Raw genomic sequence first — 72,089 nt, 5'->3', positions numbered from 1 at the left:
TTCCCAAGTGTTCCTACACTACTAATGCCCAACTTTTAGATATAATCCTTAGTACCCAAAATTTTAACTTTTAAATATTCTAAAATTTGTGGTCCCTAACTTCAACTTATACTGGATCAACTTTATTCTCCATTTTTACCTCGTAATCTTCAGCCTATGTGGTCCCAACATTGTTTCCTTAACACTGACAGATTGATCTTCGTAGTTTCTTTAGCTCCCTGGTACGCTTTGCATTTTTTTAAATTTTTTGTTTTAGTTATATCATTAGATATGGGTTAATTTAAGATAAATTTTGAAATATTATATTATTACCCTAGAATTTTCAGTTTTCTCCTAAATGATAAAGAAAAAAATTAATTTTTACAATAAGCAAAAAAAATATTTAACTTATATTTTAGTTAGATGTGAGTTAAAATTATGTTTGCATTTATTGATTTATTTTTTGTTGATTATTAATTTGGTTTTTGGTTAGATTATGTTGAATTAATTATTTTAGATATTTGCAAGTGTTGAATAGAGGGTTTAATACCCAATAAATTTTTAATTTTAAGCTGTTATGTTGTTGAAATTTTTTTAAATTGTTGAATTAATATATAATTTTTCAAAATTTTATTTTTAAATCATTATGTTATTGATTTTATTTTAAAATATAAACAATATATTAAAAAAGAAATTATTAGTAGACCATGCATGTGTGATACAAATGCCACCAAGTCATACTTGACACTTTCTTATAATAGGTAGTGAGTATGGATCAAAAGTGGATATTTGCTAATTGATTGTCAAGAGAATATAGGGACGGTGTGAAAGAGTTTATTACTTTTGCAGTTCAACATGCAAAAGATCCAAATAAAATTTTGTGTCCTTGCTTAGCTTGTTGCTATGGAAAGAGAATTACTCCAACTGAATTGTTAGATTATTTAATATGTCATAGAATTGATCAAAGTTATATATGCTGGACAAGGCATGGGGAGGGGAATGATTTATCTGGTGAATAGGGTGATAACACTAGGTTTTTTGAGAGACAAGATGCATGTGATGATGTTGGTAGCAATGCATGTGAGACTAATTGTCTTGATGAAATGCTAAACGTAATAGAGGATGATTTTTGTTATTGTCCTAAAATGTTTGAAAAGTTAATTGGTGATTTAGAGAAACCATTGTATCCTGGTTATACTAAATACACCAGATTATCAGCAATTCTGGTATTGTACAATTTGAAAGCTACATGTGGATGGACTGATAAGAGTTTCACTTTACTGTTTGATGTTTTAAAAGATATGTTTCCCACTGATAATGAACTTCCCACCAAGACATATGAGGCTAAACAAATTCTCTGTTCGATTGGTTTAGGCTACGAGAAAATACATGCATATCCTAACGATTGCATCTTATTTTGTAATGACTATGTGTCGTTAGAGAAGTGCCCTAAATGTGAAGCATTACGATATGAAAAGAAATCAAGTTTTGTAAAGGTGCTATGGTATTTTCCTATTATACCAAGATTTAGGCACATGAATGGAAATGCAGAAATTGCCAACATGTTGATATGGCACAAAAATAAAAAGATTAAAGATGGCAAGCTCAAGCATCTTGCAGATTCCCCTCAATGGACAAAATTGATTTTGAGTACCCTGATTTTGGAGAGAAAGAAAGGAATCTTCGTCTTGCACTATCGATCAACTGATGGAATCAACCCACATAGTGTTCAGAGCAGTACTCATAGCACATGGCCAGTGATATTAATAATTTATAACCTACCTCCATGGTTATGCATGAAACATAAATTTATGATGTTATCTATGTTAATTTCTGGGCATAAACAACTAGGAAATGATATATATATATATATATATATATTTGGCCCTTTTGATACAGGATTTAAAATTAATGTGGGACACCGGCGTGGAGGTTTATGATGGGCATAGAAAAGAAAGTTTTATTTTAAAAGCCATGTTATTTGGCAAAATTAATGACTTCCTTGCTTATGGGAATTTGTCAGGATATAGTATCAAAGGGCAGGGTGTGTGTCCTATATGTGAAGAAGACACTCATTCAATATGGTTGGATCACTATAGAAAAAATGTTTATATAGGACACCGTAGATTCTTGCCTTCGACCCATCATTGGAGAAAGTGGAGAAAAGCTTTCAATGGTGAATCTGAAGAAGAGAAACCTCCTAGGCTGAAGATAGGCGCGAATGTGTTTGAAAAGGTGAAAGATCTTGACAATCTTTTTGGTAAACCCTTTACGAGAAATGTTACAACAAGTGGGTGGAAGAAAAAATCAATCTTTTTTTATCCACCATATTGGAAGTCCTTCCATATAAGACACTTTCTTGATGTGATGTATATTAAAAAAAAATGTGTGTGACAGTGTGATTGGGACATTGCTCTAGTTGCCAGGAAAAAGCAAGGATAGTGTCAAATCAAGGTTGGATTTAGTATCTATAGGAATAAGGGAGGAGTTGGCTCTAGTGGAGAAAGGAAGTCACATATATCTACCACTAGCAACTTACACTTTGTCGAACAAAGAGAAAAAATGTTTTCTTGAATTCCTCTATACTGTTAAAGTGCCGAGGGATATTCTTCAAATGTAAAGAATCTTGTGTCAATGAAAGACTTGAAGTTATAGGGGCTTAAATCTCATGATTCTCATGTGCTCCTCCAAAATTTCTTACCAATTGGCATTAGATCTATTTCGTTAAAAAAAGTATGACGCACCATCACTAATTTATGCTTATTTTTCAAGATGATTTGTAATAAAGTAGTTGACCTTGTAAATTTGCCAGCCCTACAAAGGCAAATTATTTTGACCCTGTGTGAACTTGAAATGTATTTCCTACCTTCATTCTTTGATATCATGGTTCATTTGACTATCTACTTAGTCAAAGAAGTTCAAATATGCGGGCCAACATATTTAAGATGGATGTACTCGATTGAGCGTTGCATGAAAATATTAAAAGACTATGTAAAGAATAGATATCGACCCGAGGGGTGTATCACTAAACGGTACATAGTCAAAGAAGCAGTCGAATTGTGTACAAATTATCTGTCTAACATTGATGCTCTAGGGATTCCAAAGTCTCGTCATGATGGATGAAGATCAGGTAGAGGAATAATTGGAAATAAAGTTGTTAGCATCTCGGCAGTTGAATGTGAACAAGCTCATCTATATGTTCTACACAACACCGAAGAAGTTAAGTCGTTTATGGAAGAACACAAGGATATTCTTAGAGACATATTTGGTGTTAGAAATGAGAATTTTGTAACAAAAGAACACAATCGATGATTTATAAAGTGGTTTAGAAGTCACATTCTTAAGGAGTTGGAGAGAGATCCTGATAATGTTCTTGAAAAATTAAGATGGCCGACCAAGGGGTTGAGTTTACAAGTTTTATCTTACACTGGTTATGTAATCAATGGTTACATTTTCTATACCAAAGAGCAAGATTATTAAAGCACAATGCAGAATAGCGGGGTAACGCTTATTGCTGGTGGTCTACATGTATCTAGTTCAAAAGACACCAACCCTGTCTATGCAAAAATGTCATACTTTGGTGTCATTGAACGTATATAGGAGTTGGATTATTCTATGTTTAGGGTGCTAGTCTTTGAATGTAGGTGGGTTAACAATTATAGTGGATTTTGAATTGATGATTTCGGATTTATTCAAGTGGATCTCTTTAAGATTGGGTATAGAGATGACCCTTTTATTTTATCTTTGCAAGCTCAACAAGTGTTTTTCATTCCTCATCCTGCAAAAAAGAATTAGTCTATTATACTTTTATCAAACAAAAAACATGACGACAATGATGAAGCTCATGGAAGTGAAGATATGAATATTGAAGATGATCCTTTCTACGGGACAATTCAATCTTTTGACAATGATTTAATTGTAGATGGGCACTTGTACATGAGAGATGATCATAAAGATGGGATATGGGTTGACCTGTTAAGTCTAAATCAAGGAAAAAAAACAGAAAAGTAATTTTATTTTTTATTTTTACTTCTTTCAAAATTAATTTACCTTGTTTGTTCTACTTATGCATACGCTAATGTATCATTTTTAACTTGAAGGACAATGAGTTCTCATAGTGACGACAAACCTCATACCAGTTCAAACGACGATGATTCTTAAGCAATAAAGGAGAAAATGTTTCGAGATGTTCATCATGGTAGAACTGTGATGGCCAAGTTGATCAGAAATAGAAGCAAGGGAATAAAGCTACAAGTTGGTTGGAATATCAAGGGTCAACCAATAAAATCAAATGGAGAAAAATTATTTAATTATATTGAAGCTGTAGCTCGAGACCATGTGCCTATTACATTTATTGATTGGAGAAAAGTTTTGAATGAGTACAAAAGATTCATATGGGAACAAGTTGAGGTAAAAAAAAAGAAGTCATTTAAATTTTATCTTTTTTTATTTTTTTCCTGCACATTTAGTGATCTAAATTATTTTTAATCTTTCTTTCAGTCTTGTTTTGAGCTTGATGAGATTCATAGAACATATGTTCTCAAAAAAGCTGGGGTTCTTCTTAGGAAATTTCATGCATATATTTGTAAGTGGTATTTAATAGATAATAATTAAAATATCATTAAACATCCACCGAAACTTTATGATAGGATCATATCTCAAGAAGATTGGGATAAATTTGTTCTAGTGCACACAACAGAAGAATTTAAGGTAATTAATGCTAGATTTGGCCAATTAAATATAATTTTGTTTATATAAAATTAACATGAATTCAATTTTCATTTCAATAGTTGAAAAGCGAGTGATGACGTCAATTAGCAGAAAGCCAAAAATATTGCTTCAGAAGGGGACGAAAAGGATACGCATTCATTGAACAAGATAAAGTACATATCTTATATTTAATACTTATTACATGCATCTATTTTATATGTTTGAGTTATTTATGAATTTAGTTAATTATTTTAATATGTAGATAAAAAAAAGATAATTTAAATTATGAACAACTTTCAAGACATGAAGTGTGGGTTAAATAACGACTAAATTCAAAAAGTAATTGAAGATGACAATGTGAGGCAAGTTTGGCAGACTTGTGTAAGTATTAATATGTAATTCTTGTTTAAATCTAATATTTTATGCCAGAAACTAATTCTTATATTTTATATAATAGAAAAATTTGTCACAAGAAATGTAACATCCCGAAATTTTAAGACTCAAATTTATTTTAAAAAATAAAATAAAATATCTATAATTAAATTAAAATTTAGAATAATTTGATAGAGGTCAAGAGTTTGAATTTTACTAAGAAAAAGTTGGGTTTTATTTTATTTTTAACTATGGAAAAAATAATCAAAATTGACCCAGGCTTTTGTGCTATACTAAAAAATCTTGGGCCCTTTCTTGTAATTTTTTTCAAAGTGTTAGATCAGCATTTTAAAGAAGAAAATGAATGTAGAAAAGAAATAGAACAAAGCAGGAAAATAAACACATGAGAGAGAGAGAGGAAGAAGATAGGAGAAAGAGAGGGAGTTAGGCTTGAATCTAGGAGGCTTTACAGCCGTTACGAGCTTGGCTACATGATAGATAAACTCTCTACTTCAATCCTCTTCCCTCCCTCTTTGTTTTCTTCAATTTTGGAAGAGGAAATTTCTAAAATTTGATCCAAAAGGCTTTATTCTTGTAAGCTTTAGTTTCCTTGGGTCCTTGGGAGGATGTTTTGAGTTTCTATATAGTGATCTAATATTTTGAGTGAATAATTGAATGAAAAGAGGTGTTTTGGACACAAATTAAACCTTAAGAGATTGAGTTTTTCTCCTTAATAGTTTGAGCCTATTGATTTAGTTATAATTTTGGTATTTGAGCCCAATAAGATTTAAATTAAGGTTTGGTTTTCATTATAAGGGCTAATGGTGAAAGTTGGTGACACTAAGTGAAGGTTTTTAATTGATTAAAAATTATATAAATTGGAAATTAGTCTAGTGATGGCTAATAAATGGCTTTGGTGGTTAAGTGATACTATGTGAATGGTTGGTTTAATATATGGACCATTGGGATGGATTATGGCTCATTAACCCAAGTTATGTGGTGTGAGTTATAGTCTTCATTAATGCTATTTGCTATGAAAAGTGATATGGATCACTTATATGTTGTAGGAATTATTGGTGGAACTTATTGAAAAGTTAAGGAACAAGCCAAGTCTTATTTTGTACAAGAGGAACCCTTTTGGTACCAAAGGGTTGAGGTAACAGGGGAATTTATATTTTTTTTTATTTTGTTTAGCTATTTTTGAGTAGATAATATTATCTATCATGCATTACATGTTTTAAACAATTGAATGAAAATAAAATGTGTTTTAGAAGGGTTTATGGGATATTGCTTTAATAATAATGCATTTATATTTACTATCTATTTAATAATGATGTTACTTATCGAAATAAGATTATTAGCATGCAGTGTGATAAAAAAAATGAGGAGTTACACTTAGGGAAGTGTAACTAGGTTTGATACCTTAAATAGGCTAAGAAACTGCTTAAAAGATGAATTATGAGTGTTATACTACCTTGAGTATTAAAGTAGTCAATATTCGAGAAAGGTAGAAAAAGGGTAGGAGGCATGATCTCGGTAGGAGATCACCATTGGGAAGATGTGGTCTTGTGATATTCTATGGCTCACTGTCAGTATTCAGTGTTGCCTTTCATATTGTGGGCTTAGTACACTAAGGTGGTTAGTGGATTAAGTATTCAACACCTCTTAGTGGGAGAGGGAATCCAGTATATGAAGTGTGAGGTTGAGTGCTCAGGCCAAGGTAGCCCTCACATGGAGAGTAAATCAGGCTGGCTCTGGGAGGGAGTTAGCTCTGATTGTTTAGGATTCATGTCGAAGGGGCACAGGCTGTTCAGTAGATCAGATCATGCCTTGGTTTATATGCTATGCCTGTGGAGATACAGTGGGTACTAGGTTTACCTACAAGCTAAAGAGTGCTAAGGGGCATTCTGTTGGTCAGGAAAAGCTATATTGGCCTATCTCATGCATTCAAGCATTTTAATTAGTTAATTATATGTTATTTTAAATCTATTATTTATTTACTTGACTATGGCTTTTCTTGTAATAAGGAATATCGATTTCTCTATTACTGAGACTGTAGTTGTCTCATCCCTTTCTTTACAATATTTACAGGTCCAGGCGAAGGATCTATTGGTGGACAGGGAAAAGAGCTAAGCTAGGGGTTTGCTTGTGATTTGTAAAGAACTGTAACCCATTTCTTTTGAGCAGGTACATTGTAATGTATTTAGGATTAAGGTGCCAGTAGGATGTGATTATAAATATGCGTGTGAATATGTGTGGATTGTATGACTTGTGTATGAATTTTTGTTTGCTTGTAAACTTGTGGCTAGGAAACTTGGTTATGGTGTGTGATTTTAATGGATTTACTTAGTAGACCAAGTTTTCACTACAAGCAAATATTTATTTTGGTATATATGTGATTCCACAAGCAAATGCAAAGTGATTTCATTGCAAATGGTGTGCTATGGGCAAACATACACCTTAGATAGAGAGAGTGGATGCGTGGGCCCTACGGAGATCTCTGAGCCAAGTGAAAATATTTAGCATATGTATTTATATAAATATATGGTATTTGGATTGATTTTTAACCACTCTTATATGATTTGACTATTTTAGGGGTTTAGGGTCTATTTTGGAGAAATGGTACCTAGGTGGTCAAATTTTAATATATGGGTGTTTTTCATCATTTGAATGTTTTATTAGGTACTTTTAGTCCTATTTGACGCGTCCAAAGTGTTCCACAAGTTTGTGACCCTTAGGATAAAATTTGGACAATTTTGAAAATGGTTTTTACTAAAAAACTGCACTTTTACATCCAGGTGTCCAAATCTTAATCCAACCATTGAATTTCTTTAAAATTTGGGTCACAAGTAAAAATTTTTATAAGCTTCATGTGGGATTTGGAATCATATCGATCAGACACTGGACAGAGAAATGGTGCACTCTAAAATTGGTCTGGAGGTGCTGTCATGTTCTTATCATGACAGCAACAGGATTGATGTTGGGACATGCACAAATTTTGATCCAACCGTTGGATCTTTTTAAAATTTGATACACTTGTAGTATCCTTTGAATGTGACATGTAGGCTCTAGAATTTCTCTGATCAAAGGTCAGATAATGAAATGGTGCACTTTGAAAGTTAGTCTGGAGGTACTGTCATGACAGCTCAAAAGCTATCATGACAGTAAAAATGACCAAACTTATAACATGTCCAATTTTTAATCTGACTGTTAAATCTTCTTGAAATTTGGTGTATTACTAGTAATAATTAAAAATTACATGTGAACTCAAATCACTTCAATCGGAGGTTGAACGATGGAAAAATGCCTCTCGGAAGTTGGCCAGGGAGGGCTATCATGATAGCATCTTTTTACCACGCTTTCACCTAGCTTGCTTCCGTACGCTATAAGTAAAACCTATAAATTTTTTTAAAGGCTTTAAATGTTTATTTTGCAATCGTGTATCTTTTTAGTGATTTAAATGGTTTGTTTCCTAAGTTGATTTTAGGATCAACTCTTTAACCACACTTAGTTTATTTGAATCGTGTGATTTTTGAATAACACTCGGGAAAAGTGTTACCAGAAAGGTCAGAAGAAGAACAACAATTTGGTCGTGATGATATCCTTAGCAAGGCATTAAATGTTCCAAAAGTCTTGGGTTGTGTCAGAGGGGTTGGTTTTGGTGTTAACCAAACTACTTATTTTGGTGGCAGGAGACGCTCAAACAAGAGTGTAATTGTTAAGTTAAAAGAGGAAATGAATGCATTTCAACAACAAATGCTGGAATAAAATATGCACGAGCAGTATTATGAAGAACAATATCATCAATTACAAGAACAAAATAAAAAGTTATTCCAGCAAATAAATGATATGATGCAACAGGGCTTGGTGAAAATTCTAGCAGTTGAAAGCCCTAGTTTGAGGGATAGATGTACTTTCATGTCAAACCACCTAGCTCTCCCTCTAGTAATACTTTTTCTACACTACTTTAATTATATTCTTAATTTTATAATATAAATTATTAAAAATTTTCTTTGTTCGTAGGGGGAATCAAATGCAAATTGTACACAGAAATTCCCTTTAAAAATGCAGTTGTCGTGGGTATTGTTTACAATTTCGCTAAAGACACTTTATATACAATACCATTACACCCTGGCATGTTATGAGTTTCTATAGACATTTGCACTAATGATGATGCCAAGTTACCAATATCTCTTAATGAAGATATTGTATTGGTTGAAGATGCAGAGGGGACTTTTGTTGCATGGCCTCTACATCTCATTGAGTTATTTGACAAGGTAATTATATAATTCAAACTTCTTTATAATTTGCTACATGTACTTATAATTTGATGACTTAGTTTTTTTATATTATTTTTACAGACTCAATCAAAATCAAAGAATAAGAAAATAATTGAATCGCATGGTAATATCTCTAAGGAACCAAATACCATGCATAAGTAAAAAAGTGTATCTCATGGAGCTTTAAAAATAAAAAGGGCTAATAATTGTTGTGAAGCTCTTTGGTCTCTTTTGCCAAAGCTTACTGCTATGGCCAAACAATTGAAATAAGATTTGAGGAAAAAATCTATTGTAAGGATAGTTGGGAATATCTTGATAGAAATACCATCATGAAAATACTTAATCGAGAATGGGTGAGTGCTTCTACTACCAACACTTGGATAAGGTACTTATTTTATAATATTCTTTGATATTGATGTTTTTATCATTTGTTTTGATTGGTTTTAATACAAATTTTTGGTATTTTTGAAGGTATTTGTACATTTCTTTTCTAAAAGACATGAAGAAAATGAATAGATTTGCTTTTATTAGTCATCATGATATTAGTCATAGGTCGACATTGGGTCTATCTAAGCAAGTAAATCTTGTAAAAGAAATGTTCACAGAGAAGGCAAAAGTTGAAAAACATATGTTATTTTTAATTCCTTACAATGCAGGGTATGTAATTTATTAATTATTTTTTTCTTTTATGTATGGTACCACAATTTTATTAAGACATAACAAAAGTTTAAAATTTTTAGGAAACATTAAATTTTGATTGTTATCAATCCTGTGGCTGTTCCTTTGCCTTTAATTTATTATTTAGATCCTCTACCTGAAGGAATGCTAATGGATGGGCCTAATATGTTGAGGTTATTCAATAAGTAAATATTTATGCTTATAAGAATTATTTTTCACATTTTTATATATATTTGCATCAATTAGTATTGATTAATTTTTTTTCTATTTTATTAGGGTATTGAACAGTTTTTAAGGTCATAAAGAGCTCCCCTTTTCCAGAAATAAAGAATTTTCTAAAAGTTATCAATGGACAAAAATCATGGTATAAATTATACTTTAGAGAATTATTAAATTATTGACTATATTTATCTCATTCATAAATTTATATTATATTTTGGTGAATTTTTTACTGCCCTTTTCAACTAAATAACAATAATTGTGGTTACTATATTATGAAATTTATGAAAGATGTGATCACTCATGGTTAAACTTCTATCTCATTTGAGGTATGAAATTTAACTCAATTTGAATTTTATCATTTTTAGTTACTTATGATATCATTTTTTAATATATTTTGTAGTATTATAAGGATACAAGGTGCTTGGAATACAGTGATGAGAAAATTTATGATCAAATTAAAGAATGGTCATCTTTTATTTTGACTTTAGGACACCTGAACATAGGTAATTATTAAATGGTTTATTAATGTAGAAACTTTTGAAAATTTTCATTATATGTCTTCAATCTCTTGGAGAACTTAGCTATATTAATGTAGTTATTTCTTGTTGGTATCACAAAGCTATTTCTTTTTATTGTAAAACTGAACTGTTTGTAAATTATTGGATTGGTTGATATATATACTATTCGATCTTTTGTATTGGTTCAAAAGTTGGGTTAATTAATTTGTGAAATTTTATTTTTTTTAAAAAATAACCAAAGAGGTGGCATTTCTTCCTTGAAAAAACACCACCTTTGTAGTCAAATAGGTGGTGTTTTTACCCATTAGAAATGCCACCTATTTAAATTTAAATTTTTTTAATTACAACAATTTTTTAAAATATTTGGAGTTATTAGCCATAAGAAAAATTCACAATTGTGTTATGAATAAAAAAAAATAATATAACAAATAGGTGGCGTTTTTTTAAGGAAGAAATGCCACCTCTGTTAATCCAAGACATGAGAGAGGTGGCTTTTGTTTTAGGAAAAAATGCCACCTCTGTTAAGCTGAGTTTGAGAAAGGTAGCATTTTTACCTTGAACAAATGTCACCTCTATTAATCTGAGGTATGAGAGAGGTGGTGTTTATTCTAGAAAGAAATGCCATTCTAGAATAAACGCCACCCCTCTAATTTAAAAAAAAAATCTGACAAAAGTGGCATTTGAAAAACTAAATGTCCTCGCTCTCACGTCAGTCTCGTGGCATTTCATTAATTAATGAAACGCTACGAGATACCTATTATAGCTTTGAAATTTATAGCGTTTATTAAACGTCATAAAATTAAAATTTCAAACGCCACCAAAGCCTATTTTTGTAGTAGTGAATTACTTTATTTTGTGAAAATCTTTATCAAATTTGATAATTTTAGTTAATCAGTAAATACAAGTTTGAAATTTGATTATGAGATTTTATTCTATCAAACATTGAATTGATACTAAGAATGATTCATGTGCGTTTGACTTTGAAAATAAAAAATTTATATATTACTAATGATTTCCTCGCATGGTTGAAAATAGATTTGAAGGGGATTTTATACAGAACACTGATTGCTAACGGCAGTTTCATTAGCCCTTGACGCACCATGGTCAATAATTAGCTAGTTCAATTTTTGTGAGCTTTATTCTCACGTTTGTTAGTCGTGGGTATTATACCTAAATTTGTTGTATGGCTTCACAGTGTTTGGTTAGCATTACTCTTGTGAACTGTGTGTCCATGTTTGTTTTGTGGCTTCAGTTATGTTTGATTACTTACCCTCATGGACTATGTATTCACATTTGTTTTTGTGGCATAAGCTGTATTTGGTTATTTACTTTCATGGACTGCGTGTCCACGTTTTTGAATTGTCCTAATAAATTCTCAAAAATATGAATTTGTAATTTATTGATGGCTTCACACTCTAATATTTTTTTTACTAGCAAATGTTATTATTTTCAATTACATATTTATTTAATTATTTTGACATGTCAAGATCAAATGTTAAAGTTACTTCATTGCTATAGATTTAAAGTTTCTCGATATTGAAGTTATATAGAACTTTTATTCCATGCTTTCAAATTTGTTTACTTTAAATTGCTTCCTCTTTAATTTATGCAATTAGTATATTTTGTTCATTTTAATTGTAAAAAAATTTTATGGTTGGGATATTATTTACTAGAAATTATTATTTTGGTCTCAAATATGTTGGCTAATATTATATCTTTCGCTAATTCTTATGGGGCTATAGTATTCAGTTGAAATGAAGAATGGTAGATCAAATCAATTTTAATGCAAATTTAAGTTTATGTATTATATTTTGTAAATTCTTATGTAAGGTGCTCCACATAAGCTGTAGTTAGGGTCCTCACCCTTATTATTTGTATTTTGTTATCTGCTGGTTGGAACAAAGTTCATTGCTACTATTGTTGTTTTGTAAATTGATTGTTGATTTATTTTTGGGAGAATTTATTGGGAGGGGAGGTTTTGCAGTAATTTTTTTTTTTACAAAAAAGTCTAGAAATCATTTATTAAAAAAATTATTGCAATGAATCTCAATCCTACTTCAATTGAATTAAAATATTAAATTAGAGTTTCTTTGATTGAGGCTTAAGAGATGTTTGTTATGAATATATCCTATGCCAGGCATGTTTAAATTTTCAGGGCATGACAAACAAAAAGATATGAAGAGCCAACAAAAAGAAAAAGATCAAAAACCATACACTGCCATATTAAAATTATCAATTACTATTGATGAATAATTGTTAGTAAGTTGTTAAGTTGAAAACTAAATGACAATAATTAAAAATTATTTAACAATAATTTATAATTTCAATGAAAGAGACTTCAGAGTATGTAAATGAAAATGACACTCAGACAAGGATTTTTCGTGCACCCTTTTCTTCAATTACTGAAAAGGATATGCTGAAGGCTTTGAATAAACTTGTGAAACCCACTAGAGATGAGGCACTGGTTGTGGATGCCATGCAGGAAATTGATTTAAAAGTTGGAGTTGCCTTCACTCGATTTTAGACAAGTTATTGTCATGGAAAATATGGAAACCTAGATGCCAGAGTTATATTGTTGGTTTCTTGCTCACTTCCTGCTCACTTCTCTTTTCTTATTGTGACTTATCTCCTCTATGCCATTGTTCTATTTTCTCTTGTAGTTTCTTTTAATTCATAAATAATGCTAGTATTATATCTCTCCTAGTCCTAACAGCAGTCTCATCTTCTTGTTAAGAATTGTCTAGATGCAAAATTATGCAACAACTATAACTATTTTTTCCCCATAAAAGAGGTAAAACTTTTGCTAAACATCACATCAGCTAGCTAGATCCGCTAATTAGAAACTAATCCACATAATTCTATATTTGATTATGCAATCAAAAATTATTGGTGAAGTATCCAAAGTCTCCCCTGTTTAGCTAAGGAATCTAGCACTCGTGAGTGAAAATTAAAGCTGAACATATAACACCATGGGTTCTTCTAACTTTGAGGTTTGGACAAAAATTTAGAAATTACCCACTTATAAAAAAAAAATTATATCTTTCTTCATTAGGAATGCAGCTTTGTATTATCTCCGAACTAAATTTGTCATCAAACAAGGTAGCTGTATTTCACTATTTGCCAAAGGATTTGTCCTTTTTGCTGCAACTTCCTCGATCTCTCAACCACTGGGTTTAGATTAATAAATTTGCCCTAAAGAAAAAATCAACAATATAATAAATCTAAAGTAAAGTAAAATAGAAAAATATCTACAATTGCTTTGCCCTCTTTGCCCTAGTCTTCTTCTTTAATTCCAACGCGCAAATCGACCATCAAATCAATTACAATCTTGATCTATTGCTAGAATTTCGTCCCTCACAATCATCAAGTCAACAAATAGCTTCTTCCATGCCTACGTAGCCAAATAGCCTCATTAGCTCAAGTCATGAATATTCTTCCATGTGATAATTTACATTCATTCAACTGTAATGACCTAGAATTTAATTGAAATTTAAATTAATGATAAGGTATTTTGAGGATATATATATAAGTACTAATTTATCAAGGAGGTGAGTTATCTTAATGGTAATTGAGTAAGTCTTTCATAAGGCAAGTCTTAGATTCGAACCCTTTCAAGGCAAGGGGAGAAAACTTTTATTTTCACCAATAACTTGGCTAAATTACCATTTTGCCCCTTGGTGTTTATAAAAAAAAAAGAAATTCAGAAATAAGATCGGGAAGCTTCTACTTCATTTGGGAAGGAGTGGACCGAGAGAGAGAAAGGGAAAGAGGGTATGCAAATCCTCCCTGCTATTCTTTGATCTTCCTTTATCATTCTTCTCTGACGCCAACGACTGTACAAGGTCTTCTTCTTCCTTCTCCATGTTCTATCGTGTGAAAGCAAGGGGATTCGTCTTGCTTTTCTCTACCTCCCTTCATCGATTGCTCACTGTCGTGGGCTTTCATAAGGTCGTCTGATCCTTGTTCTTCTGCGTTGCCGATGATGGGACCTTCAACATTGGGCTGCAATATTCATTCCTTGCTACAGAAGGTTCGATGATCTGCTTTTCTCCTTCCCCTGTTCAGCACTGAACTCCTCTCCCTCCATCATCATTATTGCCTGTGGCTCATAAAGGAGCTCATCCTCCCATCTTCATTTGTGATCATTTTATATGGTGTGTGTATATATATATTGGCTTTCCCTGCTTGCTTGTTTGGCTGAAACTGTGCTATTTGGGATCGAAATTTTTCTAAGCTTCAACTGATTTTTGATAGGGAATTGGATTAGAAAAGCATGACGGATTTAATGATAGATGTATGGAATTTGTTGGGTAGGAGAGTGAAGCTGAACAATTTGTATTGAATGGCTTATAAGTTGTACACATAACGTGTTGATTTAAGGATTGAGAGAGAATCATGACCCAATGGAATAATTGACTACGGCTAAAGTATTATGAAGAAATTGTGATATAACTGATAATATTTGGGTAATGAATCATTAACTAAATCTTTGTAAAATTATGATAGGGGGTTATCTTCCACACCCACTTTATTAACCTACTAGAGCTTCATAGAAATTCTTAGGGCATACGTAATTAGTGCGTGCTTGCATGTGTGTGCATTTGTGTGTCTCTACGTATATCTATGATTATGAATGTGTTGATTGACTTTTAGTACATACACAAGAGCTGTCCAATGACCATGCTTTTGTAATGTAGACTATAGAATATTATTCATGACACTTAGAATAGTCCATGCAATGACTAAATTTGTGCATAGAAGACATTACATTTTTTTGTATAGGAAATTGAGATCAAGGATTTTGTTTACATATAAGTGTTGAAAAAGTAATACGGGGTTAATGAATGCTGTTTTATTTAATTATTTATTTTGGATCTACAACTTATTGTATTTATTTAAACCTCTAGATATGTAAAATAAAATGCTATGGTTTCAAGTTACAAAGTTGTGGGAAGAGTGCAAGTGTAAACAATGGTATTGTTTAGTTAAAATATGTTAGTGGATTATTATGACTCATGCACTAGAAAGGAATGCGGAGAATATGAATTTCTTTGGAATGGAAATTAGAAGATTGAGGTCCAAGAGCAATGTGAGAATATATTATAATGATTAAGTGAATGAAAAATTATGAGTTTTTATAAAATTTTAGAGGTTCAGTTATTATTATATAGGATGTTTCAGGAATAAATCTTGTTGTGAGGAATGATAAGGGGTAAATTATGGTGTTGGGATTGTCTCAGGTAAGTGAATAACATCCTAATAAATTTATTAACAAAATTCTTTTTACTGAAATATTATTTTTCTTTTCTTTAAATAGATTTCGTGTACTACTACTTCTAGTGTTTAATACTTGGTTAGTTTTATTGCTTTAACTCTTGAAGGATGATGAAAAAGTTTTGGTAGCTCTAATAGTATTCCTTGATTTGGTGAAGGCAAATGTAAAATTAGTGAACAATTTTATACTAAGGAGAGTTGAAGTTTTGAAATGTTCATGCAAGTTTGATATTGAAACTACAAAACTTTATTTTGAAAATGATTGATTTCTTGCATGTTTGAAAAATTAATTTTTAGAGGACCGTACACAGAGCACTGGTTGTTAATGGCAGTTCTGTTAGATCTTGGCGAGCCATGGTCAATGACTAGCTAGTTTGATTTTTGTGACCTTTATTCTCACATTTGTATTCATGGGTGTAACACCTGCATTTGTTTTCATGGCTTCAAATCACATTTGATTATTCACTCTCATAGACTGTGTGTCTATATTTGTTTTGTGGTATAAGCTGTGTTTGGTTATTTACCCTCATGGACTGTGTGTCCACATTTATTTCATAGCGTAAGCTGCGTTTGGTTATTTACCCTCATGGACTGTGTGTCCACATTTATTTCGTGGCGTAAGCTGCGTTTGGTTATTTACCCTCATAGACTATGTGTCCACATTTGTTTCATGGCGTAAGCTGCGTTTGGTTATTTACTCTCGTGGACCGTATGTTTATGTTTGTTATCTGTTCTACAAAGTCCTCAAATTTAATTGATTTGTGAATATATATATACACTTTGATGATTTTAAATAGTGGTTGTCACTATTTTTATTTACTTCAATTATTTATTTTACAAGATCAAGTTTCAAGGTTTTGTCATTATAAATTTATTGGTTTAGCATTTTTAAAGCAATAAAGCAACATATAATTTCTTAATTTTCAAGTTTACTTATTATTTTGATGTTCTCTTTTAATAGTGCACTGATTTACTTGATGACTTTATTATTTTTGAACCTTTTAATTTCATTATTAGGATGTTATTCACTAAAAAAAGTTTTTGGCCCAAGATGTTGTAGACAGCTGTAGACCTCTAGAGGATTATTGAAGGGTATATTTTCAAATTGAGGTTAAAGCATTAATTTGATGAAATTTCTATTTGTAGTAAAAATTTAAATTTATATATTATACTATGTGATTTGAAAATTTTGTTTTAAATGCTCCACATAGACTATACTTAAAATCCTCGTACTGATGAATTATTCATTTGTCTATTGATAAGAGTAAAACTCATTATTAATGTATATACTGAAATTGTTGTAGAAAATTTTTAAGGACTCTATTAAATTTCCAAGGAAAATTTATGACTTTTGTTATAAATAAAATAAAGAGCCCTACCCAATAAATAGTATGAATGTGTTATAATTAAAATATAGTAGCTTGTATTAAGGCTAAAGGATGTGTGTTCCTATGCATATTTTGAGCCGATCACTTTGGGGCATGACATCAACTTACTTGCAAAAATTGAGGAAAATGAAATTGTGATTAAAAGTGAAATTATGATAGAGGATTAGTTCAAAGGAGCTGTGATTAGCTTGCTTGGGCTTTTTGATTCAGAAATCCAAACCTAGTATACTTTCCAAATTGCTGGAGAGTACAATCAAGATACTAAATAAGAGATGTTTTGGTGAATTAATCACAAATTACATTGAATGAATTCAAATTTAAGTAGTAGGATTAAAGAGGAACTAAGAAATTTGGCCCAAAGTTTCTCAAAATTGCAATTCATTCCTAAAATTATGAAAAATTGCAAAAATTGCCCAAATAATCCCAAAGGCTCAAATATGTTCTAAATGACCTCAAAAAGGTGTTAAAAGCAAGAAAAGGGGAAAACGATGTAAATATTATGATTTGATCATTGGGCTATGCGAAATTTTATATTGGCTCACTAAACACTACAAAAAATAGATTTTAACAGTGACATTAGAAGTTGTCACTAAAAGTACAACCTTTGATGGCCACATTGCCACTGAAACTTACTTTATAGTAGTGATTGTTGTCATCAAAGGTTGAGTTTTAGTGGTAACTTGAAGTTGTCATCACCACAACTTTATTCTAGCGACAACAATTTTTTGCCATCAAAAAGAAATGACAACAATTAGGTAGTATATGATTTTTGGTGGCAAAGAGGTTGTCACCAAATGCATACAATCGTTGCCAAAAGTTTTACTTTTTTAATTTTTTTTATTTTTTAGGTTAAATGAATAATTTTTTAAACTAATTTTCTTTGTATTTATGAGCATTTATTTAGCACGATAAAACAAATATATATATATATATATGGATCTTTATTATCAATACAATTTCATTTGTTTATCTCTTGGGAATACTTTTACAGATTTTTTTTAATTTACTATTATTGCATGTGAAGAATAGGGATTGTAATTATTTGCATACATAACATAAATATATCTTTTGCATGCAAAATGTAAATTTCTCTTTTTCTTTCTCTTACCCTCTATTTTGATGGGAAAAAAGTTAAGAGGAAAGAAAATTGAGAGAAAAGAAAACTGAGAAGAAAATATTATCCTTCTTCTTGTTTGAATGAGTAGGAGAAAATAGAGAAGAAAAAAATAAGTAAATAGTATAATGACTATATGTAATGTCCACCTTGACATTATCAAAATTTACCACACAATCACAACAAACAATCATAATTATGAGCAAAGATTGCTCCTAAGCTCACATTATTTATATAAGGGTTAAAACTAATAATCTTTCAAAAATAATTGTGGAATATTTGGGATCCCATAAAAACCCTTTAAATTGATAGTTTGAGCTCAAACTTAATGATTTATATAGGTATTAGAAGTATGGAAAAGTTTTGGAAAGTAAAACACTTCAAAACAGGGCCAAAAAAGTCATTTTTGAGTGTTTTGGTCTATGTGCCACAGCTCGTGGTCCATGAGCCACGGCATGTGGCATAGAAAGCCAAGTTTTCTAGCTGTACCATGCACCGTGACTTGCGCGAAATGCATCGTGGCGCACGTGTCCATGATAGCCATGCTGTCATGACAACTTTTCTGGACGAACTTCGAACACGCGTCATTTTTGCATCTGATGTCTAATTAGAGTGATTCAAGCACCCACGCGAACCTTATTCAACAAGCTAACTAATGGTAGAAGTTTTGTTATGATCTGATACCATATGAGAATTTTAGACGCTCAGATGTAAAAGTGAGTTTTTAAAGAGATTTTCAAGCATCCAAGTACCCAAAACTCATAACTTATACCATTAACCCATTGTAAAGCTTGAACCAAGTCCAATGGACCAAAATACACTTAAGTGAACATTCAAACACACAAAAACATACCAAACATAAAATTTGGCCACTCAATGGCCATTTTGCCCAATATGGCTAAAACACACAATCAATACTACATGCAATATTTGGCTTCTATTGCCACATAATACATTACATATACATTGTCACCATATAGATAAAATATTTCTTGCACTTGTATTAGTATTTTAGCCCATCACCATAAAAATTGCCACATATTCACATCATATATAATATTGGGCTAAAATACAAAACAACATAGTATGGAACAAGTACAACCAAATCAAAATGATATGCATTTCTAGTTGGCAACATACAATATCATATAACAAGTTTATGTACACCACTCAAACTAAAATCGGGCATTACTATTCGATGTAACAAATCTACTAATCCTTGCCCGATTCCTTCCCTCGCTCAGTCTTAGTAGTAGAACCTGTAAAATGATAACCACGGGGTGAGATAAAAATCTCAGTAACTAAGATAATCTAATTTATTGATTAACATGCCAAGTTATAGACAAGCCTTAAATCATGTAAAATAAGCATAACATATAAAATTACCACAAGTAACATGCATGATCCCTAACCATCTGGTCCTCCAATACTCCCAACCAAACCAGTAGGCTATTTCACAGAACTAAATACATGTGTGGTACCCAAGCTCACCATTCATGGCAGGGCTACCTGACCAAGGTGTCCTAAACTACTTTTAGACTACTGGTTCCCCCTATTACAAGTAATTGAGATGTTGTTACTCTAACACTGCATCTTATAGATGCTAAGAAGCATATTCTCCAACTCCAAACCCTTTTAGGTACTAAGTAGAGTAAGTCTCCAACACTGCACCTATTTTTGGGCACTAAGGAAAGTAAATGCTGTACCTAACATCCCAAGGTGCCAACAGTGCCATATGAACTTAATCTTCACTAACTCTACTAGGTGACCTCCCACCCTCTAATATGCGATACTTCACTACATATCTCTACTTGACCATGAATAAATAACTTTCCAAACAAATATAACAAATCTTACCATTTACTTCAAAAATATAGAATTTCACAAACCAATACTTCACTCATTTTCTAAAATAGTTAACCTTTAAAGAATTTATACATATATACTCAACAAATCATAGAAAAGTAATTTGAGAATAACTTATACAAGGTAATAAATAATGCAAATTATCTAGTTACCTCAACCCTTTTGTTACTAAAAGGGTTACCCATGGTACTAAATTTCTTCTTGTGTCAAGGTAAGTCTTTCCACACCACAATCTACAACAACGAGTACTATATGTTAATTTTTAATTAATACAAGCACTATTAGCTACCAATAACCTCTCAATTCTCCCACTTCTCACTTATATTCTCAACAAAGAGGCTTGTTAAGATTAAAATTTGTTCATACAATTCCTTCAGTTCTCCTTCTAACTCTATCACAATATAAAACTCAATATTTCAACTTATCACACTTCAAAATCCCATGATCAAATTAGGGCTTGATCCAACTTTAACCAAACAATAGAGTAGCTTCATATTACCATATATCCAAGATTAATAAACCTAAATCAAACCTTTAGATTCAACAAAAACCTTCAAAACATAGATTCATGGCTTAATCCAATCAGACTAAATTCTCATTCTTCCAAATCCCATAGAAAATGAGATGAAAAGGTAGAAAAGAAGGGTAGGAAACTTACTTAAGAGTTTGAAGGCTCAATTTATTTTTAAAATCCTCCCAAATTAATGCCCTAGTAGTGCCCAAAGTTGTCCCCTTCGTGTTCTAGGTTTTCCACCTCAAAAACTATCAATTTCTGATGATTTACAAAATTTTAAGTTACCTGTTATGCCATGCGCTGCAGCGCAAGTCACACAAGCTACGGCTCACAATGCAGTAAGCAACAAGTAGATTTTGTTCCCCTCGATGCCTCTCGACTTGATTTGACTTTCATCCTAACTCAATTTAGAGCCAAATATGACCTAAAAATCCAATTAGCCACCAAAAAATATAATTAAATAAATTAATCATATTTTTAACTAATTTATCCCTTAATTAATTAATTTTTCCAAATTTAAAGTTTTTGGATGTTACATTATAATACTCTTACATCAAAATATGCCATGTTTCATATAATTATTTTCATAAAAACAAATTAAAAGGAAAAATTATATTAAAATTAACTTAATCAAAAAAATTAAAATCAATTTGTTTATTAAAAAATATATTATTGTATTATTATATTTTAAAACCAAATAATTTAGTAAAAATATATTAAAAGGTGATACTTTATTAAAATTAAATATAAATCATCTATACAATATAGTGGAACATTGTAGCTTTTGGCGAAGAAGAAACAGAAGGGTACGGGGGAGGGGGGAGAGAGAGAGGTTTTGCATCAAAGAGAGATTTACAAAGTGTAAAGATAGGGAAAAAAACAATAGAAGAGATAAGGGCACACATGGAATAACAAATTTATTCCCAAAATCTCTCCATATATAAAGAGAAAACTTGGGGAGAAAATGTGGTGGGTTCTACTTTCTATTTTCTTCCCTATTTTCCCTTCCTCATCCAAACAAGAAAAAAAATTGTTTTTTCCCCAATTTTGCCCTCATATTTTCTTTCCTATCACATGTTCTCTCCAAATAAACAAAGCATTAGAACTGACCTTGCAAGTTGCAATTGTCTCTCTCACCACTAGAAAATTTTTCTCTAGCAAATCTACCTCATAATTGATATCTTAAGACTTTAGTAGACTAATATCTGCACAAACTTTTCATTGCTTGCTCCTCCTCTTGATCCATTTCAATGCTTGCAATACTAGTAGAACATAAGTCAAATCAAATCATGTTAGTTGAAATGTAAAATAAGTTATGTTGAACTATTCATAAGTTAAATGAAACTAACACTCATATTATACGTTAGGGTTAGCACAATTAATGCCACTTAGTCAAACAAATGAAAAAAAAAAAACTCAATCTAGGCTTTTAAATTGCGTATGACCATCTCTCTTTTGTGTCCAACTATTTGTGTTCAATAAGTATAATAATATTTTCAAAATGTCAATATGTCATATAAAACTACACACACACATATTGAAATAAAGTATAAATTAGTGTAAGTATATAAAATAAAAATATTATATTTTTGATGGAATATTATATTTCTTTTAAATTAAAAATACATACAAATTAAATATTTACATAAAAAAATAACAATACCAAATAAAATTTTCACCCAATGTAGCTATATGACCCTTTAGAAGTCAGTAGTGGAATCAGCATCAGCTAACAAATTTAAGACTAAAATAAATTTTTCAGTGAATAGCATTTTCAAAGTAGAATTTTAAAAAGAAATTTAAATTAAGAAACTCAAATAATGGTATAAACTAATTAAAAAGATAATAATTCAACATAATAAATTTATAGGTTTGTAGATCATAACCATAATTGTAAAATGAGAGTGAACTAGAAGGAAATTATTGTATCATACTTAAAGAAAACAGTTGATTCACACATAAATCAAAGTGATATATTTATTAACCAAAACCCTTGAAATTTCAAAAACACATATTAGCAAAAATCTAGAATCTTGAGAACTCAATAGAACAGGTAACAAATATAGACACACAGTCCACAAAGATAAATAACTAAATACGGCTTATGTTATGAAGACAAATGTGAACACACAGTCCACAAGAGTAAGTAACCAAATATGGCTCATGGCCACAAAAAAATGTGAACACACAGTCCACGAGGGTAAGTAACTAAACGTGAGTAAAAAGTCTACAAATATCAAATGTAAGAACAAAGCTCACAAGACAAACTAGCTAGTTTTTAATCACAATGCGCTACAGGCTTATGGAACTGCCATTAGTAGCAGTGTTCTGTTTAGAGTTCTCTTAAAAATCACACTTCAAACATGTGAGAAAAATATTTACTTCTAAAATACAATTTACATTTTAAAATACCCAACTCGCATGAATCGTTTCAAATTTCAATTTGGTGCTTGTCAAAAATAATATTTCATAAATAATGTACAAGCTTGCATTACTTGAATAACCAAGAATTTCTAAAATTTAATAAACAAAATAATTTCATAAATCTTTGAAATATATTTTCTTGAGGAAATAAATGCACATATCATGATATAATTATCCATCATCAATATTCCATAATGTCCAAAACTAATGTAATTTCATAAGAGAAAAATATTTCAATAAAAGTCTACTAAAAATAAAAATAAATTAAAGGGGATGCTATTTACTTACAAGTCAGAGTTTCAAATTCCTAAAGATATTTTTCCTTTAATTCTTGTTGAGGTCCTATTTTTCCACACACCCTATAAGGATATAAGTAAATGCAATTTTGATAAATTTTGAATTTATTGCACAATCTTGACCAACCATCTCATTTAGAATTTCAAAACTAAAATTCAGGCTTTAGAGTTGGTCTAAGTAATTATAATTCATATTACTAGTTCCTCCAATTTGTTTTAATCATACTAATCCATTTTCTGGGAACAAAATTTTCTTTCAATTCCTACACCACATACCTTAGGTGCATTACTTCTTCCTTTTCAATTTAAAACATTCAACAATTTACCAATAACCAAACAAGTTCCAAGTACTCCAATAGCTACATGCAATCTCATAACCAAATTCCTTTACAAACCTATAGGTTAATTCTTGAATTAATAATTTCTATAAATATTTAAAATTCAAGTTCAATTTTCTCTTACAAGGCTTTCAACAAACAACTCATAGGCACCAATATTCAAGTTGTATATCTAAGCTATTCTCTACCAATTTCACCCCAATAAATTCTTTACATCAACCATTTCGAACAAAATTAATTTAACTCCAAAATTATAGCCTAGATGTATATCACTACCAAGCCTTAAGTCAAATTAGCTCAAATTTGAATCTTCTTACAACGTATGGACAGCAACAAAATTCTATCAAAGAACTCTATAAGTTTAGCCATCAACTCATACTGTCTCTCACACAGTCAACAAAGGACGAAAGCTCAAAATCCTCAACTTAATCAGCAATAACAATGAAAGAGGGAGAGATCAAGAGACTTCCAACCGAGTAGGGAGAGAAGATGAGATCTCCAGCTGAGCAAGGAAAAAAAAAAAAAGGAAAGACATAGCACTACTCGAAAGAAAGGAAAAAGAATAGAATCAGCGTCAGTTTTAGCTCATGACCAGCACTACCAATTTTGATGACCTGAATTCTTCCACTTATTAGCAACACGTGAACGTAGTTTACGAGAATAGAGCAACAACTGGAATTGAGTAGAGAGAAGAAGCATCATAACCAAGAACATAACAGAAAAAAACTCAACAGTAACACAAGCAAAATGATCCCATAATCTATACCTCAACCCAGCGAAACATTGAGCTTGAACAAGGGAGAAGGAAGAGATTTTGGTCAACTTTCAGCAGTAAAAAATGAGCTCCAACTCCAACCAGCTGTGACAGATTGACGGTAAAACCTCACGTCGGCTATGGTTGAAAATGGAAAGAAAGGGATTGGAGACACAAAGGAAGAGTGAAGGAATGAAGCATGAGGCAGAGCACTTCTCTCTCTCTTGATAGATCTGGAACCATCGAAGAAGAGGATGAAAAGCTTTATTAGATCAAAGAGGGGCAATTTGGTAATTTTAGAAAGCAAAAACAAAATAAAATCCCCCTTTTGGTCTCAACCAGATTTGAATTTAAGACCTAATGGTTGAGTTGCTTGCACTCTTCTACTACACCAACACTCCTTCTGTCATAATTATCCCAAAATTATATAACTATAATTAATACACACAATTATATAATTGATTTAATTTTTTAATTTTTTAATTTTTTAATTTATTTATTTATTTTAATTTTCATAGAAGTTTATGGGTTATTACATTGTAGGTGCCACATATTTTTGTTTTAGGAAAAATATCAGCTAGAGGATGAAACAAAGAAAAAGCAATTTGAATCCAAAATATTTGAGATAATGAAAAAATAAGATAGGGATTGAAAAAGCAAATTGCATAGATATTATTATCAAAGTATGCTACTGACAAAGAAAGGCTGAATAGGCTACCTCTTATTTCTCCTAGCAAGTAGGCTTGGCTTGAACAACATTTTGGTTCTAATGAAAAAAAAAAAGCTAGGGATTGCAAAAAGCAAATTGCATAGATATTATTATCAAAAGTATGTTACTAACAAGGAGAGGTTAGATAAGCTATTTTTTTCTATTTCTTCTAGTGAGTAGGCTTGGCTTGTATAACATTTTGGTTTTAATGAGTTCAAGGTATACTACTATTAAAGTTATATTTTTCATAATTAAAATATAATATTAATCTCTTTCCAATTTTATTATAGAAAATAATTGTGAGGAATAAAACAAATAGAGAAAAGCACGTAACAAAACATATATGTGGACCTCGATCATTTATAGAAGTTGAAGGCATAATGATGAGTTCTTAACTTTAATATCTTTATATTTCTCTATTATTTGCTTTCCATTTATGTTGTTGTCTATTTTCTCGTACAAAGATCTTGTCACAGGAGATTTGCCACCAAAAACTTCTTCTTCTTTTTTTTTTTTTGTAGTGAAACTCGTGTCAATAGGAGGACACCTTCCTGAGTATCTAACACATATAATTCAATTTAAGAAATTATCGAAGTTGTAACCATATTAAATAATAGCAAGGCAAATTAAGTTTCCGTGCCATATGTACAAGCATTTTTTTTATTTAATTTTGGGGGACATATAACGTAGTTTAGAGTTGAACGACACATTGGCAAATTAAGTTTGCAAGGCATATGTAAAATAATTTTATATTATATACGTAGTTTTGGGGATAAAAAATAGGTCATAGTTAAACACGCTGGATTCTTATTTATAAGCCATGGTCTAGGCAATAGAAGAAAAAAGAAATAGTAATTAAAGTGAAAAAGCATAAGATGAAAGGTAATATAGTTTTGAAGAAGGCACTAGAAAGAGAGAAAAAGAGAGGACAAAAGTAAGTGGTAATTGAGAAAAGAAGAACATTCTTCTTATTTAGGTTAATAAAAAGAATATTGAAATTAATTGGAATTAATCTAAGGACAAAGTGAGATGGTAATTGGGAAGAAGAATATGGAATTAATTGAAATACGGAAAAGGTGAAAAGGAGAATATTCTTCTTATTTAGGTTAATAAGAAGAATAATGGAATTAATTGGAATTAATTAGAGGACAAAAGGAGGTGGTAATTGAAAAGAAAAATATAAAAATAATTAGAATACGGAAAAGGAGAAAAGAAGAATATTTTTTTTATTTAGGTTAGTAAGATGAATATTAAAATTAATTAGAGTTAATTAGAAGGAAAAAAGGAGGAGAGGACAAAAGAGACTGAAGGAACATAATTAATTGGGAAGGAAGGACTGAATTAATTGGCATACCACTATTATATTAAAAAATAAAACTAAAGGAACTGAATTAATTGAGATAGTGAGAGAAAATATTTGGACAAGGGCAAACACAGTCAACGTTGTTAGGTTGTATTCCCTCTTTTATTCATCCATCTTAATCTTAATTCCCCCTTCTTTCTCTGTTTCTTTCTTTTTTAGAAAAGATTCTTTGTTTTTTTCTTAATAAAAAATGAAGATGTTGATGTAAGTTGTATCTCATGTTCAAATAACACTTTCAAAAATATTTACACATTATCTATCAATAAGAGCCTTACATGAGTAATAAAATTTGAACTCACAATCTTATACATTATGAGCTAAATTTTTACAACCTTGATCAATTTTTTTTTAAACGTTGTGTCCTGATGAGTTTTTTTTTTCTTTTAGGTCCATCTAGTACGTATAAAAATATGATAAAGTGGTAAATATTTTACCAGATGAAACCTTTAAAAAAAGTTGGTGTTTGAACCATTGTCCATGTTTTGGGCTAATTTTTCTTTCATTGGTATGCTTTATGATCGTAGTACAAATTTCTTAATTTCAAGGTCAATTTTTTTAAAAGTACATTTGATTATTATTTATTTTCAAGAAAAGTATATATATTTAATTTTTTAAATTTATATAAAATTTTAATGTGAACCTTTAAATATTTAAAATATCATTTCAGTTATTTATAAGTACATGTGTTAATCATCCCCATATTCGTGAGGAAAGCAATAAACGTATGTGAGAGGGAGTGAGGGCTAAGCAAATTACCACTTTTCATGAAACTCCATGCCTATATGTCAAAATATAATGGGAAATCATTTGTTTATCTTCTTCTTCTATTTACTTGGAATTTTCCAATTAGTGTAAATAATTTAACAATAAGGGATTCTTCTTCTCATTCCAACTCTTCCTTATTCTTGGAATTTTCTTTTTCAAATTAAAGGTCACTGCTGCTTGTCCTTTTAATGTGTCCGATGCTATTATAATTATAATAAATATAATTATTAATTATTTTTAATATAATAGTTATTAATTAATTAACATCATAATTACTCCCTCCATTAAAAATATAAGACATTTTTTAAGGGGTTGGATGTTAAAAAATATAAGGCATTTATAGTATTTTAAGGTGTAGTCATTATCTTTTTTTTTCCCAAAAAGTGCTTCTATTGAATAAATCAATTTATATTTATTTTAGATTGAAGCATTCTATTAAATAAAAATAAATATAAAAATATAGGGTTAGTTTGAAGACAAGTGATTATTTTATTTGAGGGTGAGATTTGATTAAAAATGTCATATATTTTTTTTTATCAAAGGGAGTATATTAATAATAATTATTAATTATTATTGCATCTAGAAAGTTTTTTTTTGGAAAGCACCAGATGTTGAAAGTTATTTTAATGAATTAATTATTATAAGCAATTGTAGAGTTATCCTATAAATTTCTCTCTTGCATGTTTTTTCAACTACAATGCTATGTGAGAAAAATTAAATGAGGTCGTGGCTTTGGAAATTTTGTGTGGTGTGAATGAATTTAAATTTTTTTTGTTTTTTTTTTATCTTTTTTGGGGAAGGCTAGCTAAAGCTAGAAAAGACTAGTATGATAAGAAATTAACCACCGTGGGACAGACCCTCTTTTATCTATCAAAGTGAGAGGATTACATCCTTTAAGTACTTCAGTGATATGCGTCCACTTATCTTGAAAATCCTAGGCCAATTTGGCCAGGTAACTCATGCAACTCATGGCCTCTCTAGAAAGTAGTTTAGAGTTAAATGAGTTTGCATGCATGTATATGGCAAGAATTAATTTGTTCAACACATTAATTTTTATATGAGATGATGTGGTAAAATATGAGACATTGAATATTTATTGAAGGGATGAGATTTGGGATGCTGAGGGAGATACCGTTGAGAGGATTTGGATCCGTTAATATATGGATGGTGAAAAGTAGGAGAGAGAAATGACCACCATATTTTATATTTGGAAAAGACTTGAATTTGCTCAAAGATACCGTTTTTTAAAAGGTCTGATTGAAGTAAATTGATATTTTTTTATTTCTCAAAAAATATATGATAAAATTTGACAAAATAAATTAAAAATTTTTATATTTTATTTTAAACTGGTTCGATCCGATGACTAGATTTACTTGATCTTCTGGCAGAAACACAATCTATCCACACTATCATCTGTGCAACAACACATCTAGCTAGCTCGATCTCTCGAATTAAAGTGACATGCTTTAATTTATTTCTAATATCATAATATCTTTCATGGCTCAAAGTATGTAATGTGTTGTTGTTAATTGATTAGATCAGATTAGCTGTTGATGGGGAGACTTTAATAGGGAGGCTCGTTTTGATACAAGCGATCGATAATGGAGAGCCTCGTTTCTAAATCCACTGAAAAACAAGCATGTAGGTAGTAAAACACCAAATCTGTACGTACTTGTGAATTTGTGGTGACAAAAGGAACGGAATTAATTGGGAAGGAAGGACCAAAGTAGTAAGAGGAAATATTTGAAAAAGGATAAACACAATTAAGGGTGTTAGGTGTCTGGTTGGATTGTTTGTAGTTGTACTCCCTATTTTGTTCATCCATCTTAATTTTAATTCCCCCTTCTTTCTTTTTTAAAGAAGATTCTTTCTTTTTTGTTTTTTTTTTAAAAGAAGATGTTGATATAAGTTGTATCTCATGTTCAAATAACACTTTCAAAAATATTTACACATTATCTATCAATAAGAGCCTTACATGAACAGTAAAATTTCAACTCAGCCTTATACATTATAAGCTAAATTTTTACCAACTTGATTAATTTTTTTTTAAATATTGTGTCCCGATGAGTTTTTTTTTTTAGGTCCATCTAGTATGTATAAAAATATGACAAAGTGGTAAATATTTTACAACACGAAACCCTTAAAAAAAGTTAATGTCTGAACCATTGCTCATTTTTTGGGCTAATTTTTCTTTTTTGTTATGATTTATGATCCTAGTACACATTTCTTAATTTCAAGGTCAATTTTTTTAAAAAAAAGTACATTTGATTATTATTTATTTGCAAGAAAAGCATATATATTTAGTTTTTTAATTTTATATAAAATTTTAATTTAAACCTATGAATATTTAAAATATCATTTCAGTTATTTAAAAGTACATGTGTTAATCATAAAAATATAATGGGAAATCATTTATTTATTTTCTTCTTATTCATTCAGAATTTTCCAATTATACACTTTTCAATGACCAATGCCAATTTATGATCATGTATACAAACATTTAAATATATGCTTGTTAAGTGAAAAAACAACAATAATATAATTCCAACAAGTATACAAAAGATATTATATTATATGACAAACACATTTATACCTCTCTCCATTAATCTCTAGCTGTAACTCTCATTTGGTGCTAAATTACCCGGTCAAAGGTAAATTAACCCGAGTCCTTACAAACCACCTATTAAGTCTCGAATAGGGGCATACTACATGACACAAAAATACAATAACAATAAGTCTCCCAACACCTTATAATAATTAAACAATTACATATCAATATTGTATAATTATACAACATTACAATCTTTACAATTTTCTCATTTTCAATAATATTGCAACAGGACATCCTACTTGGCAAAAATACTTCAAAATATATATTTACAATTTCACAATTCCTTCATAAATATAACAAAATAATTTCACGATAACAATTCACAACTTTATCAATAATCATACAATTAATATAAATCAATACTAATGACAAATTAAAACATGGTTACCTCATAGCTTTTTTACTAAATTATTCCTTACAATTTATCTTTCACCACAAACTTCACCAACAACAAAATTTACACATAATATATTATTTATAAATATTAGTTTCAATTATCAAAACCAATAAAATAACTCTAATAGTAGAATTAGAGAGTATAACATGCTTCCTAATCCCATTATTAATACAAATTTAGAGTCAGTACACTCAAGAAAAATTTCTAACTCCTCTTTTAGTAATCAATAAACACTCTTTGAATAATCAATAAATAATAAGCTAAAATCATTCTCTAAATCATTTTTTATTATCAAATTTTCCTTTTTATTTCATAAATTCGTACATAAAAATATTTAAAAATTATAAATTTAGTCTCAAGTCTAGAATCATTATTTTATAGCCATAATAATATGTTTCTTATCTCAAATAATTATCTAAACCTCAATAAATTACTATATATATTTTCATATTTAACAAAAATCTACTTATAAGAGTTTAGAGTTTAATTCATAAACCTCAAATTCAAATTTCATTAACAAATTAATACTCTAGAACATTTATTATATTACTAACAACCTTAACATTCACATTTATTCATCATAAATTCATCCTTCTTCCAAATCTTAGATTTTTTACTATCACCAAATCAGAAAACAAAGAGGGTTGATCACTAAGAAATTTTTTTAGAACACTTAATAGTCTTAAAAAGATTAAAATTACATCCATAATATCTTATTAGGAAGCCTTGCTTTTTAAATTAGCTCTCCTATCGCTCGTGACTCCTTACCCTCACTCTCTCTACTCGCACACGGAAGGAAATGAAAAGGGAATGGAAAATGAAAAGAAAAGAGGGATGTGTGTGTGTGTTTTTTTTTTAAAAAAATATGGGTCCCACGCCCTTTCCCTCCTTCATTTAACATTAAGGGATCAATAAATCTAATAGTGTTAAATTATAAAGGTCCGATTGAAATAAATAAACAACAATAACTTAAATTCAAAATTAAGAGAAACTATGAAGACCTGCAGAGAAATTTTTCCTAAAGGTTTTTCATTATATTCCCTTATTTATTCTAAAAATTTGTTTATTTTTGTCCACACTCTAACAATTTGAAAGAGTATTTATTAGGCTTTAAATATAAATTTAACAATATAGTCAATATTTCTCTATATTAATTACATTTTTAAGTCCAGTTTTAGATGTCAAATTTTATTTGGTGTAGATTTTCAACTTACATGTTTGGACCATAATTGAGCAATAAATATTGTCCAATATAAGTATCGTAAAAATAGTATTAAATCAATCAAATTAAATTATTATCTAAAAATTGACCAACTTTTGAATTAGAGTTATCGTTTAAAATATAAAATCGTCATTTAAATTGGTTAAATATAAATTGACCAGCTTTGAAGTTTAAATTTTTAATAAATGATATAAATTTAAAAAAAAAAAGCACTTTCAGATTTCTATAAAACTTGATTTAATTTTTTATTAAAATTATATATGTATAAAAATTATTTAGAAGACACAGCCTATTTATATGAATTTTGAGTTACAAAAATTACATAGGTAATTCAAAAGGTATATAATATTTTAAAAAATATAAATGTTCTTAATTTCAAAATTTTAAAGAAAACTTTTAAGAATTTTAACATTAAGAGATCAATAAATCTAACAGGATTAAAATATAAGGGCTAGATTAAAATAAAATAAATAATAATAACTTAATTTAAAATTAAGGAAAACTATAAAGACCTATGGAGAAATTTTTCCTAAAAGATTTTCATTATATTCCCTTGTTTATTCTAATGTTTTTTTGTCCACACTAACAATTTGAAAGAGTATTTATTGGGCTTTAAATATAAATTTAACAATATAGTCAATATTTCCATATATTAATTACATTTTTAAAGTCCAGCTTTAGATGTCAAATTTTATTAGGCGTAGATTGCTCAACTTACAAGTTTGGACCATAATTTAGCATAAAATATTGTCCAATATCAGTGTAATAAAAATAGCTAAAATCAATCAAATTAAATTATTATATAAAAATTGACCTACTTTTGAATTAGAGTTTTCGTTTAGAATCGTCATTTAAATTTGTTAAACATAAATTAAGTAATTTGATATGGAAACAACTACGATTGATCCCCACTACTGCCGTGATTACAAATTTACTACAATTCAATTTCAATTTCTTTAAAATCTTATATGAGTGGTTTTTCATGAACCTTTTTTGTAGTGAAATTTGCTTTATATGCATTAAAAAACAAATTGATTTGATCTATTACATAATTAACTTAATTTAAAAAGAATTTTCTTTAAATTTTACTTACAGCTTAATTTTTTAAAACCAAGCTTTATGTTCGTATTAGTGATAACAACGAAATTAAGGATTGAAAGAATTTTAAAGATTTTAATCAGATTTTCAGCATTAAAAGTCCGTTTTTGTATAATAAAGAGGTTCATTAGCAAAGACATTAAACATAAGAAAAACAAATCAAACAACTTTGAAAATTATGGGTGAACTAATTACTAATCTATAATAATAAAATAATAATACATTATTCACCAAAAAAGAATAAATATATATTAGTTAACTCAGATTGGTGTAAAGTGATAAAGATTAAAGTAAATTTAAGCTATTTACCATAATTGTTAGTAATTATATGCAAAATCTAGTTTTAAAATAAAATCAAACCGCCCCATATTCATTTTGAAAAAAAAGTATTCGACGTTCCTTATTATTATTTTTGTTTTAGGAAAATATGTTAAATTTGTAAACTACCATGTATGTTCTTCCTGTTATGGACGGGATACAGTCATTAATAGCCATATAAGTATAATCATAACTACTAAAAATAATTAAATTCTTATTGTCATAAATATCAACCAATAAAAAATAATTGATAACATTGCGTTCGCTGTGCCATAAATTAAGCCCTTGCTAGTCATCTTCTCCATCAACAATTCAAAATATTTCCGCACACAACTCTTTCAAATCCTCAGTCCGTATCTGAGAAGCTCATCAATTTCAATGGCGAAAGCTTCAACCATCACTTTAATTTCTTGCTTTGTTTTCCTGTTGCTGATAGCATGAGATAATAACTTGCTGATAGCATCACATGTATGTATCTTTTTACTAAGGTAATTCTGTTCTAGACATGATGGAACACTAACACATCTTTTAATGAAGATTTGAGTCTCAGTTTATCCTATTGTAGTGTATTAGCCCTTTTCAATAGACCTAGCTAACAATTGTTGGACTCTATGCATGCTTTTTCTTCACATAAAGAGATCCTATGAGTGCGTGTATATATGTTTGCGTATTTTGATCTTTATTTTATTTCATGAAAGATGAATCTTAATATCAGTTTATATTTACCAAATGTTAAGACAGTATGATAATTAGGTCCAAAATATTGAATTAATGACAGTTAAGTTCCTAATAAATTTTTTAAAAAAATAAGTTGAAAATAAAAAAATTTAAATAATTACAAATCCAGAAGTTTTAATTAAAATATAACTATTAAATTGCGACAAGAATTTTTATTTATAAATGTTTCAATTGATATATACAGTTCATTTTCTATAAAATTTTATTAGGGATCTAATCATTTAACTATCATTAACTCAATCTTTTGAAAATAATTGTTACATGTATAATTTTCATGCAATATTAAGTTTACAGCATTCTTTTATTTTTTGAAGAATTACATTAAAATCTCACATAAGAGAATTAATTACTCTAAAGTGAAACCTGTATGTAATTCTTTCCTTTTTTTTTTTTGGCCAACTAGTTTACAATATTTATGATGGCAAAAAACTGAATGAAATTATATAATTAAGGGCAAAACCATGATTTCTTTTTTCTTGTTGATGATATACATGATGGTCTATGTTAATTTTGATATATTGATGAAGAATTGAGATCAGAAGCAGCAAGAGTAGTGGTGATGAATGTGAATGTGAAAGAAGCAATGGTAGGTGCTGTCTGTAACTACACTTCAGATTGTGGGATTCGAAGTGTTTGAGCTGTTTGTGGGATCGGTCGAGAAAGATGTGCTCTGCGTGTGAGTCATGTTTGTGAATGTCACTGTCCGCCCAATTAAATTAAGCCACGATAGCAATCACGTCTTATGATATTAAAATAACAGCTAGAATCTTGATATGTATGTGTATATATATATATATATATATATTTTAAGAAAAATGAGTTGCAATTACTTGATTTAGATAAAAAGGCTTTTTTTCATATCATATATTTAAATTTTAAATGTAACTTTTACTTTGCAATTGTTTAAATTGATATTTGGAACTCATTTTTTAGAAAATTTTTTTGGATATCTATCTATTATTAATTTTTCATCTATCTTCTATAGTTTAAATGTCATGCTCCTTTAAATTAATGCCTCTTTGTAATGTCTTAAATTTATGACATTATTCTCTAATAAATAAAATTCAAGCGAGGTACCATTAGCTCTTGGAATTTACATTGTTGAATTTCGAAACTATTACTTTTGATTTGTATTTTTTATAAACAAAATCACATATTTCAATAAGCATTTATTATATATTTTTTAAATCACCCCTCATGATTTACATTAACAAAAAACTATTATTGTATGTTTATTTTGATTAACAGAAAAAAATTTAATCCACATTTTTATTTTCAAACATAATAATAATTATAGTTAACCAACTTTCTTAAATCATGTGATATAGTTTTTTTTATATAGATTTTAGTAAACATAAATAACTTTGTACTTGTGAAAAAAATAGTAAGTATACTCTTAAAATTATTTAAAAATATGTAACTTTTCGATAACTATTGATCTTGATAGAAGGGATTATAACTTCTTAAGTAAGAAGTCTTGAGTTCAGGCAGTTATAAATGCAGAAAACATCTTTGTCCAATTAAGCTCAACAATGCTCAAATATGTCTCAAAGTCAAATAGCTATATAAGAATATGTATAACTTTCTAATTTTATCCTCTTTGCAATTAATAATCATATTATATTATTGTATAAGAATTAAAACCTTAATAAATAAACAAGAAAAGATAACATTAATTTAACTTTGCCTTATACTCAAGGTAATTTTTTTTTATTTTTCCTTATATTAAATACTCAAAAAGAATATATAGTTTATCTTGCACATATCAGATTGGGGAGAAACATAATTATGAGAGACGGTGCGTGAAGCAAGTTAATCAAAAGGCTATTTCATTTGACAGTGCACAAACCGTAGACCATGAAAGAGTTAGAAGTTGAAATATGTACTCCATTCAATTATATATACAATTCATTTCTTATTAATAACTATTATCTAGAATATCTCCAAATATATTCTATCATTATTGTATCATTATTAGTTGAAATAATGATTAATAATTATTTGATAATATCAAGAGCTATGGGTCATTTTTGTTCTTGAACTGTTCATGAAAAGTCACAAATAACCACAAATTCAACTATGGATTAATTCTGTCTCTCAACTTTAAAGATTTATTTCATTATCACACTGACGTAAAAAATACTTAATGTGCATTAGTTATCAATAGGTCATACTATTTTTAAAATATTTTATTAGATTAAGTGTCACTTTTACCCTTCAACTTCTATTCGAATAATTATTTTTACCTCTCAATTCAAATATTTTGTAACAAAAAAATTTAAAAATATAATGTGGAGCCCACTAACAGGGAACTAACGGTAAGAAAATAATAGGGTGATGATAAAGAGAATTTTTAAAGTTGAAGGATAGAATTGACCATAATTATATTTAGGGCTATTTATGACCTTCTGTATATAGTTCAAGCACAAAAATGATCCTTAATCCTTGATATTGTTATGTAATTATTAGTTATTATTGTGTTGTCTATTTCTTGTTGTATATAATGTACCCTTTAAACTAGGAATATACATGACATTTTTCAATTTTTTTTAGTTTATCTCCCTTATCTCTATAGCTTTCATTAATCATTATATTGTCAAAATCAAGGCAAGTTAATTAGAAGAATATTTTAAAAGAAAAATGACAATTAAAAACCCTCTAAGAATATTAACCCCAATTAAGGACTATAACATTTTAAAATTTCAGTTAAGGACCATAATCCTTAATTGGGATAAAAAATATAGTTTGCAAAGTGGGATTCACTGACACCACTTGAGGATTCATTAACCTAATTTGAGAAAATTGTTAACGCATATTATGAAAATATAAAACCCCACTTGGGAATCAATTATTTAATAAAAAATGCTTCTTGAAAATTCACCAACCCAACTTAAAATTTTTTTAACATATATTAGGGTAAATAGCTTAAGTTTACTTTAATCTTTATCACTTCCAAAATGAATATGGGGCACTTTGATTAAGCTGGTAATGAATTTGTAATTATCCCTAAAAGTGATCAATTAAAAGTACAACAATATTTTAATTTTGCTCTTAATTATTGTAAAGGAAAAATAAAAATATTTTTTAAAGTAAATTAATAAAAGTACTTATCATTTTCTCTTTTTAATTTAATAAGAGTATAATGGTTCATTCATTAAAAATATACAAACAATCTCTTATATTTAGGGATAAAAAAATATTCTAAAAAATCTCTTATATATAGGAATGGAGGTAGTATAAATTAGTTATCCTATTCAAACTTGATAGAGGCATTATGGTTATTGTGTTTTTCAACCTTATAACCAACGACCATTTAAGTTGCTTCGGTCCCTGCAAGTGTTCATGCGCTTGCTTCCATTGTGTTCCAAGTAGGATGTCTCCTCTCTTCCATTAATATTTTCTCTCCTCACCAAACACTAATATAAAGCTTTCATGGATTTCAACTTGTTATCAGGTAATTATCTTAACTCATTTTAGCTTCATCTTTACTTCAAATGGTATGGCATGTATTTTGATATTGACCAAAAATTTTTTTTGGGTTGTTTTTGAAAATGAATTGATGGGTTTTTTACCTCTCTTTACAAGCATAATTTCAGTATATTACATGTTTGTTAAAACAATCTATAGTGTGAGAAATCTGATATGGATTTCAAAGTCAGATTTGTGTTTTTACAGATTTTGAGCTTGCGTGGTTCAATTTTTACCTGCACATTATTCTTTGAAGTATGGTAAACATTTTGATAGTCTTAGATTATTATTTCGTTGGCTACTTTGTTCAGATATGAAGCCCAAAATTCTAAAAAAAAATTTCTATTTGGGCTAAATAAAACATCGATCAAATAGGTCACGAGGTTAGTTGAGCTGAATAATTAAAATGTCAGGCCCAATATAAACAAAAGTGGCTGGCCCCGAAGCTTAATGAAGTCCACAACATATAAACATGCCGAAATCCCGTCAGCTTTAAATATCAGACCGTTGGCACGAAAACACGATCCTAAGTGATGCTGAAATCTACGCCCAAGTAGTTCAGTGAAACGGGCTGATAAAGAGACCGTGCCATAAGTTTCATGGGATTTCTATATCTTCGGTAGAACGTGCTAAGTCCGAAAGAAAAGGCTTCTGCTATCAGACACTATAAATAGGTCACGAGGTTAGTTGAGCTGAATAATTAAAATGTCAGGCCCAATATAAACAAAAGTGGCTGGCCCCGAAGCTTAATGAAGTCCACAACATATAAACATGCCGAAATCCCGTCAGCTTTAAATATCAGACCGTTGGCACGAAAACACGATCCTAAGTGATGCTGAAATCTATGCCCAAGTAGTTCAGTGAAACGGGCTGATAAAGAGACCGTGCCATAAGTTTCATGGGATTTCTATATCTTCGGTAGAACGTGCTAAGTCCGAAAGAAAAGGCTTCTGCTATCAGACACTATAAATAGGAAGAAGAAAAACAAAGAGAACAGTCAACACTTGATCAAGACTTGCATGATTTACATTTACTTGCCCTTTTCAGTTCTTAGTTTTTAGTCTGTAATTTTTTAACACTTCAATAAAATTACATACTTGTTCTACCAAAGCCTACTATCTTTTTACATCTGAGTGAACTGTGGTAAGGGAACTCGAGACCCTTTCATTATCTATTTGAGACCCAACATCTCTAGTATGCCTGGTATTTATTGTTCAACCACGAACAATTTGTGGCACGCCCGGTGGGACCTATATAACAAAGATGGCAAGGACATGGAAAGATAAAAGGACTAATGAAACAGGTGTTGGTTCTCACGGACTAGAAGGGATCTCTGTGCACACAGGTTCAGAATACTTATTGCCCAATGTTGGAGCAGCTAATCATCGTGAGCACGTAGTGCCAATCACAATAGATAGCAGTAGCACAAACCTTGGCTCCAAGTCATGAAGTGGCCAACCCAATCCACTGATCATATCCAACGGACCTGTGGCAAAAGTGCTGTGGGGTATTCAAGACCGAATGGATAAGCAGCTGGAAGAGAACCAAAGGTCCTTTACAATATCTCTGGAAACATCAAAACGCAGGAAAAAGGAATAATAACAGATCATAATGCAGGTTATGCATGAAGGCATGAACAATATAGCCACATCATTAAAAAAGCACCCATCAAGAAGCAGGCTCGAACATAGGGCCGCTAGGGGGCAACAAGTGTTGGCCATCGGGCCTGTACACTTGTAAGAGACATCCCTAACCACCAAGTATTTGCACACACTCATCCGTTAATTAACCCCTTGTATTATCTATAGGATCCTAGCACTAGTGGCACAGGGGGCACGACGATGATCCTAAAGCATGCAATCAAGCCTCAGAACCAACTGGTAAACATAGAGGCTTTACGGGATGCCATTCAAGATATATACAGACCAGGGCTGAGGCCAATCGGCCGCCCCACCTTTTCAAAGCCTTATCCAGACTATATAGACAGGAATAACCCGTACCCTTAGGGGTACAAAATTCCTAACTTCATATTGTTCTCAAGAGACGGTACACAGTCAACCTTGGAGTACATTGAGAGATTCACAATCCGGTATGGCAAAATTGCTAATTATGAGAATTTTACTAACTTAAAGCTGAGGTTGTTTCCAAATACGCTCACGGGCGTTCACATAGTATACATCACTACCTCGTAACTCAATCATCAGTTGGATGGAGATGGAGCAGAAGTTCCACATCTAATTTTATAAAGCAGAACTAGTAGTATAGTGAAACTCTGTAAGCTCACATAATGGGCTTGAGAGACAGCAAACCAATACTTGGTGAGGTTCAAACGCCTAAGGAGCAGGTGCCATATGCCGCTTCCAAAAACTAAATTTGTCAAGCTGGCACAGGCAGGATTGGATATAGAGCTCCAAAAGAAATTCTAAGGGATGGAATTTTAAGATTTCTAAAACTTGCAGCCAAGGTGTGAGGTTATGAGGAATTACTTAAGGAAGAGGATCATCGCCGACGAACTACAGCTAGGACTTGCTTTGGGGACCTGGACATAGTGGTGGAAGAATTGAAGAATACTAGTAACTACACATACTCGACTCTGGTTAGGAAGGCCGGAGAACTACCCAAAAGACCAAATGTAGTCCAGTACACCTTTGATACCACAAAAATAAAAGAAATTTTCAATTTCCTCCTCAAGGAAAACTTCATCTCTCTACTCGTGGATCATAAGATTCCCTTGAAGGAAGAACAGAGGGGAAGGAATACTGTAAGTATCATCACTTATGGAGTCACAGTACTAAAGCATGCTGGGGATTCAAGAATGTCGTCTAGGACCAGATTAACAAGGGAGTTTTGAAATTCCCTAAGGAAGAATCCATGGTGGTAGATGAAGATCGTTTCTTGCATTTGCTACAGTCAACATGATAGAGTTAACCTCTAGCAAATGATGGCTTAGGAAGGGTGATAGTAAATAGGAGCATAGGAGACCTTGGAACGTTTGGAATAGGGGTAAAGTAACTCAAAGTGACACTAAGACAGTATAGGACCGCCTGGGGAAGCTTAAGGGCTAGTCTAATAAGAACAAGTCATCTAAATGGGATATAAGCCCAGAGGGGCAGAACATGAAAAGCTTGGATGGCTCCAAAGTAGTTTGGGACCATTTGGGGGAAATCCAGAAAGGAGACAGTGAGTAAAAAAAGAAGAAAAATAGCAAATGACCCTCAGGATGGGATGTCGTCCCGAGAGGATTAGTGATGATAGACCCAGATGGATCTAAGGTGGTTTGGGACCATTTAGGTGAACCATCTGGCAAATTTGACCTCTTCGTAAAGTACTCAGCACCCTCTGGGTTAGGTGAACCATTTGTAGGAACACCAACGGACTAGGATATGGGCCCCGATAATTTACTGTTACCACCATCAATGCTATCAGAAAATAGCACAGAGCTTCCTTCAAAACCAAAGGCCACTCAGGGCTCAGGCAAGTTCGTCACGCCACCTGGCAACATACCGCTTCTAAAATGGAGGGTTGTGAGGCACAAAAAATTCCCAGTTGCCTTAACAAGAACCCAAAAGTGACGTCTTCAGAAAAAATGAACTACACAAAACTACCTTGAACAGTAAAAAACCAAGGTACAGGATAGCCCCAACATTTAACAGGAGGCTAACAAGTTCAAAAGAAAGTCTACTGAGGATCAGGATGAAGGAAATGAGGCTGAAAATAAAAAAAGGGACCATTCACGTTGGAGAAATACCGCTCAACCTCTACTGTATGGTCTCATTCACACTACCTTCTTAATTTTGGTCCACCACTAGCAATACTTAGGACTAGCAGGAGTAGAACTCCTCGAAGCCAGCATAGACGGGCCTGTATCAGTATTGCCTAATGGAGCAAAGAGAAGAGGAGGAGTACAAGCCTATAAGCACACAAGCACAGAAAAAAGGATTGCAGACCCTGTCTACTAAATTACTTTACAAGAAATAGAAGGGAAACCAAAGCAGGCTGTCCTAGAGAAACCCAACGCAAAGATGACTCAGTATTTGAAGCCTTTATACATCAGGGCACATTTCGATAGGAGACAATGACTAGAGTCCTCGTTGATAATGGCTCGGCAGTAAACATTCTACCAGCCCACATGATAATCAAGATGGGGTGAGAAGAGCACAACCTAATGCCAACTGAGGTATTAGTGGTAGGGTTCATTAGGACCGCATCTAAGGTCCTTGGTGTACTACCATTATAGGTTGATGTCGGGAGCAAGTCATCACTAATGACTTTCTTCGTGATCAGCACCATAGCTTAATACTAAGCTCTCCTAAGATAGGATTGGATCCATGTCAATGCGTGTGTACCCTCTTTACTGCACCAGATTCTCTTGATGTGGAAAGGAGAGGAGGTAGAAGTAGTTTGGGTTGAAAACAAGCCATTCACAGCAGTTACTGATTTCATGGATGTAAGGTATTATGACGCTGACGTGGGCCCGTTTACATTTCAAAAGGCTCAAGGAATCCTTTCATGTAAAACAACACTAGACACTATAATGCCTTTAACCTCATAGAGGCACGAGCCCATCATAGAATTAGTCAATGACTAAAGTAAATGAAGGAAAGGCTATAGCAACCACGGCCATCCAAAAGTTATGGTTACACAATCTACAAGAGAAACTAGAAAACTACGAACCCGAGATCTATGGAACCAAAGTTGTATATGAAGAAGAGACTCAGAAGATAGCACAACTGCACGAATTAGACCCTACACCTTTAAAATTCAAAGATATAGCCCTAAAGGTCCAGGATCCACTAGAAGAAGTAAACCTTGAATCCCTAGAAGAGCTGAGGATCACATTCATTAGCTCACTACTAGATAAAGAATAGAAGGATGCCATCAAACTAACACTACTGGAATTTAAGGACTGCTTTGCATGGGATTATGATGAAATGCCAAGGCTGGCTAGGCAGTTGGTCGAACACAAGCTTCCTATAAAGCCAAACTATAAATCACACTAACAGCCCGCTCGAAGAATATCAGTAGAGGTAGAGCTACGAGTAAAGAAGGAGATCAAACACCTCCTTAGGGCCGAATTTATATGGCCCTGTAGGTATATTCAGTGGCTATCAAACATAGTCCTAGTAATTAAGAAGAATGGGAAACTACGAGTTTGCGTAGATTTTCGAAACTTAAACACAGTTACACCTAAAGACGTATATGCAATGCCTATTGCAAATAGGTTAATAGATGCTGGGACTAAAAATGCTTTATTGTCATTTATGGATTGCTTCTCCAGATACAATCAGATATTTATCACAAAAGAAGACATTCATAAGACCGCTTGCAGGTGTCCGGGCTCCATTAGAACTTTCGAATGGGTAGTTATGCCCTTCAGACTAAAGAATACCGGGGCCACCTGTCAGCGGGCTATGAATGCCATCTTTCATGATATGAGAGGAAAGCATCTAGAAGTATACATAGATGACATAATAATAAAATCTAAGAAGGCACATGATCATATTGAACATTTGAGGACGAGTTTCCTCCAAATAAAGGAGGTCGGCCTTAAGTTAAATCCATTAAAGTGTGCTTTCAGTGTAATCGTAGGGAACTTCCTTAGATTCCTGGTCCACAGAAGGGGAATTGAAGTAGATCGAAACAAAGCACGGGCCATCTTAGAGCCAAAGGCACCGAGCAACAAGAAAGAACTTCAAAAGTTCCTGGAGTAGGTCAATTATCTCAAGCATTTTATCCTGAACCTTGTAGGGAAGACGAAGGAGTTTTTTGAACTCTTGAAACTTAAAGATGCTGATGAATTCACCTAGACCAGACATCATCAGGAGGCCTTTGAAAAAATTAAAGAACACTTGCAAAACCTTCGGTCTTAACAGCCTTGAGGGAGAACACCTTATTTCTGTTGTATTTAGCTTTTACCACCACATCCATAGGTTGTATGTTAGCCCAAAATGTTAATAGGGGAGGTGAGTAAGAGGTCTATTATTTAAGTAGTGTGTTTAACTCCCACCGAGACCAGATACTCAGTTGTGGAAATAGCGTGTTTGGCGCTATATTATGCTTGTACTAAGTTAAGGCATTATATAATAAATGTAATTGTGTATGTGGTTTCTCATTCTGATCTGATTAAATATATGCTTAATCGACTAATCATGTCAGGCCGTATAGGAAAATAGAGCTTGGCCTTGGCTGAATTTTCTTTAATATTTTTATCTCAAAAATCAGTAAATGGCCAAGCGTTAGCAGATTTGTTGGCTGATCATCCCTCAGCTGGGCTCCCTGAAGATGAACAGGAATTACCGGTGTTCTCAACAGATCTGAGGCCTTAAGTGCTCAAGTTTGATGGATCTAGCATTGAATAGGCATCTGGGGTCGGTATAGTGATAACCTCTCCTATGGGGATAAAAACTATACTGTCTGTTTAATTGAATTTTGAGTGTACTAACAATAGGCCGAATACAAAGTACTACTCACAGGGCTTGAAATTCTTCAAGAAATGAAGGCCCATGATGTGGTCGTAAAGGGAAATTCTCAGCTAGTCATCAAACAATTAACTGGCGAGTATAAGTGTACAAGCCCAACTCTAGTGATGTATTATGCCGTGGCTTCTCAGATTCTAGAGGAGTTTGAAATAGTAACATTAATTCACGTTCCTCGAGCTCAAGATTGGGAAGCTAACGAATTGGCTCAAATAGCATTAGGGCTAAGGTTGTCACTCGAGCTCACTAGAAAAGTAATTGTGGTGGAGTAGAAAGAACATCCCTCAGTCATTTAGCATGGTTTGACAGTCTAATGTAGTACAGTCTCGTAAGGGTTAGCCCAAAATTAGAGAGATGACTTTAAGAGTTATCTTTAAAATCCCAGTCAACATTACCCATACAGAATAAGGATACGCGCTCAACACTTTATTTTAATTGGAGATGAATTATATAGGAAAGGCCCTGATGGGTTATTACTTAAGTATTTAGCCTTCACTAATTATATAGAGGTTTTAAGACAGGTACATGAGGGAGTCTGTAAGGCTCATCAGTCGGGGCCAAAGATGCAATGGTTAATATGTAGGCATGGATACTATTGGCCTTCAATAATAAAAGATTGCATCGAGTACACTAGGAGGTGCAAGAAGTGTCACGGGCCAACACAACAAGTGCCATCATCAAACATACATCCCATTATCAAACTAGGGCCTTTTCGAGGATAGGCTATGGATATAATAGGAAAAATCTATTCGACCTCATCCAAGGGCCACTCATTCATCTTGGTGGCCACAGATTATTTTACTAAGTAGGTCGAGGCTGTCTCTATGAAGAAAGTAAAACAGGGTGATGTTATTAACTTCATACGGGAGTAAATTGTGTTTCATTTTAAGATTCCTCAAACAATTACAACAGACCGAGGGAACATAAAGTTGGGAAAAAGTGTCATCTTGCTTCATCCCTTAGACCACGGTCCTTACGGAAGGGGCCGTCAGGGTCTCAAAAGCGATGGGGGTGTCAATATTGCCCCTTAAAAAGGTTACCAACGCATGGGACTATGTCCAATCATGGTCTGCATAAAACAAGAGAGGTTTAGTCTAAGGAAACAAAATAAAAAAAGGATAAAACTAAAGCAGAATACGGAGGAAACACTTACTGGTGTGGCTCTTTATTATGCACCTAAAGCGCTGGGGCCCCCATTTGTTGAAACAAAGGCAGCCGTCTCTATCTACAAGTTCTACCTTGCACTACCTCTAGGTGGTGAGTGGAACGGCTATCTGATCAATAGCCTCTCTGTCCAGTAGTTCCACGATGATTTGGGGGGATAAGCCCCAAGGGATGCACTAGCTCAGTCCAAACTGGCCCGCCACTAGTTGGGGATGATAAGACTCCAAGTATACTCTTAGAGACTTGAAGGAAGAGCTAGCGTATGGTAGCCACATCTTCCGAGGAGTAGTGGCCAAGAGAAAGACCTCCTCCCTTAGAGAGTTGGAAGTTTTTTCTTCTTCTTCTCCACCATATACTTGTACTAGTAGGAAGGTGGCTATTGGGGATGTTGAAAGCCTTTAAGGTCCTCCCTAGGGACCAGCTTTGTTAACAAAAAAACTCAAAGAAGTTCTTTGACTCCACCAACGAATGACCACCCAAGAGACAGGTGAAAGGGTAGTTGGAGCGGGAATCATCATGAAAAGGCTCCCATCGAAGGTTGGGGAAGTAGGCCGTCGTCTACAATTTTAAGGACCAGACGGGCCCACTGAAGTTGCTAAAGGGCTTATTGATCAGTGACTCCCTCATGCCTTCATAAAGACGGCATAGAAACATAGTTTTCAGGGCTATCTAATTGCCACAGAGTAGGGACTGGGCGATCCAGAGATGCAACTACATGGGCTTTCCTCCCCCTGAGGCCAGGATCTATTAGCTGAGCAGGATCTAGATGAAAACTAGGTGCTTCATGGTAGTGATGAGCTCAAAGGCTGGTTTCTCGAAAAATAGCTCCATAATCTTTGTGTATGAGCCTATGGCCCTGATCTTACTCTCCAATTCAATAGGTAAGACAATGTAGGAGTCGTGCTTTTTAGGGATGGCATAGAAGTTCTCTTCCTCGGTGATGGGTAGCCCCAAGAACATAAAGACGTCCTATAGCATGAGGGATATCGGGCTGAGCTTGAAGATGAAAGCATTGCAACCTGGGGCCCAAAAACTGAGTAGGGCCATCGAAGGTCCATGGGGACATCAACTTTGGCCAAAGATAGTTGAATTAGGTCATATAGACCCATCTCCTTCCACTGGGGCACATGATCAGTCTTCAAATGCTTCACGCAATTAAGTCAAGCACGAGGAGACCGGGGCCAATTCCTAAGCTTTTTATAGGACGACTCAGGGAAGGGCGTGGTTGTCTAGGCCAAGACCAGGTTGTGAAGAGAGGTCAATGGCCATGGGTTCAGTTGTGTAGGAGCATTGACATCGAACAAGTCAGGAGAAATCGTCAGATATCTGATGTCACTTATGTTGGAGATTTGGAAACTCTAAGGCGAAGTGCTGACAAAAAATAAGCATAGTTAGAGTACTTTTCAATAAAATAGAAGGGTTAAACACTAGAGGTGAACAACTTACTAGAAAGCCACTGATTCGTGGAATGATGAAATTTCCTAAAAAGAAATGAACGAGAATTAGGATAGGAAACCAAGCTAATATAAAAAGGGGTTTTTTTTAGACCATGAAATACATACTGTTACAAGCCCGCCTAACTGGTTCACCGGGTTACGAATAGTTGCCAGAGAATCTGGCAAACTACCAGTGGAAGTAGAGGAAGGGGCGGTGACAAAAGAAGCGGATGAAGCTATTTAAAGGTTAGGGTAGAAAGAAACTTTAGTAGATTGAAGACTTGAAGTTCAAGAAATGGTAAAGAGAGCAAGAGAAGTGACTAGAACCTAAAAACAAGTTTATATCAGTAGAGGGCACTTAGAAATGAAGTGACGTTTTGATTTTTTCAAACGTGCCACGTGGCTTATGTTACCAGCCATTGGCAAATGGGGGGCATTGTTTGGGCTAAATACGAAACGTCGCTCAGATAGGTCACAAGGTTAGTTAGGCTGAGTAATTAAAATGTCAGACCCAATATAAACAAAAGTGGCTGGCCTCGAAGCTCAATGAAGTCTACAATACATAAACATATTGAAATCCTGTCAGCTTCAAATATCAGATCATTGGCACGAAGACATGATCCTAAGTGATGCCAAAATCTATGCCCAAGTAGTTCGGTGAAATGGGCTGATAAAGAGACCATGCCATAAGTTTCGCGGGATTCCTGAATCTTTGGTAGAACATGCTAAGTCCCAAAGAAAAGGCTTCTGCTATCAGACACTATAAATAGAAAGAAGAAAAATAAAGAGAACAGTCAACACTCGATCAAGACTTGCATGATTTACATTTACTTTCCCTTTTCAGTTCTTAGTTTTTAGTCCGTAATTTTTTAATACTTCAAGAAAATTACACACTTATTCTACCAAAGCCTACTATCTTTTTACATCCGAGCGAACTGTGGTAAGGGAACTCGGGACCCTTTCGTTATCTATTTGAGACCCAGCGTCTTTGGCACGCCTGGTATTTATTGTTCAACTGTGAACAATTTCAAATCTTTATTTTGGTGTTTGCATTCATGATTTCTCCCATTGAATCATGTTTGTGGAAGCTTTTAGATTATTTTTCTCGTGTGTCAAATAGTCTAAACTTACATTTTTTTAACTCTTCCTGTACTGGTTTGAAACTCTGTCTATCATTGTTGAAGGGGGCAAGGTTGAAGACAACTTAATGCCGCAAGGCTTACTCTCGGGCCTCGACATATGGGATGCATGTACCTACACTTTGGATTCTTTAGACCTGGTTTTTGGGCTAGTCCTGCTAGTAATCTTGCGTTGCCTACTCTTATTAATTTGAATTTTAATAGGATAGGTTTTGATTTTAGACGAGTTCTCTTTTAATATAAGCCTTGTTTAAGCTACCTATTTAGGCTCGTATTTAGTTTTATCCCTTAAAAAAGATATTTTCAATTTTTAAATTGAATTTAGACATTAGAACATGTGTTCATATTTTAAAATCAGAGTTTATATTACTTAATTTTTATTTTTACATATTATAATTTGTATTTTAAAAATAATATTTAATATCATAATGTAAAAATTAAATTTTAAAAAATGAAAGTAAATAAAAAAAAAGTAGGCTTAAGAACTCAGCCTAAACTTGATCAGTTAGATAAGTTGGCTTGGAAGAAATGAATGATTTTATAATAATAGAATTTTTGGCCTAAGTCTACAAGGACCATGCCTTTATAGGTTAGGCTGGCCTGTTTACAAGCTCTAAATGTGATTACTTCTCGTGGTGAGAATTAAAATATTAATTTCATATGTTGTGAGAAATTACCTCATCTCATTAGACCTCTCCTTAAACCTAACTAGTTGGTATAATTTTTTATTATTTAAAAGGCTATCACTAAAGTCAATAATTTAGGTGAGTTGAGCTTATTTGGGTTAGACTTAAGGTCTATTCTTTTTAAAAAGTATATATAGTCAAGTCTCACCCTAACATTTTTGGGCTTTGAGATTATTTAGGCTTGCTTGAATACCTAAAAATTTTTAAAAATATTTTTATTATTTTTTGAACTAATTTCAATTTTTAAATAATTTTGTTAAGCATAAAATATTATTTTAACTTTAAAAGAATAAAATAAAAAATAATAAATTATCAACTTTGTAATTAACTAATTTTTTACTATTTTATTGTATTATATGTAATTTATTTATGAATGTTTCCTTTATTTGTAAATTAATAACTTAGTTTTCTAAATATTGCTCTTATTATGGTAATATATAAATATTTTATATATTTTAATAAAATTATATTATTTTAATTATGATCAAATTGATTTTAATTTAATTATAGTTAGACCATAAATTTAAAATCATTACCCCAATTAGTTTCAAAAACTTTTACGTAAACTCTACATTTTCTTTTTAAGAATATGAGAAAATAGCCATAATTAGGATGATAACTAGATAATTATTTAAGAATATTTTTCTAGTTACTATGTTTATCTAATAGTAGATTTAGGACTTCTTATATGCCTGAATTGTATTTTTAAAATTATTTTTAATTTAATTTCTACTTTAAAATTAATTATCTTATTTTACAAAAATAAAAAATATATTTTTTTGATAATCAAATGGTATATTGGACTAAAAAAATTTAAAAATATAATTGGGTCTTAAAATATAAAGTTAATATTAAAATATATTTTAAGTATTATTATGAAATATTTTATTGATTAAAAATAATAAAAATATGAACGTATAAATATTTTTTATTTTTCTAAAAATAAATATAGTAATGCACTCAAATATATGGTATTTTAGTTTTTTTAAAAAAATATTTTTTATTTGGGTATTCAGACTAAGTCTGAACCTAATCTTGCTTGGCCTAAATAGATTATATGAATAAAGCTAGTCTAAAAGATGATTTCCCTTTGCTCTATATAGATGTCTTGGTTGATAATACAGATCGAAACTATAGGTATTCATTCATGGATGGGTACTTAGGATATAACAAAATCCTTGTGGATGAGGAAGACAAAGAAAAAATAACCTTTATCACACAATGGGGTACATATTGTTATCGAGTAATGCCTTTCGAGTTAAAGAATGTAGGGGAAACCTACCAACGAGTAATGGTGGCACTTTTTCATGACATGATGCATAAGGAGGTCGAAGTATATGTTGATGATATGGTTGCTAAGCTTGTTGAAGAGGAAAGTCATCTTTCAGTGCTTAGGAAGTTATTCGAAAGGATATGAATTTACAAACCTTGATTAAATCCTAACAAATGTATCTTTAGAGCTTTATCAGGGAAGTTATTGGGATTCATTGTCAGTCAAAAAGAAATTATGGTAGACCCTAATAAAATAAAAGCAATATGAAATATGCCTCCTCCCCAAACAGAAAAAGAGGTTTGAAGCTTCTTGGAGAGGTTAAACTACATTGTGAGATTCATTGCTAATTTGACTTCAACTTGTGAGCCAATATTCAAGCTATTAAAGAAGAATTCTATAGAAAAATGGGATGACGATTGCCAACAAGCATTCGATAAAATCAAGGATTACTTGTTAAGCCCCTTAATTTTAGTTCTACCAACACTAGGATGGCCACTAATCCTTTATTTAACAATACATCCCAATTCCATAGGAGCTTTGTTAGGCCAACATGATGAATCTGGGAGAAAAGAACAAGCAATCTATTACTTAAGTAAGAAGTTCAATGATTATGAATCACGTTACCAAATGATTGAATGCACTTGTTGTGGTCTTGTATGGGCTACCAGGAGATTGAGATAGTACATGTTGCATTACACTACATGGTTGATCTCAAGAATGGATCCATTTAAATATATTTTTGAGAACCCACATGTAGCTAGCAAAGTCTCTAAATGGCAAGTAATATTATCTAAGTATGACATAAAATATGAGACCCAAAAAATCCGTTAAAGGAAGTATAATAGCTAATCACTTAGCAAAAAACCCTTTAGATGGATGCCAATCGCTGGATTTTTAATTCCAGATGAGAACATATGTTTCACAAAAGAAGACCAAGATGAAGAGAGTAGGCTAACTTAGTGGGAGATGTATTTCAATGGAGCTACAAATATGCATGAGAATGGTGTTGAAGCTATAATTGCATCCCCAAGTAGGAAGCAATTCCTAATCTTCGCTAAGTTAAGATTCGACTGCACTAATAACATGGCAGAACATGAGGCCTGTATTAATGGCCCCTAAGTTGCCATTGACCTTGGCATAAAAAGTTTAGAAGTCTATGGTAACTCTGCTCTTATAATTTATCAAGTAACTGGTGAATGGCAAACTAAAGATCTAAAGTTGATCCCTTACTAAAAATATTTGACAAGTATGATCAAACAATTCGAAGAAATTAATTTCCATCATATGACCAGGAACAAAAAAAAAACATTTTGCTAATGCTTTAGCTACACTAGTAGCCATGATTCAACTTGATTATGGAGTTCGTATCCAACCTATCTAAATTAAGTCTAAAAGACCACCAGCATTTTGCTTGAATTATTGAAGAGGGAAGTGATGACCAACCTTGGTACCATGATATCAAGAAATATATGAAAAATGGAACTTACCTAGAGGATGCTACTAAAAATGAGAAGACTATCAGGAGGTCATCCTTAGGTTTCTTTATTAGCAACAATATATTATATAAGAGGAGTTTTGATGGGACCTTACTACATTGTGTGGATTTAAAGGAAGCACAAAAGGTATTGGAGGAAATCCATGAAGGCATATGTGGCACACATATAAACGACTATACAATAGTTAAGTAGATTTAAAGATGCAGCTACTATTGGGCAATAATGGAGAAGGATTGTATCAATTGTGTTAGGAAATGTCATAAATGCTAGATCTATTTTGATAAGATTAATGCTCCCCCTACGCAATTGCATAGTCTAGTATCTCCATGGCCATTCTCCATATGAGGGATTGATGTCATCGGCCCGATTAACTCGAAGGCCTCACATGGTCATCACTTTATCCTTATAGCCATTGATTATTTCACTAAGTGGGTGAAATCCAATTCTTTCACTAATGTTACTTAAAAAAATTTTCATAAAATTCTTAAAGATAAGTATCATATGTAGATATAGGTTACGTGAGAGGATTATCACTGACAATACACCCAATCTCAATAGGATAGTAGTTCAAGAGTTGTGTGACCAATTTAAGATTAAACATCATAATTCAGCAGTATATAAGCCACCAATGAATGGCACAGTTGAAGCAATGAATAAGAATATTAAGAAGATCATTAGCAAGATGACTATAACTTATAAAGATTGGCACGAAATGCTTCCTTATGCATTACATAGGTATCGAACTACTGTATGTGTCTCAACTAAGGCAATCCCTTATTCTTTAGTTTATGGTATGGAAGCTGTCACTCTAATTGAGGTGAAAATCCTTTCTTTATGGGTATTAGTTGAAGCAGACTTAGATGAAGATGATTGGATAAGCATTTAATTTGAATAACTGAACATGATTGATGAAAAAAGACTTACTGCAATGTTTTATGGACAGCTTTATCAATTAAGGATGGCAAGAGCTTTTAACAAAAAGTTATGATCTTGAAAGTTTAAAGATGGAGATCTAGTTCTTAAAAAAAATATATTGTCGAACTAAGAAGATTATGAAGGTAAATAGGCTCTAAACTATGAAGGTCTATATGTCGTTAAGCATGCTTTTTCAGGTGGTTCACTAATCTTGACAAATATGGAAGGCCAAGAATTACCAAGGCCTACTACCACAGATGCTGTTAGGATATATTTTGCTTAAAGAAAAGGCTCACTAGGTCAAAAACCCAAAAGGGTGGCGTTGGCAAAAGTTAGAGGAAAAAAATAGAGAGCTTGCTAGATTGAAAATCCAAAAGGGCAGCCTAATCAAAAGTTAAAGGAAAAAAAAGATCGCTTAGTTGAAAACCGAAAAGGGCTGCCTACGCAAAAGTTAGAGTGAAAAAAAAATAAAAAAAGAGGCTTGCTAGGTTAAAAACCTAAAAGGATGGCCTAGGAAAAAGTTAGAGCGAAAAAAAAGGGCTTACTAGGTTGAAACCCGAAAGGGTAGCCTAGGCAAAAATTAAAGTAGAAAAAAAAAGAGCTCGTTAGGTTGAAAATTGAAAGGGAAAACCTAGGAAAAAGTTAGAGCACTAAGAAGATAGGTTGAAAACCCAAAAGGGCAACCTATAGTAGATCATAGGCCTAAAGACTATCAGATCAATAGCATTACCTCTCATTATGACCATCTAGGCGATGTTTCTTTTGAAATAACTCAGTCATCACTCATAAAGTACATATCTTTTGCAATATAGCAAGGCAACCGAAAGGGAATATACGGATCACAAGTAAAGGACATCCTATCAGCGTTGCAAATCTTTCATTATTATGCAACTAAATTTGCCCCTATAGTTGTCTAACCCTTTCTACATATTTTTACATATGTTCGCATTGTGATCTATCAGGGTCATTTCTTTTTGATGAATCCCTCTCTTTGTTGATTATTTTTTGACTTTTTCTTTGAATAGCATAATAAATTTATCACTCTAAGTTTGTATAAAAGCATATCATTAATAAAGGAGAAACTTTTTATCTCAATAAATGCTCATGGTATTATACATGGAACACTCTACTCCTCATTAATTAACCAGTGTAATTTTAAGGGCATTACTAGTACTCGCACTTAAAGATAGACTTTGAAGTCAAAAGGCCAATCAGATTAACATACATCAGGGGATAATGAGTAGCAACACCTATAAAGATTAGTATAACTAAAAAAAATGTCCTAATCAATCATGCAAGAAGCCAAGGTCTGGTTAGGTGTTTATCAAATAGGACAATGTTGCATATCAGGTTTTCCCTTTTCTTTCTTTATTTCTTTCTTTTCTTCTTTCTTTCTTTCCTTTTTTTCTTTTAATTTTTTATTCGCTTGTTACTATCATCTTCATCATCATCACCATCACCACTACCACTACCATCACCATCACCATCACCATCACCATCATCGTCATCATTATCATGATTGTCATCATCTTTAACAATATCATCATCATCATCATCTTTATCAATATCATCATCATCATCATCTTTGTCAATATCATCATGATTACCACTATCATCAATACTCATTTCAAAGCCCAATAATGGCTGGCATCCCTTTCAAAGCCCTGGAATGGCAGGCACCCCTAAGCCTAGTAATGGCTGGCACCCTTTTTAAAGCCCTATAACAGCAAGCACTCTGAAGCCCAATAACTGCTGGCACCCCTTTCAAAGCTCTATAACGACAAGCACCTAAAATCCAATAATGACAGGTACCCCTTTCACAGCCCTATAATGATAGACACCCTGAAGCTTAGTAACGACTGGCACCCCTTTCAAAGCCTTGTAACGACAGGCACCCTGAAGCCTAGTAACGACTGGCACCTCTTTTAAAGCCCTGTAACGGCAGGAACTCTAAAGTCTAGTAACTATTGGCACCCCTTTTGAAGCCTTGTAATGGCAAGCATCTCGAAGCCCAGTAATGGCTGGCACCTCTTTTGAAGCCATATAACGGCTGACACCTCTTTCTCATTTTTTTCATCCACTTTCCCAATAATAACCAAGTAAAGAGGGGCAATGGACACAACATTTTATCCAAACGCCTTTCAATCCTTATGACAGCATGAGGGGATTTCTTATTTTTACTTACAGTAATTTGTCTTGGTTTTATACTTTCAGTCAAACAAAATATGTGTTCTTATCTTGCTTCTTAAGTGAGAATCTTAGAAAAATACATTCACTACTCTTACCTATGTAACAAGTAAAGAAGGGCAACTATGAACATTGTATATTATCTGAGCTTCTAGATATAAACTAGAAATAAAAGCCCAATAAAATTAAGTAAGCTAAAAAAAGATGAAAATAGGCTTTTATGAAAAATAATTAAAAAATAAAATAATATCTTCATAATTTAAAATATATTTTTTCTTTTTTATTGACTCTCAAATTCCCTCATTTTTGTTCCTATCAAATTGATTGCCTTTAATGTAAATTTGAAATCTAAAATTTTATAGAAAAGTCAAAATAAAAAATTACCTTATTTTGATTTATTAAGTGAGAAAATCCTAATTAGCACCTATAAAAGAGATAGCAACAGAGAAAGGAGGAGATGGAAAATTGAGGAGAAGAAATTGAGAGAGGAAGTCTAGGAGGATTAAGAGGGAGCAGTTTTGAAGAAGAGGCAAAGCATATCAGTGAAGTTCTAAAAAGTAAGTAATTCATTTTATATTGTTTTCATGATCCTCTGACCTTAAGTGTGTGTTGAATGATATACTCATGGGTTCATTACCACTCTTGTCCTCGTTGTGCGTGATAGCAATATGGGGTTCGCATTTTAGGCTTCATATAATTGTTTACCGTTCAAAGTTGCTACTGTTAGTGACTGACACAGTGAATTCACATGTTGATACAATATAAATGCGTCATGACTCTTATGCTAATTCTCAATGTGATCCACTTGTTGAATTCAAAATGATTATGCCTTGCCCACGTCCTCAAATTCCACATCCTTTTATCTAATTTGTCTATTAATATGGTTGATCTTTGTCATATGTTTGTAGTAAATGGTGTACGATGAATGGATAATCATTGCTATTAATTTGTGCGTGAGATAATGGCACCAAGTGTTGGGTTTTGAATTGATACTTCTATTTTTATTTTATTCATTGAAATTGCATGCATAATGTTCTTATATACAGCTTTAGTACATTAGCGAATAAGTTTGTGGGTGATATTTCTTTATTCAGTAACAAATCATTCATTTTTTTAAAGGAAGGTCTTGATGAAAAAATAGTCCTATAACCTTTTTATACTTTTTTATAAAAGAAAGTAAAAGGGAGATCCATGAGTGATACTAAATCACCATGGATATTTGATACATTGATGAAATAATGATATTAAATTACTGTAAATATTAAGTATCAAATTTTAGAAAATATTAAAATTTATTGGTATGTTTTTAGTATCCATGAGTGATACTAAATCACTATGCATCAATAGAAATAAGATATCGTGAGTGACACTAAGTCATCATAGGTATCAATTTTTACATCAAAAGTTTATAATTAAATTATTTTATAGCAAATTCTTTTAAGGTTTGCTATGGGTGATATTAAATCACCATGTGCACTTAGAGTATCAACCAGCAGACTATAAGTGATACTAAATCACTGTAAGTTTCAATACTGGTTATTTTCTTTTTACCCAAAGGTTCTTCCTTATGACAATTTTTTATTTAAAAATAAGTATAATTATGTAACACAAAATAACATTCTCTTTATAAAATAAATTAATAAAAAATTAAAAGAAAATCCAAATAATACTTAGGCCCTAGGCTTTGATCCTAGATCAAGTCCTCCTTTGTAAATAAATAATTTATTTTAATTATTTATTTTATTTTTATGTAATTATAAAGGGTAATTAATATATTATTAAAAGGTCAATTAATTTATGCAATAAATCAAGGGTAACCATTTTTATAAATGGGTGTCGTGGGGTGCCTAACACCTCCTCATATATAATCGACTCTCGAACCCTTTTTGCAGACCATCCTTTTTTATTATGTAATTTTTCAAAGTTTTTTTAAAAACTTTAGTGACGACTTTTATTTTTCTACATTATCAACCTTCCTTTTCTAGGAAGGCATGATTTCGGGCACGACAAGGGGCCTCTCCATTTTTTTCCTCATTTTATTAAATGATGTCTTTAAGTATAGAATTAATGAAAGGTCATGATTGGGGAGGTGGAGGGAAAATGATGGGAAAGAAATGGAGGGGGCCCTTGTCCGTCAAACCCACTTAGTAAAATAAAATTGCTTATTATTGTTGCAATATTATATATTTGAAAAATACGATTTAGATTTAAATTATAAAAAATATAATTTTTTAAAAAAACTTAATCTTGAGAACATTTAATTTCAAGAAAAAAATAATTACATCACCTGGCACTTTACAACTACACTGCCATCTAACGTAAATTACAAAGGAGGGAGATGATTGTTCAACTTTGATATTAACATTTTAAATTTTAATATTTTTTAATTTTGTTATATATTCTTTATTCCTAATGAAACAAAACAAATGAAGATATTTTGCCTTGATTAAAAGTTGGAAATCTATTTGTATCTCATGTTTTGCTTTCTCGTAAAATACAAAACATATGAAAACAAAAATAAGATGATTGAAAATATATTAAAATAATTCAAAATCTAAATGACCTGTACCTGTTTCTTTCTTCTTTGTTTGTTTGTTTGTTTTTTTTTTTCCGTAGTAACATGTGTACCTGTTTCTTTAGAGCATCATATGCAACAATCTTCGTCCGGTAATAATACATTCAAAAAAAAAAACTTATAATTATGGATGAAACATTTTATTTTATTTTAAATAAAATTTTTTTCTGAAATAACATGCAATCTCAATCTAATAAAAGAGTTGATAATAATAAAAAAAACTTATGCCAACTTAAAATACTTTTTTGTTCATTGATACTCTGATCCCAATTAAAAAAATAATTTTCTTTATTTACAATTTCAATCTCACAGGTATCTAGATAATTAGGTAAGTCTTTATAGTTGATATAATTTTCAAAATTTAAAATAATGAAATACTATCTCCAATTTAAATTATAAGATATTTTATATCTCAAAATATAAGACATTTTAAAAAATTATGTTTTATCAATGATACTTTTTTAATATTATCCTTTCTATATATTTTCTCTCTTTAAATAAATAATTTTTTTAAAAATTTATATTTTATTAAAATAATATTGAAAAATATATTTAATAAATTTTATGCATATGTATAATTTTATTTAAAAATATTTTATAATTTAAAGTGGAGGAATAATAAATTAAGTTATTTATAACGTGATGAGACAGATTTACAAATTTTATAATTGATGATGCTCATTTTTTCTACCAACTGATGTTTGATTCGATAAGCATTTATAGTAAGTCGGGAATACTTTGGATGAGGCCAGTGCCACGTCGCACCTCATTACTTCATGATTGTGGCATTTTCATTTGTTTATAAAATGAAAAATATTTTAAATAAAAAATAAAATAAAAATTTATCAACATATATCAAATTTCAAGATGCCAATTAATTAGTTTAAGAGCTCAGCCACTCAATAGACTACTTAATTAATTAATCATTTGAGATATTTCCTCTAAATTTATGCTCATAAAAATTGTTATTATTTCTAGAATATTTATAATATTTTCACTGAATTTTTAACATGATCATCATAGATTAAAAAAAATGTTAAAAAGGTTTTTAGTTTTGAGCTTATATGTCAAGTGTAGGTATTGTTTCATTCATCACTCATATTGCAACTAACCTTTATAAATAACTTCATATATTTAAGCTTATATTCTTCTAACTTTTTGAAAATAAATATAATTATATAAATTTAAGCTCTTATATCTAACTTGCTTGGTGCTCGAAGAATCATATGTTATAGCCAAATTCTCATATATCAAATATGAGGAGGTTCTACCTTTCCATCGTTATATTATTTGGTATCTATCTTTGATCTGATTTTGTGAATATTATTTCACCTCAATATATTATATTTTATGAGTTCGTGGAGCTAGTTACATGTATCAAATATAATATAATACAATTTATAAAAGAGTAAATAAGTAAATTATCCTCTGAATTTTAGGTTAAGTATTAGCATTATAAACTTTAAATTTATTTATTATACAAATTATTTTTTTAAATTTATAAAATGATGCAGTCTAATTTCTGTTGCTAACAAAAGTTAATTTTGACTATTAGTTAACTAGAAAATTATAGTAAAAGACCTCAAAAACCATCAAATATTACAATAAAGGACAAAAATTTTTTAATCATTTTCTGTTAACTTTTGAGGTCATTTTCTGTAAATTACATTATTTTTAAAAGTTAAAGAAATAATTTACACAATAAAAAAGTTCAAATCTATGGTGCTATTTAATTTAAAGTTCAAAAAATAATTTTCTCTTTACCTTTTATAAAATATAAGCATTTTTTAAATTTCAGTGTATGGGTAATGGAATATGCAGACAACAAAGATACATATAATATTACTATATATATATATATATATATATATATAAACATCAACTACCATAGCATGAATGTTATAGACAAATTGCATGTATAAATAAAATGTCAATAAATACTTATAAATGGTTTTTTCTTGTTAATATGAAAATACTATTGAACCATAATAAATGCAAGAACATTACACTATTATAAATATTGAAGATATGTTTTTTTGCCCATTTTAAAAATTCAAAAAGTTGTTAATTTACTGCCAAAATCTAATGTGGCAAGAATAGGTGAAAAACAAGTAGTATGGAAGAATATGTACCCTCAATTGTATATTATTTATTTATTTACTTTAGTTCTTTTAGGTATACAACTTTACTATGTAAACAAAGCCCATGATAGAAGAAATTTTAGATTGTAACAGATTGAGCTCATTTTGATCTAAAATGATGTTTTCCTTTTTATAATTTTGACAAGACTATATTTGGACGCTAGGTCATTAATTAAACATATACATTGATTTTGATCCAAAACAAAGTTAACTTGGGTTGGAATTTTTGAAGTAAAGCATTTTCTATATTTTTACAACCATATATACATAAGAAATTTTAAAATTCAATTATTAAAAGAATGTACCATTATTGATTTAAAATTTAATCGTATTAATTCTTAATTAATTCCATTACACTCCCTCTTGCGATTATTACTTTTCTATCCCAAATTATAAGTCCTAGTTTTTCTAAATATACATGCCAAGAATACACTAAAATTTAGTTGATGTTAAAAAATTATTTTTTCTTTTCCATGATCTACTCTAAGTTATAAAACTCGTAAGTTTAAGTAAATTCATAAAGAAATGGTACATTCGTGTTTACCTTTATTTATAAATAGTTTATAAAATATATATTTATACTATCTAAAAAATATTTTTATTTCAAAACTTATATATTATATTAAATAGAGTGTCAATACTAAATTAAAAATTTAAAATTTTTTTTAAGACATAAAAAAAGATGAATTATAAATAGCAATAAACAATAATTTTTTGATAATGTTAAAAAATAAATTTTCAGCTGATATCAATTTCTTTTTCCCTCTGTATTGGGGTGCGTGTGTCTATATATATATATATATATATCGATTAATACATCTACTATATAAAAAGGGGGAAAGCCTCATGAATGAAGTGCCATTTTGTATCTCCAAAAACATAATAAAATAAAAAAGAAATTAAAAATTGTAAAAAATAAAATATAACTGGTTAAAAAAAAGGACATGAAAATAAAAAAATTTAAAATATATATTAGATGTTGTACTATTATGAAAATGGTCAAATCACTTCAATGAGATAATAGTGAAAAATTAATGCTAGATTACATCATGAACTCACTCCACTAACTCGTGTAAATCATGATTGAGTACGATTCTCCTGAATACCATGCGAGATAATGCAAGTGAGAGCATGTTCTGAGTTTTCAAACGAGTTAACTATATTTTTGAGTGAAAAGGAAATTCATTAAATGAGAGAGGACTGTACAAAGAAGCAAATAATTACATCAAAATCCTAAGAGTGGACCAGGACCGAAGAAAGTGATTAACAATAGCTTTAATCTGAGACAAAACTCTATCAACAAAAAAGGTTTCATTTGTGAAGATGCAACGATTTCTGATGTCCCATAATTTCCAGCAAGTGATACTAATGTCGATCTTCTATGAGATGTCCAGGGCAGTAGAGGATAGGCATTTAATGATCCAGGAGTCAATTTCAGTGCTATAGAATTCAGTTCTCATGTCAGTAGGTAAGATCTTCCTCCACACAGCAGCTGCAAATGGGGCAATCTTTGAGCGCATGATTAATGTTCTCATTTGGGTGAGTACAACGCCAGCATTGTTTGTCATGAGTCATATGTCTTCTGAATCTTTCAGTATCAGACAGTAATCTCCCTTTTAATAGTAACCAGGTGAATGTTCTGATTCTTTGTGCCATGGCTAACTTTCAGACTCTTTGCCGGATTCTGTCAACATTATTCCACTCTAAATGCTGGTTCATCATGTAAGCTGATTTGACCATGAACTCTCCATTACTAGTGAGGTGCCAAGAGCAAGTGGGCTTCAACTCGTTGTTAGGATTAACTGTCATGCGTGCAACTTGTTTCAAGGAAACACTAGGTAGCAGATTTTCCAAAAGATTCCATTTTCATAATTCGTTATCATCAATGTAGTCAGAGATAGGCCGTTTTAGATCTGTCTCAGAAATATCTATAAAAGAAAGAAATCTGAGGGGGCTAGAGTCTTCCACCAAAAAATCTTCCCAAAATTTGACATTTCTTCCATTTCCGAGTAACCACTTAACATGCATCATAGTATCTTGCCAAATTTTTGAAAGACTCCTCCAAAGGCAAGAGCAACCTTCTTTATGAATGTCTTAGTCGGAGCCTTTAGGAACATGATATTTAGCCTTTAAAACACGAACCCACAGTAGATCAGGTTATGCTACAATTTTGTAAGCCAATTTGGAAAGAAAGGCTTTGTTTTGAGCTTCAAGAGCCAAAAGTCCACAACAACCCTGGTTAAGAGGTTGACAGAGGTCTTTCCATTTAATCAAACTTATACATTTTTGATCTTTCGAGTAACCTCATATGAATTTTCTAATCATTTTCTCAATTTAGAGTAGCAAGCAGTTGGCAACATAGTACTTTGCATAGCATACATTGGAATAGATGTCAAAACTGACTTTGCCAGTGTAATCCTGCCAGCTAAGGAGAGTGATTTACATTTCCATCCAGATAGCTTTTGCTGTAGTTTTTCAACTAGGTACTTATAGGTGTGTGGAGTCACTCTGCCTGTGATTAGTGGTACACCTAGATATCTTCCCAAATTTTCAAAGTATTGGAATCCCAAGATGGTAAGACCATAGGAGGAGGGGACATTACATGAGAAATAAATATGAAATTTATGCCTGCTAGCATTCTGATATGAAGAATCACAAAATTGGTTTAAAATTCTATGTATTGTAAAAATTGATTCAGCCAAACTGTCACTGAAAAGAACAAGATCGTTAATGAAAAACAAGTGAGAGAGAGGGATACCTCTTCTTCCTAATTTGATGGTTTGCCAAGATTTTAATTTTCTAAACATTTCATATCTTTCCAATCGTTTGCCCTTGAAAGTGATAAATATATCATTTAACTTATTCAAAACATCCTTATTTTTTACTCAATAAAGTAAAGGTATAATTGAAAAAATAAAACACCTATCAAATATCTTATATTTTGGATTAAACAAAGCTTCTAGAAAAGAACTTATAATGTGATCCATATGAAGTAAAATTTACTTGCAAGGATATTTGTATTATATCCACAAAATAAAATAATCATTAAATTTATTAAAATTTAAATTTACATCCAATCTTATTAATATTTACTTAAAAATACTGGAGTAATAAAATCAATTAATGCATGCATTATATATCTATGGGTTGATTATTTTTGAAATGTTACAAATTAAAGGAGAAATTAGTGAAAGAAATTGAAGGAATAATCAATGGAGGAGTATTCAATGCTTAAAATTTGATATTATTGAAAAAACAATGAGTTGGTCATCCATATGTTAAGATGGGAGAAAAAAGTGCAGTTGACATATCTTGCTAATACAATGGCACATGTGTTTGCTTACCGTAATTTTATATAGATATAGATAGATGATTTATGCCATTTTATTGTGCAAGTTAATTCAACATATACCTCTAAATTCAAATGAATTTTTTACCAATCAAAATGTCACATTAACATTCTATATATAAATTAAATACACCAACATGGTCTCAAATATAAATATAATTTTGATAAAAATTATATACACCAATTAATGCATATATTATGATAACAAAATGAAATTAATGTATAACACACACAAATGTATGCATGTATGTATATATTACCATGTTCAAGATTGAATGGGATGTCTCGACATTGTAATTTGCGGAGGCCTCATCTTGAATATCATAATAGATTTACGAGATTCTACTATAACATGGTAATTGTAAGATGATAATATCTCATACATTTATAATGGTTACCAATAGCAATAATGTTGAATTCAATAAAACTTTATTTTACATTGCTACTTAAAAGCCCATGGAAAACTACATCTTATCATTCTTGAGAGCAACCTAATACCTCATATCTTAACTCTAGAGCACTACATTTTATTATGTTTGAGAACACCATGATAAAAAAGTATGAACAATCACATGAAGAAAATGAAAAATATAAATACCTTAACTCGTTGACCTTTTAACACAATAATCTAGACCCCAAGGTATTCACCTTCCCTCTAGAATTTTTTGCATGAGTTGTAAAACCACCCTCTATTAGTTTCAAAAGCTTATTATTGTTGCAAGAGTGAGACACATAGAGTCATATATGGCTCACTTTTGTTGGGAATCATGTTCTTTTGTGTCTTTCAATTGAATTTGCAATTGTATGCTTTGATGTTGTCCAAGTGATCAACGCAGTCAAAGAGAATTGGTGCATTTGAGAATGCATACTATGGAGAATGCCTTTATATAGACTTACTTGAAGGTTTTGTTTTCATGGCTCGGCAATCATCACATCTACATTGGTATTCATAGTATATATTACTTTGTTTATGTATGTGTCTTGGGTACTTTAAGTAATATAATTAAATATATAATATTTGCATTATTTTTTTACCTCTTGAGTGCAATTTGGCTTGTTGAAACAACAAAACCATTATTTTTTACAACTTCTAAAAATTGGTTTAGATGTTTAAAATGATCTTCAGTAGAATTAGAGAAGACCGAAACATCATCAATATATACAATTGTGAATTTTCTAAAAAGATTGAATATATCACTCATTATTTGTTGAAATTCAGAAGGTGCATTTTTCAATCCAAATGGCATAACATTTGATAATATCCAGATTTCATGTCAAATTTTAAAAATATTGAAGTATTAGATAATCTTCCTAATAAATCTTTTTTATTAGGAATTGGATATCTAATCTATTTCAATACTTTATTTAAAGGTTTATAATTTAAAACTAATCTCGGAACTCCTCTTTCTATTTCAGCAGAGTTTTGAACATAGAAAGCTGAACAACTCCATGGTGATTTATTAGGTTTTATTAATTTCTTTTCAAGTAATTGTTAAATTTCTTTTTTATAATATTCAAGTAATTCTTGGTTCATTTGTATAGGTCTAGCTTTTGTAGGTATTTGTTTTTCATTAAAATTTTCTTCACATGGAAGTTCAACAGTATATTTTTTACGATTCCAAAAAGCATTGGGATATTTCGAACATATTTCTTTTTTAAATTGTTCTTCGAGGTTATTTATTCTTCGTTGTATTTGTGAGTTTTTTATTTGTTCTTCAATTTTTGTTATAATGAATTTCTTTATTGATAGAATTTATTTGACTTTATTTTCTTTTAATAGTATTTATTCTGAAAATTGATTCTTGTTTTAATATTTTTATTTCTTTACTAACTTGAGGGCTTATCCAATTAAAAACAATTTTTTTACCTTCTATTTTAGTTATTATACCTTATATGCCAACCTTAAAAGTTATAATTTGTTCTAAAAAAGGAGTGCCAAGAATAGCAGGTTCTCTCAAAGTTTTAACCAACATAATTATGTTTTTAAAACATATTTCTTGGTTACAAATATGAACATTAGTTAACTTATATTGTATGTCAAACAAAAATTATTTGCTGTTCCAATTTTTTCATAAGTTTTTTCATAATGTTTGGTAAGAATTAATCCATCTTATATACAATTCATATCAGCATCAAAATCAATTAAAACTATAATAGTTTTAGTGAATTCTTGGTTGATTACCAAACTGACCTGGCAATACCATTTTCTATAAATTATTTGAGATATCATATTTATATATCTTTCTTGATTTATTTCTATAGATAATTCATTAACATCTTCATTGTTTTCTTCATTATCTAGTTTTTCTAAAAAAGCTTTTATTTGTAATATTTCAATACTCTTTGTATCTCATTATTTTTCAATTCTCTAATTTCTTATTTAATATTTTTTATTTCTTCCTGAAGTTCTTTTATTCCTATAGGTTTATTATTTTTCTCAAATCTTTTTAATATATTATTTAAATTAATTGGTTTTATTTGGTTGGAATTATTTTCGTCTTTATTTAAAATATCTTTTATTTTCAACAAATATTGGTTTTTTATATCTTCATCTTGGATTTTGTCTATTATTTCTATTAAGAATTTTAAATTTTCTTTATCCAAAGTATTTTTCTGTAATTTTTCAGAACAATTACAGATTTTTTTTTCCATAACAATTATCTTCAAAGGAAAATTCTAAAGATAATTCGCTATCTATTTTGATGTTAAAAATGTTTTTTAAGTCTTCTTCTTCTGAAGTTTCTTCTTCTTTAGATTCAAAAAGGCTATTTTCTAACATTATCCTAAGTAAATTTTATTTATTTTCTTCACTTATTTGAAGTTCTCTTATTTTCTTTTCCATTTTGCACTTTGAGGCAGAATGTCCAAATCTGCCACATTTATAACAAACTATATCTTTTTTATCTTTTTTGTTTTGGGGAGTATCCTTATTTTTCTTATAAGGTGTATATTTCTTTGATTTTGGAAAATATTTTTTCTTTCTATATTTTTTATAGTAGGTAGGGTTATAATCCTTTTTCTTTTTTCTTCTAGAGGGAGCTTGGATTTTCTCAAATCCATATCATTCACAGAAATCGCCTAATTCTAATTTTCTTTGTTTGATTTCATTATACATTTTCTTTTGCATTTTTATTTCTTTACACAATTTTAATCCTGTAATATTTATTATTTGTATTATTTCTCCATAAGTTAAGGCATCATATACTATAGTTCCTAATCCTTGTCTTTGTTTTATTTCATTTTTAAATTCAGAAGGTGCATTTTTCAATCCAAATGGCATTACATTCCATTCATAATAGCCAAAAGAAACTGTAAAAGTAGTTTTATATCTATCTTTCTCTATTATTTGTATTTGATAATATCCAGATTTCATGTCAAATTTTGAAAATATTGAAGCATTAGATAATCTTCCTAATAGATCTTTTTAAATATTGGATATCTAATCCATTTCAATACTTTATTTAAAGGTTTATAATTTAGAACTAATCTTGGAGCTCCTCTTTCTATTTCAACAGAGTTTTGAACATAGAAAGCTGAACAACTCCATGGTGATTTATCAGGTCTTATTAATTTCTTTTCAAGTAATTGTTGAATTTCTTTTTTACAATATTCAAGTACTTCTTGGTTTACTTGTATAGGTCTAGCTTTTATAGGTATTTGTTTTTCATTAAAATTTTCTTCATAGGGAAGTTCAACAGTATGTTTTTTATGATTCCAAAAAACATTGGGATATTATGAACATATTTCTTTTTAAAATTTTTCTTTGAGGTTATTTATTAAATAGTAATTATAGGTTGTAATAGGAATAGTATTCAATGTAATTGGATAATGATGATCATTTTGTGGGAAAAATACTGATTGCAATTATTCTAAAAAGGTAAATTGAAAATTTGATCATATTTTCAATAAATGAAAAAATTCAAATTCCAAAATTAATGTATTGTTTGCGTTAATTAAATGCATGCAATATATTTTTAAATGCAACCTTAAGGAAATAATAACTTATGTCTACAAAATTAATCATCTATCATTCATGTGTTATTACAAGAGGAAAACAGGGAGCTAACATGACTTCATAATATGCTGACACTTGTAGTTGGAAATCTTGATTTTATATATATATATATATATATATATAAATAACCCACAATAAATAAAAATAATAATAAATACCTCATAAATTAAGGATATGTTTGTTTTTTACTTCTAAAAACAGTTTTTGGTTTTTTTTTTTACATAAAGAAACTTGTTTGAATGCATATTTTGATTTTAATTGTTTTAAAATTATTCTCATTAAATATAAATATTTTAAAACTATTTTTATTTTTTTTCAAAATAGATTACATGTGGTCATTGAAAATTATAGTTACTTTCACTTACTTTCATAAGTCATTATTATTAATCATTCACAACCATCACTATTGATTGATTTTTTAATTCTAAAACTATTTTTAAATTAACACAAACAAATATTTTTTTTTGTTTTGAAAAAAATTAAAACTTGTATTTCAAAATAGTTTTTGACAACAAAACAATGGAAACACAAATAAGCATGTTCGTAATCATTCATTAATCTTTTAACCTTTAGGATTAGCAATTTTGTTTACCTTGATCCAACTATGGTTAAACCATTAACCCTTGCTAGCCATTGGCCCACTGCTTTGACTAATTTAATAAATAATTTTGTTTTCAATATCTTATTTTCACACATTGGATAAACTTTAGAAGTGCACAGATATTTTAAGAGATTTGTAAGGTTAAATGGTGATTGGCATCAATGATTTTTATCTGTAATTAAATAAGAAAAAGAGCCCTAATTAAAATGCACTTTTTTTGGCCAAAGCCTAATCAAAATGCACTTAACAAAGTAGAACTAATTAAAAGTAATAACAGCAATTTATTAATAGATCTAAAAGTCTAGGTACGTACTATAGGATGCCTAGATAGTAATCAAAGAAACCCTAATTAAGAATTTTAGGGTTTGTGAAACTTAGGCTTTGAAATACAGTTACAATTACAATGATGTTTAACACATTTAGGGTAGCCTTCACCTTCACCTCCACAAAATTCAGAACAGTCTTCAACATCCACACAGTAATCACATAATTCCTCTGTTGATATTCTTGCATTTCCTTTTGTTATTGCCCTTGAACACCATCCCGCAATAATTTATTAATTAATATAAAACCAATTTAAATATTCATTCTCTTTAATTTTCTGAGTTTCATTCTGCCTTTCCAATGCACTCATATATCAATACTGTTGCTGTAATATCATCATAAAATCCAACCATGTCTTATCATATTCATTCATTATTTACTTAAAGTAACATTTTAAAAAAATTGATGCCACATTTATTTTTGTGTTGTGTTTCCTTAAAAAAGAATTGGCGCCACATTTATTTCTTAGTCACGTTATTCAGTGAATTAGACGTTTTATTAGAAATAGAGCAAAAGGTCGCCCGGGTATGTCTTCTACTGGCGAGGCAATTTGATAAAGCATTTCATCTTCAAAATCTTAAATATAAATAAATGCATAGAAAAAAAAATATAATTATTGGTCTCTTTAATTTTAACATATTTTAATATAGGTTCCTATAGTTTTTTTCCATTGCTCAAGAGGTCCTTCTAGTTTATCCTGTTTGCAATATTAATTTATTTATTTTTGAATATGCTTAAAAGGATGATGAAATGACACTGATAATGTTCAATAACTTGAATTGTGGGGGTCTAATTAATCATTTGAATCAAGCTATTTAGATTTTAGTAAAGGAAAAAAAAATGTTATGAGGATCAGGCTCTGAATAAAATGTGTGCGTGTGTGTACACAAACACATATTTGATTCTATTTGGTATATATCAACACCATTCATTGAACAAATGAAATAATTATAAAAACAAAAATAAAAATCCAATGATGTGTTACCTGATGCGATGAGCAGCAAGAAAACAAAGAAAACTAAAGGTATAGTTGAAGCCTTCGCCATTGCAATGGAGCTTCTCACAACCCACAATTCAAAGACTTGTAGTAATATTTATATTTTATAGATAAGAAAAGGAGGGCTCAATTAATTAATTTATGCCGAATTTATTTAATATTTTTGTTTTGTTTTTATATTATTGTTGGGTTTTATAATTAGACTTCTTTCACTATATTTTATCAAAAAATTACTTATTTTTTGAAAAAAAATATATATCTTATGATTTTTTATGATATTTGATTAAACTTTTAAAAATAACTAGAATTTGAGAAAAGGAGAAGAATCTGGCCAAAAAAATAAGGAGAAGATTTTTTATTATATTAAGATACTACTTTGAGTAACTTTCTACAAATAATCTGATGTTACAGGTGAGGGAGAATATTTTAAAAAGGTGGAATATGTAAAAAAATTATAAAATTTTTAAAAAAATTAATAGCTTTTTATTTTTTTATAAACTTAATTTTTTAAGCATTAATGATCAAAATAATCAAATAGATCCTTCTTATCAATTGATGGGTGTCACGTCCTGAAAATTAAGCATGACTAGCACAGGATATATATACAAACACAGATCATGAAAATTCTAATTTAATATCTTAGTTCATCTGAAATATGATTAGAAATCATAATAACATTTTGACCTAAATAAAATATTTTTAAACTGTCTATAGAAATTTTGGCAGAACTTTCTTTGTAAATAGGATCTCCTGAATCTCTTCAACAATCATTTACAAACAAATTACTAATACAGAGCTTTACTCCTCAACAATAGATAGTCAATATAAATTTACAAATCAAAATCACATCTACAGTTAATGTACAGTACCTGAATTATAATTTCAAAATAAAGTACATAATTAAATATATACCTAAAAGAAAAGGCATTCTCAAAATAAACATTCACCCACCTCAACAGCAATCCTTTCAGTGATCAACAATAGGTTCAGCATCAGCTAATGAATCTGAGACTAAAATATTTTTTAGTGAATAGAATCTATTTAAAAGAGTAAAAATAATACACTCAAACAATCATGTAAAATAATTAAAAATGATTATTCAATATAATAAATTTAATAAATCTATAAATCTTAATCATAATTATAAAATGAGAGTATACTGAGATTGCTTTATTCTATCATGCTTAAAGAAAACAAATTATCCATATGTAAATTAAATTAGTACACTTGCTAACTGAAACCATTAAAATTTTAAATATATAAGTTGATTAAAACTTTAAAACTTTGAGGATTTAATAGAATAGGTAATAGACATGGACACACAATCTACGAGGATAAATAACTAAACATGGCTTATGCCACAAAAATAAACGTGGACACATAGTCTACGAGGGTAAATAACCAAACACAGCCGAAGCTACGAAACAAACGTGGATACACATTCCATGAGGGTAAGTGACCAAACGCAGTCAAAGTTATAAAACAAGCATCGACACATAGTCCATGAGAGTAAGTAACCAAACGTGGCTCATAGTCACGAAATCAAACGCTAGTACAAAGCCCACGAATAACCAACATGAGAATAAAGCCCACGAGACAAACTAGTTAGTTTTTAACCACAGCGCGCTACGGGCTAACAGAACTGTCATTAACAATAGTGTTCTGTTTAGAGTCCTCTTAGAAAATACAATTCAAACATGTGAAAAAAATAATCATTTCTGAAATAAAATTTTCATTTTTAATGCCAAACTCACATGAATTGTTTCAAATCTCAGAGCTTGCTAAAATAATGCTTCATAACTAATGTACAAGTTTGCATTAATTGAGTTACCAAGAAAATCTAAAGTTCAATAAACAAAGATGCCTTCATCAATCTTGAAGCGTATTTCTTAACGAAAAATACATGCATATATCATAATTTAGTTATCCTTCATCATTATTCTATAATTTTTAAAACTAAAATAATTTAATTAATAAAATACTAAATATTCATCATAGTTGTTAAAAAAATGATTTATATAAAGATATAATATTTTCAATAACAGCCTACTTCTATTGGTAAAATAATAACGGTGCTATTCACTTACCTAGTAAATTTTTAAATAAACAACTTATTTCAAATTGGTCCTCCTATCACAATGCTTGGTCACTAAATCTTAGTACCAGGTAACACCATTTGTTATTTTCTTTTATAGATTTTCATTACCCGAATCTTCAATCTAAAATAACTCAAAAATAATACAAATTTTAACTTCAACTCCTCCCCAGACATTGCATCAAACATTCCATAAATATTCAAGAGACCGATTCATGAATAGCAATTTGGCACTTGAACTACCAATGAAAACACCCTTTTCAAAAATCCCTATTTCCATTTTCCAGCATACACTAAAATTATTCTGATTAAGCATTTTATCAAGCACCTTATATACATCAAAATTCAAACAAATACCAAGCTTTCCCCCTTCTCAATTCCCTTTCCAAAAATTTTCCAAATAACAATATTTAGACAAACCAATCTTCTCAAAGTCTACCCTTCAACAAAAACATTAGTTTTAACTTCAAAGGAAAATAAATACGGTTAGTCTCCATTGATAGTAACCCAAGACAAACTATATTGAAATCAATTCAGTTTACTCAATTGTTTTTGTTTTCTTTCTTTGTTTTTTTAATTCACCATAGACTACGGTAGCCAAGAAGGGGGTAAGATTCTAAACATCAATTACTCCTGCTTATCACGCACAGTAGCAATCAAAAATAGGAAAGATCACAGCCCAATCTTATAACACACACTCAAGAGATCAGGGAGGAGGAAGAGAAAAGACTCTCACCTCCAGTTAGCACTAGTAGAAATAGGATGAAGAATAGTAATAGCGGAGGCGGAAGAAGAGTATCGGCAAGACAGGGGAAGAGGGATGATCACAAATTGGGACCTTCTGCAACAACAAATTAGCTCTGACAGCATGAAATTGAAGAACCCAATGCGACACTATCAGAGGAGGAGGAAGAACAGTGACCGAAGGGAGGGGGAAGAGAGAAATCGACAGTGTTCGAAGGAAGAATACTCACGGCTCAGTCCCTAGCAGCGGCGGACAGAACTCCCGACCTCATCCATGGCAGCGATGTTGAAGACGAAGAAAGAGATGGAGGAAGAACAAAAACCAGACCCTAAGGTTCGAACACTCTCTCTTCCTCTCATGCTGTCTGGAAAATTCGAAAATGGAGGAGGATAGGAGAATAGTCCTGATGTGCATGTCCTGGTTCTGATTTGCCTCTCCTTATTTTATTTTGTTTTAACGGTATGACAGTAATTTCACCTAGACTGAAAGGAAAAAGAAAATCCTTTTGTATCCAGGTAGATTCGAACTCAAAGCCTGTATATAAAAAATTTAGTGTCATTGTCACTAAGTTATCAATTCACCCTTGTTACACTACCCCAAACCATATATTAAAAAATATATATAGTTAAAATGCCTTACCATAAATTTTAATTAAATTTCTGAGTTATTACAATGGGATTTTATGATCCTTCTTATTTATGAAACAGATTCTTCTAAAGTTTTCTTCGCCATAAACAGATATCTCTAGGAAAAAGGAAAAAAAAAAAAAATACATGGGTCATGTATGGATTGATAGACATGAACCTATTTTAATGTTGTCGATACAACTAAACCAAGGAAGATATGTATTTAGGTGTATATGTATCAAATATGTACATTGAACGGACAGTTAAATTTTGTTTTTTAATCAAGAAAATTTTTAAAGTGATAAATTAAGAAACAATTTTTCCGTACATTTTTAAGGAAACATAACCCAAAAAAATTATTTTTTAAAATATCAGTTTAAATAAATAATGAATTAATATAATAAAAATGATTGGATATTTTATATTGATGTTA

General features: G+C 30.8%; 1 long non-coding RNA gene and 1 pseudogene across 1 annotated transcript; one reads left to right on the top strand and one right to left on the bottom strand.

Moving 5' to 3' along the window:
* Positions 1 to 19,526: 19,526 nt before the first annotated feature.
* On the bottom strand, positions 19,527 to 22,142 carry LOC129317689 (uncharacterized). Its single transcript, XR_008595022.1, has 4 exons — positions 22,026 to 22,142; positions 21,201 to 21,339; positions 20,554 to 20,634; positions 19,527 to 19,794 (listed from the first exon to the last, which is right to left on the bottom strand). It is a non-coding gene; the product is annotated as an uncharacterized LOC129317689 (long non-coding RNA).
* Positions 22,143 to 71,303: 49,161 nt separating this feature from the next.
* The window catches only part of LOC129317560 (leucine-rich repeat receptor-like serine/threonine/tyrosine-protein kinase SOBIR1), an 11,980-nt pseudogene continuing 11,194 nt past the window's right edge, over positions 71,304 to 72,089 (top strand).

Source organism: Prosopis cineraria, unplaced genomic scaffold (genome assembly GCF_029017545.1).
Source record: "Prosopis cineraria cultivar Desert tree isolate PC_DT_omini unplaced genomic scaffold, ASM2901754v1 PC8, whole genome shotgun sequence".
Classification (NCBI taxonomy): Eukaryota; Viridiplantae; Streptophyta; class Magnoliopsida; order Fabales; family Fabaceae; genus Prosopis; species Prosopis cineraria.
Note: the sequence above shows the minus strand (reverse complement) of the source record. Positions and strands in the feature narration are given on the sequence as shown.